Below are 53,696 nucleotides of genomic sequence, written 5' to 3'. Positions count from 1 at the left end.
CTATAGCAAAATACAGGTAAACAAGAGAAAAGAATAACAAATGTATTGGATTATAGTTTTACATGACAAGGGAACTTTCAGACTGAGGACCCAAAGACCCAGGGAAAGTCATCTGATTTTTATGCTTAGGTTAGACGAAGCAAAGTGGGGACAGCTGTGTAGAAATGCAATTGGGCAAAAGGGTGTGAGGTAATCCAAATAGACTGAGTTGGGAAACCTAGAAAGTCCCATCCAGAGTACTCTTGGACCCTCAGTTGTAGCATTTCCTCACCATGGTATGCACCAAGATCCTTCAGCAATAAGGCCTTTATAATTTCTTTATGTTCAACTCTTATAGAGTAACATTTTTAGGTTTTATGGTTGATTTGGTAGTCAGGGAGGAGGTTCTGCTTTCCATGACCTGCCTCAGGTAAGTGGAATTCTAGTTTCTATGGTTCCCATCAGAGAAGGAAGGGGGAGAGACAGGAGGGCAGGAAGACATCAGAGGGGAGCTTCTGATGCTTTCATTTTGGTGTATCATTTTCTGAGCCCTGAAAGTAATTCCCCGCCCCCTACCTCCACCTCCTCATTTCCTGAACTCATCTTTCCCTGGGTATTGTTTGCAAGGACACAGCCACAAGCAGCTGCTTTTACTGCTCTGATTCACTGTAACATTCCCTAGCATCTTCTTCCCACTCTCCAGCTTTTCTGTGGGAGTTTGGGCCCACACTGCTCATTCCGCCTCTCTAGGTGTTTAATTTTAAGAGCAGCAAGGCTCTGGCCCTATAGTACCTTCATTCAAACACTACCCTCATCATTACTATCCACCAGCTCTTAGGCAGACTACTTAGCTTCCCTATGCCCCCATTTCCTAATCCCAATCTTGGGAAATAATAGTCCCTTTCCTCCCAAGGTTAAATTAGATGAACCAAGTAGAGCAACTTATGATGCTTACAAGCTCATCTCTAACCCTCGATAAGTGTTATTATTATCTCTTTCCTACAAAATTCTGATTTATCACAACATTTTATTTTCAAATCCTTTGCATAAACAATGTATACAATATGTTTTATGTATAGCACACACACATCCACACACTAACATTATTCAATCATAATACCTAACAAATTGTGAGGAAACTATCTCACAACTATCAAAGTCTACAGATAAAGAAAAATACCGAATAATCTGTGCTTCAAAAATGCTTTTGATGCAGCTGTGTTCTGTTCTTAATGGCAGAACAAACTGTATGGCCCAGACAGAGATGAAAAAGGTGGTCTTATGATGACTGCTACCTGAGACCTTATCTGCATAGCCAGACAAGCTTTGTTCAGTGCATTTTGCTCCCCTCACCCTTCTATAATTTGTGTGACCACTTTCCGCCTAATGTCCTCAAGCCCCTATTACTTTCTGTTGCTCAAAATGCTATTTAACCATCAACCATCTGGCCCTTTCTTCACGTATGGCTCCTGTACTTATGCACATTAATAAATTTGTATCTTTTTTCTCTCTTAATCTATTAAAAATTATCAAGGGACTGGGGCTGTGGTTCAGTGGTAGAGTGTCTGCCTAGCACGTGTGAGGCACTGGGTTCAATCCTCAGCACCACATATAAATAAACAAATAAAATAAAGACATTCTGTCCATCTATGACTACAAAAAAAAAAATTATCAAACCATCAGAAGGAAAAGAGGAAACTTAGAAACAGTCAGGAGAGTGAACTTTACTCTAAAGGGAACAGCTCCTGAACAAGGCAAGAAATGAAACTCAGGAATGGGTGAAGCTTGGGGTGCAGTCCTGATCACGAGTCTAGATAGAATGAGACTTTGAGGGGAGCATGTACGGTGGTATCACAGGGGCAGCCCCTCCCAATGGGTCAGTGGAGAAAATATGCTTTAAAGTGGGTGGTAGGTTTAGGTAGTAGGACGGGGTGAGACTTGGTTAGGAGCTATGGGATGGGTTCTGTCAGAGACTGCCCCTGACCAAGGCTGGGGACCAAGGTGACCTGGGAAATGCTGGGTGATAAGGTTTGGAGGGCAAGGGGTGGAATGCAAAGAGAAGCACCCCCCACATCCTTATCCACCCCAATGTCAACACAGGTAATCAGGGGACATAGCCAGTGGGACAGTGGGGCCAGCCCACCTCTATTCCACCCTTCATCAGCTCCCTTGCTTCCTCTGTACCTCACCCATCCCAGGATGATTGGAAACCCTCTGGAGCCTCAATCCTGTACCCTCTGCCGTTTCTGTGATGTCCCTGGAAGTGCCTATAATCACGTGTCTCCATTTTGCCTCTCTGTGGCTCCTCCCCTCCAGGTCCCGTCCCTTCTTGTGCTCTTCAGTATTGCTTAAAGACCCTTCCTCAGGGAAATAGGACTGATTCAAACTCCTCAACCATCCATCAAAAAGAAAAATTGCAACAACTTAAAGATCCTAATTGATTTTATGTTCTATTCTGGAATCCAGGCAACACTTCATTCTATAAAATAGAATAAGTGTTCTAGTGAGCCAAGCAGAAAAGTTGGTTTTACAGACAGAAAAGGGTTGAAGAAAGCAGAAACAGGAAATGAAAGTGAATTGGTCATCTTAGAATTACTTTCCTTGTAAGGCAAGAGGCAGGGAGACAGAACAGTAGAAAAAGAACTGACTAGTTTAAATTAGATTACTTTAGGTTACCTTTCCTGTGAATGTATTAAGGCAGAGGAATCTTCATTATCATGCCAACTAAAACTGGCCAATTTGGGGAAATTCTATTTTTCTCTCTCTCATCCTGATTTCTCAGGTCAGACGACAGCTTTGTTTCAGTTAATCACATGGAATTTAGTATGAATGACTCCATTTTGATTTTTATACCATTCTATTGGGGTCTGGTACAGGAGTTTAGTCCAAAAATGGCTTCCTGTAATTTTTATTTAACACATCTAAAAAAGAGAAATGGAAACTTCCTTCATCCTCTTTCCCCACCTCCACTCCCAGTACTGGGATCAAACCCAGGGCATTTTACCACTGAGGTACATCCTCAGTCCTTTCTATTTATTACTTTGAGACAGGGTCTCATTAAGTTTCTGAGGCTGGTCTCAAACTTGTGATCCTTCTGCTTCAGTCTACCAAGTGTCTGGAATTATAGGCATGCACCAACACCCTGCCTACCTTCATCCTTTAAGAGATTAGTTTGTAAGAAAGAATATATGGCTGGAATGGGGATATAATGTAACAGGATCTGCTTTATACTTTGAATAAGGCCCTTGCTCTTCTATCACTGCAACTTATTTTTAAAATGCACATACTTCTTTCTCTTCCTCCCTCCCTGTTTCTCCCTAATCTCTCCCCATCCATTAGGGATGGGGAGAGAAGAAAGTACCTAGGGGAAACAGAAGTACCTTTCTTCCCCATTTTAGGCAGATTTACCTGTTCTTATACACACCCACTACAGGAACAACATAATCCAGACTTTGGGGATAGTACCAGAAGATCTCAGAAATGACTATCTCCCAAATTAACAAGTGAATTACAACTCCAACAGAGAACGCGTGGAATGTAAACTTTGAATCACCTCTTTAAAAGTACCCTGTTCCTGATAATGGGCAGAATCACAGCCTTTGGGACAGAGCCCTCTGTGTTTCTCCTTTACTAGCAAAGCAATAAATCTTCTTTTTCCTTTTTTTTCAAAACTGTGTCCTGGTTATTGGATTGCATTGGCAACAACAGTTCAGTGATAGAGTGCTTCCCTATATCTAGTATGCCTCAGAGCCTGGGTTCAATTCCAAGTCCCCCCCCCCCCCACACACACACACAGGAGGGAGAGAGACAGAAAGAGAGAGAGACAGACAGACATGGCTGCAAGCAGAAAAAAGATTCCGACTCTTACAAAGCAACATAATCATCTTATGAATTGTAAGCTAAATGCCATTTCATATTTTAATGTCTCTAGAGGTATTTAAAATCAATTGAAAGTCATTGCTTATCTGGTAGCATTTGTTTTCTTTCTTGGCAGTACATGAAAAGAGCACTTTTTATAATCAATGACTTTTGAGCCAAAAAAATGAAATAATTAAATTGTAATTTAGTAATTTATTTTACAGCAATGAACAAATATTTGTCAAAAAGTATATCTTTTAGTACACAGTTAATAAAGTTACTGCTTTCACAAAGCTAGAGGTCAGCGATTTCACCATTATTGATTGCCTCTGCTGGCTCAGGCTGGACTTGAGCTTCCCAAGAGTCAGATAAGTAAGGCAAGATCCCTTAGCTAGACTCAGAGGAGCCTCCACAAATTAGACTAAGAATTCAGTTAACAATTTCAAATGACTACAAATTTATGTCACTTGGAGCAATGGGTTAAAAGTACATAAGCAAATATCATATAGGCAGAACATTAGAACAAACAGGACTACAAGGTTTTCGTGGGAACCCCGTGTTCGAAGTGTACTTTCAGGGTAGCCAAATATCAAGGGTGAGTCAGAGGGAGGTCACTGTCCTGGTGAAGGGATCAATGTGCCACAGAGGAGGAACATTCAAAGAATAATTGGAAAGCAATGACAAATGTAGAGGTAGATGTAGATCTGTAAAAACTGGGTGACAGGGTGCAATCAAAGCTTTTGGACATTGACACCAGAGGCTTGGGTTTAAATCCTGGCCAAACTGCCCACTGGTTGGGAAAAGTTATTTATTTTTCCTCCTTTGTAAAATGGCTATAAAATGATATTTTTTTAGAAAATATTTAGATGTTGACAGACCTTTATTTTACTCATTTATTTATAGGTGGTGCTGAGAATAGAACCCAGTACTGCACACAGGCCAGGCAAGCGCTCTACCACTGAGCCACAACCCAGCCCCTAAAATGTTATTTTTAAAAATAGTGCGAGGAATTGAGATCATATTTGTAAAATACTGGGCAGGGAGCAGACAATTCAATAAATGGAAATTAAATTGTTTAGAAGATTATACAAGTGAATGAGCAAAGCTGTGTGGACGAGTAACAGAATCTGTGATTAAAATGGATCGTAGGAAAGAATACGGTAGGAAATTAGTGCAGCGGTTTTTCCAATCATCTAGATGAGAGTTAAGGGGGCGTGAAGCGGTGTCCAAGGTGGTATCTGTGGGTGCAAGAGCAGCAACAGAGGACCGCATTCCGCTCCGCCCGCCACTTCTGGGCAGCGCTGCCCGCCCCGCCCCCGACTCCTGCCGGACCGTCGTCCTGGTAGGCGGGGCCCCAGGCCCCGCCCCGCCTGCCTGAGCGTCGTTCCGGTGGGCGGAGCGCTCGCGGCACCGCCTCTCCCCACCCAGCCGCTGCCACAGCGAGCTTGCTATCCTTATGCCGGGGTTGGCTGCTGAGACCCGAGCGGCGCGGCGATAACATGTTGGGCATGATCAGGAACTCGCTGTTCGGGAGCGTAGAGACATGGCCTTGGCAAGTACTGAGCACTGGGGACAAGGTAAGCCCGCAGGGCTGCTGAGAACTTGAAGGAGGCCTGCGCCTCCGCCCAATCCTGGCCCGGGCTGCAGGGGTTCTTGAGAACTGGTGGGATGGGACTGTGACCCGGAGTGTGCGTTCTGATCTCTTCCAAGGATTGGCCTCCTACTACCCAGAGAAGGAAGGTCTCTACTACACTGAGAAGGAGGAACTAGAGGTCCCATGCAGCCAGACCAGGGACAGGGGAGGGAGGTTGATCTGAGGGGAGGATCCACCTTGGCGAGTTGGACACCGCCTGTTGAAGCATTTGTTCATTAAAACATTATTGTTTCTGATTTTTTTTTCCTTCCGAAAATCTGTTATTGAGTGTGCATCTTTAAAAAAAAATTCTGAACATTTTTGTTTGTTGAGAGACACATCGTTGCAGAAATGGCTGCCAAAGTCCTTTTGGCGTAAAACTTCGAAGTACTAGAGAACTGAGTATTAAAGAACAAGTAAGGTCTGTACTGCATAGACCTGATGCATGGAGTGGGGAACACAGGGAAGGAGCAGGCTAATTCTGCCAGGTTTGATAATGGGGCCTTCATAGGAGTGCCATGAGCTAGGCTTCAGAGATGATAAGGAGCTAAAATTGGATTTATAAAATGAATGAGGAAAAACTGCTGTATTCCCCCAAATTTATATTAGTGCTAACATGGGCAAGTGGGACTGCCTCCCTGAAAACAAGGAGTCTGTTACTTGATTATAATATCCTTTCAGATTGACATTTTGTACAGTGAGGCTGTATACAACCTCCCAGCACACTTACCTTGGGATCCTGCTTCTGAACCGTTCCAAGGGTCATCAAACAAAAGCCCTCAGCTCAGCTGTAGTCTGAACTCTTCGACCATCCAGAGGCTTGTCACTCATCCCCCTATCTCATTTTCCCCAGCTTTATGTAGCTGAGTAGTTTAAACCCCAGTCAAGGTGACACATTCAGATGCCTGCAGCGGCCAGACAAATAATGGAAATGAATTAATCCGACTGTTTTCGACTCCAAAGCGTGGTGGACATTGAGGCAAATTGGAGAGTGAACTCAGGTTTGCATGTATGAAGGATGACTTTAACCAGTTGTTGCAATGCAGTGATGTGAACAAGTGTTACCTTCCCCCCGCCCCCCCAGTGTTGGGGATTGAATGCAGTGCCTCAAGCATTGTAGGCAACTGAGCTACAGGCCCAGTGTTGCTCAGATTTTTAAGGAAAATCAGATAACAAAATTCTTCATGTGAAACCTCCCAATTTAATATTCATTAATTTAACAAATAATTTTTTGAATGCCAGTTATGTCCAGTCATTCTTCTAGGCAATGGGGATAAAAAGTAGACAAAATCAACAAAAATTCCTGCCCTGGGGAGTTTGTTTTATTAACTAATGAACAAATAAATAAGTAACTATAATCCCATATCAAGCGGTAATCTGTAGTATGAAGAAAAGCAAGCAGGGGCCCTTGGAAGTAGTGCGGTGACAGAGCACTTAACATGCAGAAAGGCTCTGGGTTCCATCCCATCACCAAAAAAACAAAAAAGCAGGGAAGGGGAGTAAGGAATAGGGAGCATAAGGGGTGAGGCTGTGGCTTTAAGTAAGGCAATTCTGTCAGACTTAACCATTGATAAGTGACTAAAAATGTTGGTAAACATTGCAAGGATCCAGCCTGGACCAGATCATGCCATTATGCAAACCAGTCTGTCATCTCCACCCTCATAAGGTTCCTGTGGCTTGAACAGATCAGAATGTGTGTTACAAACAGCTCCCAGAGAGTCTTTTCTATAACGAACGGGGCTCACCTGGTCTTTTTGGCTTAATGGTGATGCAGGTGCGGTAACTGAGCTAGTCTGTGACCTATATCCTCAAATTCCTTTCTCATCCATTCTCAGCTCTGCTGTCTGTCATTGTGAAACCCAGGCTGAACCCTGTGGGCTATTTCCCAGTCTCAGCTGGCTCCCAGCTTGGTTTGCCCAGTGAGGGGCAGTAGTCAGAGACAGAAAGTCTCCAACACTAGCTTTAGGCACTTGTAACTCCATAGCTTTGGCTTCTGCTACACATGCCTCCATGGTTCTGTCTTCTACTCAGTGATCCAAATATCTAAGCCTGGGTAATAGGTAATCCTGTCTCTCCTAGAGTGCTTACTAACCTCCGGGCTACCTCTGTCCTGTTTGGCATCTCAGTTCTTCTGTTACCTATGTAACCAATTCCTTGCATTATAATGCCTCAGTTCTGTGCACTCCAATCGTTCCTATTTCCTATTACAGCCTTAATAATGTCACCTGTTACTGATTTGGTACCTCTAGAGATAAATACACCTACTTAATAAGCATTTCCCTCTATGTTTGATGGGACCATGGGGCCATCTGAGATGTGACATATCATCATACTGTTACCAGGCTGAAACAAATCATTCTACCTGGAAGAACCTCAGTTTCTGCTGCTGTAGAATGGGTATAGAAGTAACTTTACCATCTACTCCCAGAGTTACTATGAATTTTTTTAAAAAATATGAAAATATTTTATAAGCAAGTACTCTTTACATATATAATATTTCAATTATGTCAGAACTCACCTCCTGTTATTAGTTGTGTGGCCACAGGCAACTTAATCTCTCTGAAGCTAATCACGAAAGAAAGTAATAGTTCATGTCTTAACAGATGGTTTTGATGTTTCAGTGAGAAAACCATTTATAAATTGTTCCACAGCATACCTATCTCTTTGTTGGGTAACTGTTAGCTTCCCCTAGTTTTACAGGTAGTTTTAGGTCAGTAACTTAACATCTCAACCTCTCTTAACCCTTTCATTTCTCAACTCTAAGATGAGCATAACAGTGCTGGTGTGACAATTAATGAAATTTTGAAGAGTCATGTGAACTATTAATATACAAAGTCAGTGTGTTATTATTCTGAAGAGAGCCTCTGCCTGAAATTATTTCCCTTATCCTGGAAAGAGTTTGGGTCATAAATTGTTGTCCACACTCCCTGGCAAATGGATAGCACACTGTGTGTCTCAGTAGCGTGAGTTTCAGGCTCTCCAGATGCTCAGGCTGACTCCAGGCACACCATCCAGGCAGAACTTTTCAGGTGCCTCCTTCATTGCTTAGGGAATATTATGGTTTGAATATAAGATGTCCCCCAAAAGTTCCTGTGTTAATGAAGAAATATTTGGAGGTGAAATGATTAGATTGTGAGATCTGCAATCTAATTTGCAGATTGGTGGTTTGAATGGACTGGTTGGAAACTGTAGTCAGGTGAGGTGTGACTGGAGGAGGTGGGTCACTGGAGCAAGCCCTGAAGGGTGCCTCTTCCCTGCAATCCCTTCTCCCTTCTCTCTCTCTCTCTCTGCTTCCTGACCCTGCCATGAGCTAAGCAACTTACCTCCACCAGGCCACCCCACCTCACCCTACATGCAACCATGAGCTGCTTCACTTTGGGCTCCAAGCAATGAAGTTAGCCATCTGTGGACCAAGACCTCTGAAACTGTGATCCCCAAATAAACTTTTCCTCCTCGTCAGGTATTTTGATCACAGCCATGTACAAGCTAACTAATACAGGTAGGGAGAAGGGTAGACAGCTTTCTGTGTTGGATTGGGTGGGTCTTATGAATGTTCAGGGCACGACTGATAATTAAAAACTTGATCTTTATCAGATGTTCCCAGCCTATGCAAATATGTGAGGACCCGATAGCCTGGGTTTCAGTCCTGGTTCCACTGTTTGACTGCTATAACTTTGGCATGTTACTTATCCTCTTGCTCTCCAGTTTTCTCTAGTAATAAAGATTAAAACACTAAATTCTTTACAGGCCTGTTGGAAGAATTAAATGAATGAATTTGTGTAAAGTGTTTAAAACAATGCCAGACACAGGAAGTACTCCTTTAGGATATTATTAGTAGTAGTATTGTAATGAGAAAGCAGGCTTATAGAATCAGCATGTGTACCCACCACATCAAATTGCCAGGAAAAAAAAAAAAAAACACAAATGATTACAACTCCCATAGCAAGAAGTACTACTGCAAGATCTTTGGAACTTGAACTTGATCAGAGTTTCCCCTGAATGTTGAAAATTGTCATTTGTGACCACAGACCAAAATCTTCATCTAGTAACTGATTTGATGCATTGGCTAATTTGAGATAGGGTATACAGGGGTGCTATTACATTCCATGTGACATGGAGATGTGCTCAAGATGTCAAACTTTCAGAATAGAGACTATGTTAACATAGGTGCCTTCTTTGCAGAAATAGAGAATTCCAGTTAAATGAATTCAAATAGAGCTCCCTGGAGAACTAGGATAGTTTTATAATATTTATCTCTCAAACCTCAATTTTCACATTGGTCCTGTGGTTCAAAGCAGAGGTTATGCATACAAACTCTGAAAACAGGTGGTACCTGCAGCAGAACTGATTTAAGAGTGTGACCCAGCTATCAGGCTAGATTCTCATCCCTCTACCTAACTATGGCTATTGTATTCCTTGTCATTGGAGTAAAACTAGGTTTCATTCTGCAGCCCTGCTTTCCCCAAAATATTTATAGACTGTCTACAATACACACAACATGGTACTAGATACAGAGAGATACATACAGTGGTGAATAAGAGGTATACTTCTGACCCCATGGGGCTTATGACTGGGGGTGGGGATTAAACACATTATTTTTGAATTACAACAAATGTGTTGTAAAAGTACAAAAACCTATAAAAATATCACAGGGAACTTGTTTTAAATTAGGGTTCTCTCTGAGGAAATAACTTTCAGGTTGGGACCTATTAGATGAGTAAGGACTCATCAGAAATGTCCAGGCACAGGAAGCAATGGGTGCAGAGACCTTAAGATGGGAATGACCTGGGCATTAAAGGAAATAGGAACTGGGCACAGTGGCACATTCTGTAATCCCAGCAGCCCAGGAGGCTGAGGCAAGAGGATTGCAAGTTCAAAGCCAGCCTCAGCAATTTAGCAGTCCTAAGCAACTCAGCAAGACCCCCTCTCTAAATAAAATATAAAAAGGGCTGGGGATGTAGTTCAGTAGTTGAACTGGGTTCAATCCCCAGTACCAAGAAAAAGAAATAGCAAAAAGCTTATGGAATGGTGTTCTAGGTGTGGTTAGAAGGGTAGAAAGAAGCTAGGTGGTTATCTGTGATAGGTTTAGAACTCAGTGAATGAAGGCTTTTAGACAAGGAATTAGTTAACATGATTAGATTTATATAGAGTGTTCTGCATAGGTCCCTGGGCAGTCTCAACCCCATTTAGAGTCTTCCTGTATACTGATCACTCCCCAGGTTATACCTGTTTGTCTATGCCACCCTCCTGTGAGCTCTAGACCCAAGCATGCAGCTTCCCAATGGACAGTTTGCTCATCCACCAGAAGGCCGATGACTGGACAGACAACGTCAAGGCCCTTATAGCTCTAGAGTTATCTGACTTTTGTAATTCATGGCAAGGAGGAGTCACTCAAGAGGAGGAGGTAGTGTTGAAGAGGGCTCTTCCCCTCTAGCAGTGCAGATTTGGGGTATTGCAGTTTCCCTCCCATAGGCTTATAGTTACCCTATAGGTTTCCAAAATCTTTTCTTTAAGGGGGAGATCAATATTAGCAGTGCCCAGTTCAGACAATATGCAACCCGAAACCAAATAGCCTCTATGAGGACATTAACAATATTGTCATAATAAACAGAATGAGTTTAATTACTATCTTTAATATAACAAATAGATTTGCAATAAGGTCTGCAGTTTTTAATGGAGGACAAAGAGGATGCAGGGGGTGTAGGATGCAGCTGTAAATGGGATAAGAAAAGAATATATAGAAGTTCTAGATCATAGAAAGAATGAGAATGTAATCAAAAGAAGTTAGTTGTTAGCATGCGAAAAGGGAAAAAGAAACTGAGGGAACAGGTAAACAAAAGGAAAAGAGAGTGAGAAAAGTAAAGAAATAAAAACTTAAAATTTTTCATAAGGAGAAAAAAAATCTACACTGTAACATATAGTATTCAAACCTACCAGTCTTCAGGAGCCTGATGCATGAGAGGACAATGAGCTTCTAGTCTCCAGCAGGCATCTCAGGATGAGATTTGCCCCATCTAAAGATGGGAGATACTGCTTCCAGGATTATCCAAAATGGCCGCTCTGGCTTCCAAATGTGTTGGCAAATGGAGAGCTGCAGCACAGGGTGTGGGCGGTCGACTGGAGGTCCTGGAGGTGGGGTACGGTTGGTCAGGCAGGGGTCCTGGAGGTGGGGTGTGGTCGGTCTGGTTGTGGGATCCTGGAGGCAGGGTGCAGTCAGTCCAACCAGGGGTCCTACAGGTCCTGGCTGTTGTCTCAAAATGGAGGCAGCCACGTGTAACCAAACCTGCAGGTGCTGTGATAGTGAACTTCCAGGCAACAGCAGGCAGCTGGCGCTCCACTGGCAATCTGCAGTCAGTTTGTTGACTGCTGTGGGAAGATCAGGAGGTGAACCTCGGGTGGTGGGTGATGTGTAAGTGAAAGGCAGGTGATGGACAGGCAAGAGGCAGGCAAATGGTGGATGGTAGGCACCAGACAGTGAGCAGTCTGCACTCAAAAAGTAGTTGATATGCTGGCAGACTGCAGGTGTTCGCAGTAGACAAATGGGGTAAACAGCAGGGGATCTATAAGCAGCAAAAACTGCCTCACCAAGAAACAGATATCCTCTGCTTAAAACCCAGATTATGGAGTGACAAGGAACACAGCCTCCCTCTAGTCCACCATGTTGGATCTCCTTCTCTATATGAGGTGGGCTCTTTAAGAATGGTGGTCTTACTGTGAGGGCCTTTGCACTCTGAGTTGAGCTGGACCCTTAGTTGTCAGCCTTTTCCTCGTGTGGATTTTTTGCCTAAGAAACAGGCTGAGGGCCCAGATCACTTATACCATTCCCTAGAACTAGTTTCTGCTCCAGGAACCCTTCCATTAAGACTGACAGACTCATACGTACTTGCAGAATCCTATGTTTAGATCACAAAGTCAGTTGAACTAATTTTTTAAATTTTTTATTTGTTCTTTTTAATGATACATGACAGTAGAATGTATTTTGACATATACATACATGAGACATAATTTCCCATTCTTGTGGTTAAAGTTGAACTAATTTAGAGTAGATAAGTCTAACATACTATCATACTAACATGCTATCATACTAATTTAGAGTAGATAAGTACTAACATACTATGGACTAATGGCTAAAAAATCCAACTTCCTACAATAGCCAGTGAGTTCTTCTGGGTTTTGGCCCCTGTCAGAACCTCTGGCCTTTTGCTGTTCCATGCTCTGCTTGACAATCTTTGCTACGGCCATTTACATCATTGTTTTTGTTTTGTTTTTTTGAGGTATGGGGAATTGAACTCAGGGGCACTTTACCACTGAGCTATATCCACAATCCTTTTGTATTTTGAGACAAGGTCATGCTAAGTTGCCTAGGCTGGACTTGAACTCTAAATCCTCCTGCCTCAGCCTCCCCAGTGGCTGGGATTACAGGCACACACCACTACACCTGGCTGAATTTCTTATATTCTTCATCATCATCATACTATCCTTGATCTCCCCTGTTTTGTTCCTTCAACAACTTGTTTTACTCAGCTTTTTCATCACTGTAACCAAAAGACCTGACAAGAACAATATTAGAGGAGGAAAAGTTTATTTGGTGCTCAGTTTCAGAGTTCTCTGTCTGTAGACAGCTGACTCTGTTGCTGTGGGCCCAAGGTGAGGCAGAACACCGTGACAGATGGGTATGGAGAAGGAAGGCAGCTCAGGACTTGGCAACTGAGAAACAGAGAGCTTCACTCACCAGGGACAAAATATCTACCCCAAAGGCATACCCCCAGTGACCCACCTTCTCCAGTCACACCCCACCTGCCCAGTTACCACCCAGCTAATCCATTCAAGTGGATTAATGCACTGATTAGGTTAGGGTTCTCATAACCCAATCACTTCACCTCTGCACTTTCTTGTATTGTCTCACACAGCTTTTGGGGAACACCTCGTATCTAAACCATAGCAAAACTGCTACCTGAAATCCTCTCCCTAAACAATCATCACTTACTGCATTGTATAATAATAATTTGTGTATTTCTTTTTACCACTCTCTTCATTATTCATATCATGTTAATCTCCAAGCCTATAGCATCTGGCAGATATTTTCAATAATATTTATTCAATGAATCAATGGAACAATGACTGAACGCCCAGGTGGGTGATCTGTAAACCACTCAGAGTCCACAAGACCTACCCAGACTTGTAAGCACACACAGAAGTGCTCTCGGGTGAGCCTAACTAGTCCTTTGCTGTGTCCCCACACTGCCCTGGCACTCCTTGCCCCTTTAGATGACAGCCTTCTGTTTCCTTGGCTTCCTCCCTTTTTTGGGGGGGCGGGGGTACTGGGGATCGAACTCGGGGCCTTGTGCTTGTGAGGCAAGCACTTTACCAGCTGAGCTATCTCCCCAGCCCAGCTTCCTCCCTTATTAAACCAGGTTTTTCCTGATGTTAGAAACTCTTTCATCTCTGTTTTAGTACCTGGCACAATGCTCAGGACATAGCAAATGCTCAATAACAGTTTGTTGAATGCATTAAAGAAGGAAAGAAAGGCCTAAGGAAGCCAGCTGGCTTTTCCTCTAGAAAGATCCTGTCATTGCTTCCCTGTTTGTAAAAGAAGTAACTGCATGAAATGACTTATGAGACCTTCTGAGTTTGATACAGGCATACCAGTGTCTCCCCATACAACTAACATAGTGGCTAAAGAGAGCTAAAATGTTCACTTCTTGCCCAAGCGTAATAGAAATTCTTGCAACGAGTGTTAGTAGAGTCTGGGGCTGGAATTCCACTTCCAGTTTTGCCATTTAGTAACTGAGCCAACTTGGGCCATTCACTCTGTCTGGTTCTTCACTTCCCGTTGGTAAAATTAGTTAGATGAGATGAAGTTTAAAACCACCTGCATCGCTGAAATTATGTGATTCACAGAGTAGCACTTCTGAAATTCAAAACATTATGATCATTGGGGTCTCAAACAAAGGGAGAGTTCTGGAATTCTCTGCTGTGACAGAGCTGAAGAGAGCAAAAGGCCCCAAGCTTACACATCAGTTGGCTACTGATGGCTCTTTGAAAGTGTGAGATGCAATGAGTGGAGGGCATTGCAGCCATCCTTGGAATTACCAAGTACAAGGCCCCAAAGTCAAGCCTGATTTGCTGTCTCTTGATTCTTGATCTGGTGCTTCCCCCGACCCATGTCTAGGAAAGTTTAAGCATGAAATTGACACTCAGGGTTTGATTTCAGATGGTCCTGACCTCTTTCTCGCTACTCTCCTTTAATTTTACGTTACAAAAATGTTAGGTGTTTTTGCGTTCCAAATATAGTCATAATGTTAAATACATTTAATATTAAATACATTTGTTCAGACTACACAGACCTTCCTACCTGTTAAGAATCTTCAGTCTAGGATATCATAGGGAAGCCAATTTGACCAACCTGAGGCATCCAGTTGCTCTATGGTGTGCCTATTTTTCATAATCATTAGTAGAGGAGCTCCTTAATCAAATAAATACCTATTGAGCTTCTGTCATATAAAGCTCTGTGGTATGGTTCCTGTCCACAAATACTTCATTGTAGATTTGTCAAACTATAACGGTTTTCCATTCGCAGGCTGTAAAATCAATATAGACTAACTTTTCTTTAGTGCGGTAGAATAAGATTCACTTAAGCAGAGTTGAAGAAAACAAAACAGAAAGAAAAGGAATCAGAATGCATCCCATCCCTATGGGGAAAGAGTTGTTTCTGCAAAACTTTGCTTTAAGCATATGTATATTCATGATAAGGCATGATGTAGAAATGGTTTTCTGGTGTGGACTGTGATTTTTTTAAAGTTTGCCTTATTGAATGTCCAGCACTACAAAATTGTATCCTGTGAGACATCACATGGCAAGGAGAAGGGGGCTGGGGTGCTGAAGGAGAGCTGCATGAATTGCCATGAGTCTAGACACCAGGGAGAGGGTAGTGATCTTAGGACGGAAACTCGGTGCAGACAGTGGTTGTGAGGGGAGGAAGGGTTTGTGTGGGGTGAGAGTAGAGCTGAGCACTAAGGAGGTTGGGAGGCCACCACACATGAGATAAGAATTAGGTAGCAGAGGTGCTGGGGGTGTAGCTCCAGTTGCATCTGTTTTCCTGCAAATGACAGGAGTTCATTTTTTTCTTCTCTGAATTCACTTATTTAAGAGAACACAGCCATTCAAAATTGTGGGATACAATATTAACATAGAATAAAGTTGGGGAATTAAACTGAATTGTTATGCTCCATTTGCATTAATAAATCTTTTTAAAGAAGCAAGAGTAGATTTTTAAGAGCTTTGTTAGGGACTGGGGTTGTAGCTCAGGGGTAGAGTGCTTGCCTGGCATGCATGAGGCACTGGGTTCGATCCTCAGCACCATATATAAATACAATAAAATAAAGGTCCATTGACAACTAAAAAAAAAAGAACTATGAACTTTAAAACACAAAGCTTTGTTAGATAATTACACAAGTTTCTAAGAGTTTTTAATCTAAATTAACTGTCACACTGCTTAATTTTCAAGTTGAAAGATTGTAATAACCTATATATTTCAATTGCCTGACAGTAAACAGAAAAGCATTTTTAAACATCTGTTGAGCTGTGTGGTAGATACTATTAGCAGAAGTTTAATATATCATAGTCCATCATTCTGGCCTTAGTTTATGGACAGAAAGCATGCTGGACAGTAGCAACACACATCACATAAATTATCCAACACTAATGTGGTATAAAATCAATTATGCATGTGTTTTAAACAAATTTTTTTTAATGTTCAGGATGCTAAGCTATTTTGGTAGACTTAGAATTTCTCAGCTTTGTCATTAATTATCAATTTGAGCTATTTAAGTCTTTCAGTTTCTTCAATTTTCAAATGAGAACTAGACTAGATTTTATCTATGTGTCTTCTGAAGCCTGGTATTTCGCAGTTTCTGTTCTACCTATCAAAAGTTTCCCACTTTTCAATTTCAAAACTTTCAAAGTAATTTTCAACAAGTTTCTTTTTTCTTTACTTTTTAAAGAAATTTTTGGGGTGCTGGGGATTGAACCCAGGGCCTTGTGCTTCTAATCCAATGTTTTTAAAACATTGTCTGAACCCTTCAGCATTCCAATTTACACCCATACTTCATGTGGGTTTATAATGACAAAGTTCATTTTGTTGGAGAAGGCCATCATATCTACCCAAGGAAGATTACAATCTCATTGGGTATTCAATACCATCACCAACAATCTGACTTTCTTTGAAGGCTCTGTGCCTCAACCTCCATCCATAAAACATTCCCTACTTTATAGGGTATATTCTTTACTTTCATATTAAGGGTAAATTTTAAATGAATTTGAGTGACCTGCATTTTTCAGACAATTGGCATGTAAGTAACTCGTTTATACAATTTTAGAATAGCTATGTTCTTCATAGTCTCCCATAAGGCAACACATAAAATATTTCAAAAGGCAGCCATGCATATTTACTTTTATGCTTTCTAAAACAGCTTAAGGAATTATAGCAATTTTTAAAAAGCAAACTGACAATCAGTTTTGGTTTTACTTCTAATTCATACTTAGAGTAGAGAGGATAAGCCTACCAATGTCCACTTTATTAATTCACCACCATTATTTATAAAACTCTCCCTTTGCAACTCATTCTAATTCACATGATCAATACAGTTGGCAAATATATGATGAATAAAATGACAAACAATAAAATCTAATTCATGCCAGAACAATACCAGGGTAGTTACACACATGCATAATTTATAAAAGTTGGGAATACTGTTAATTTCAAATAAAGGATGACCAAAGTAGGACTATCATGCCAGAAGTTCGTTCACAAAATCCCAATTTATAAGAACAAGTGGTGCCACTAGTGTCCAAACATATAGCATAATGCCAATCCAACTGGATGATATTTTCACCCAGACAGCTTAGGAGGGGGCTCCTGCCTCTACCAGTTGGTAAGGGTCATCATGATATAAAGAAAAGCAAGGAAAAGCATGAAGTGAAAGAAGGAAAAACTGTAAGTAACACCATCCCTTTCATTATCTACCATTCAGTGAACATTATTACCATCCTCCAATGATCCCTCACTTCTGGCTCCACCATCTTCTATTAATGTTGATTCTTCACTTGTGAGAGTCAGATTATTAACCTGACTATTGTTTGAGGTACAGATGCTTGAATAAAACACACAATAAAAAGAGTTAGTCCTATAATTCCTTGAGCATGCCCCCACTGGACAGACTGCCCTTCCGTTGGAATAGAGCTTGTGATATAAAGCCAATTATGCTTAGTAGACTTGGGTTACAGTCTGTTTCTGGTTCCTTGGTCATAGCAGACCAAGTGAAATACATTGTATAGATTGTAATTACTGAAGACTGTAACAAAGGGATCTTGGTTATGACTCCTAGGTTTTTGGCAGAATGGACATTCCAGATCAATGCAGAGGAGCATATTGACACTAATGAATGCCTTATTTCCTGAACAACTGGCTGAATGAGTATAGTAGACAAAGAACAAAATGATGGCAACAAAAGGCAGCAGATAATTCAGAGCTGTAGCTGATAATAAGGCTGCATACCAACATCTTGAGTTCCCTTCCATTTTTTCAACCCATGATTCATTCCTTGAATGGGCAAAATGAATAAGTAAGACTAGCTGTATGAGGATGAAACAGAGCCCCTGCCATGCCCACATAAAACCACACAGTTGTAGAAGTTCCTTCTGGAATGAAGAATGCCCCAACAATAATCACTGCTGTAGATTTAAAGAACCAGAATCCATCGTGTATTACTTTTCTAGGATCACTGCTGCTCTTCACTCCGATCATTAGCAAAGAGAGGAGAAGACAGAATATAGCCAAGCCAAAGCACCAAGGATATACATACATACAAGGATATAGCCAACCAGAATATTACAAGGAACAACACCTTTCTCATTCTCACAAAATCCTGGAATCTTATTTAGTTGTTCTTCCATTCCTGATATCAACTTTACACAAGCTACGCACACTCTGACAACCAAAAAACTGCATAGATCCACCCAGCTACTGTGTGTTGTTTCCACTAGGACAGCATTGGCACAGCAAACATGGGGCACCACCACACAGACATGGTAGACTTCTCTTGATTCTGCTTCTTTTGCAGGGCTTTTGGAAGCCTGTTGTCTATCCTCTGGTTCTTTTTTGACAGTCTTCACATTTAGCAAATGTTATAGTCTCCAGCTCGCCATGGAGCACAGCCCCAGGATGATGCCCATCTTCACAGTGTCGCAAGAAATGTGGGTGCCAGCAAAATGGATAGGATTTCATTCTTTATGGCTGAATAATACTCTATTGTATTTCTTTATCCATCCATCTGTTGACAGACATTAGCTCATTCCATATCTTGACTATTATGAACATTGCTATAATAAATATAGGTATACAAGTATCTCTTTTGTATTCTGACTTCATTTCCTTCAGATATATACCCAGGAGGGGTCCAGCTGCATCATGTGGTAGCTCTATTTTTAGTTATTGAGGAAACTCCATACTGTTTTCCATAGTGTCTGTACTGGTTAACATTCCCACCTACAGTGTATAAGGATTCCTTTTTCTCCACATCCTCACCAACATTTGTTGTTTGATAATAATCATTCAAACTGGTGTGAGGTGTAATATCAGTGTAGTTTTGATTTGCATTTCCCTTCTAGCTAAAGGTGTTGAGCATGTTTTCATGTACTGTCCATCATATTTCTTTTGAAAAGTTTCTATTCAAAGAGAATTATGCTCATTCTCACCACCCCTATTCAATATGGCACTAGAAAGTCTAGCCAGCACAATCAGGCAAGAGAAGAAAATAAAAGGAATAAAAATAGGAAAGGAAGAAGTCAAATTATCACTGCACATGATATGATCCTATGCTTAGAAGATCCAAAAAGCTCCACCACAAGACTGCTAGAGCTAATGAACAAAGTTAGCAAAGTAGCAGGTTACAAAATAAACATACAAAAATAAGTAGCTTTCCTGTAATACCAATAATGAATCTACTGAGAAAGAAATCAGGAAAATAATCCAATTCATAGTAACCTCAAAAAAATAAAATACCTAGGAATAAATCTAACCAAGGAGGTGAAAAACTTCTAAAATGAAAACTATAGAACACTGAAGGAAGAATTGAAGAACATACTAGAAGAAGAAAGAACTTCCTTGTTCATGGATAGACAGAATTAATATTGTTTAAATGACCATACTACCAAAAGCAATATTTAGATTCAATGCAATCCCCATCAAAAGACCAATGACATTCTTCACAGAACTTAAAAATAAAAAAAGGTCCTAAAATTCATTTGGAAGAATAAAAGACCCAGAATAGCCAAAGTAATTCTCAGCCAAAAAGCAATGCTGGAGGCATCACAAGACCTGACTTCAAATTATACTACAGAGCTATAGTATCAAAACATGCATGGTACTGACCAAAACCAGGCATAGACCAATGGTACAGAACAGAAGACACAGGAACAAATCCACACAGAATAATCATCTAATCCTTGACAAAGGTGCCAAAAACATACACTGGAGAAAGACAGCCTTTTAAACAAATGGTAGTGGAAAAACTGGTTATCCATATATAAAAGAGAAATGAAAGTTGTACCCCATTTGTGTACAATGAATCAAAAAATAATAATTCAAAAATGAAAGAATGAGACTACATCCTTATCTCTCATCCTGCACAAAAATCAATTCAAAATGGTTAAAAGACCTAGGAATTACCCCAGAACCCTAGAAGAAAACAGAGTCAACACTGCAGCATATAGACACAGGCAATGATTCTCTCAATAGGACCCCTAAAGCTCAGGAAATAATTCCAGGAGTTAATAAGTAGGACAGCATCAAATTAAAAAGTTTCTGCATAACAAAGCAAATAAGAATGTGAAGAGAAAACTTACAAAATAGGAGAAAACCTTTACTAGCTACTGTTCTGACAGAGGATTAATATCCAGAATACATAAAGAATTCCAAAAACTTAACACAAAAACCCCACAAATGCCATCACAAATATTATTGCCATCAAGAATGCAAGCAATAATACATGCTGGAGAGGATGTGGAGGAAAGGGAATACATTTACACTGTTGGTGGGATTGTAAATTAGTACAACCACTATGGAATTCAGTATGGAGGTTCCTCAAAAGTCTAGGAATGGAACCACCATATGACCCAGCTATGCAACTCCTTTGTATTTACCTATAGAATTAAAGTCAGCACAGTAATACATGCATACCTATGTTTATAGCAGCACTATTAAAATAGCCAAACTATGGAACCAGCCTAGGTGTCCATCAGTGGATGGATAAATAAAGAAAATGTGGCATATATACACCATGGAGTTTTATTCAGCCATAAAGAAGAATGAAAGTGTAATATTTGATGAAAATGGATTAAACTTGAGGTTAAGCAAAATAAGCTAAATTCAGAAAGTCAAGGGTTGTATATTTTCTTTTATGTAGAAGCTGGAACAGAAAAGGGATAAATGGTGGTGATGGGGGCTCTCATGAAAATTTAAGGGAGAGCAAATAGCTCATCTTGTAGAGTGCTTGCATAGCATGCACACGGACCCAGGTTCAAATCCCCAGCACCTCCAGAAAAAAAAAAAACAAAAAAAATTTAAAAACTCTTCAAAAAAAAAAACAAACAAACAAACAAAATCTAAGGGAGACAGTAGAATAGAAGAAAGGGACCTGGTGGGAAGGGTGGGGAGGAAAGGAGGGAAAGGGGAAATAGCGGGGAATGATATTGACCAGATTATATTATTGTAATGTGTGCATGTCCAAATATGTAACAACAAATTTTACCATTATGTGTATTATACTTACTTACCATTATAATACTTACTTTTGTTAATAACTGCTTTAAACTCTCTATATATTCTGGATATTAATCCTGTGTTAGATGAAACCTAGTAAAACTTTTCTCCCATTCTGCAGGTTGTCTCTTTACTGTTGTTTTCTTTGCTTTTTAATTTTTTAATTTTATTTTTAATTTATTCTAATTAATTGACACATTGTATACAAATAGAGCACAACTTCTTATTTCTCTGACTGTACATGGTGCAAAGTCACACAGGTAGTGTCGTCATACAAGTATATAGGGTAATTATGCCCATCTCATTCCACCAACCTTCCCATGACACCTGCTCTCCTCCCCTCACTTCCCTCTGCCCAATCCAAAGTTCTTTCATTCTTCCCCACCCACTGCCCCCCATTATGGATCAGCATTCCTTATCAGAGAAAACATTCGGCCTTTGGTATTTTGGGTTTGGCTTATTTTGCTTAACATGATATTCTCCAGCACTATCCATTTACTGCAATGCATAATTCCATTCTTCTTTAAGACTGTGTAATATTCCATTTTGTATATGTACCACATTTTCTTTACCCATTCATCCGTTGAAGGGCATCTAGGTTGGTTCCAGTTTATTTGCTTTTTAATTTGAGGTAATGCCATTTGTCAATTCTCGGTTTTATTTCCTGAGCTAACTTTAAAGTTCTATTCAGGATAGGTGTTACCTGGGCCTGTATCTTACCTTGTTTCCCCTGTATTTTCTTCTAGTGATTTCGGAGTTTCAGGTCTTTAAGTTTCATCTACTCTTTTGTACAGAATGAGAGATAAGAGATTATTAGGGAAGCGGAAAAGGACTGGTGGTTTGGGGGAGGGGGGGGCAAGAGAGAGTCATAGTGATCAAAGCATGGAACTGTCACAGTGAAACCCATTCATTTCTACAATTAACGAGTTAATTTTTTTAATAAAAATAATGCATTATTTAAAAAAAAAAAAAGAGGGAGAAGACATCATGTCCAGGAGTGTGGTGTGAACAGAACAACTGTGACTCCTCCTCAATGGCAGCCCTGCTAACAGAGTGGCTGATCTTGTGGCCTTTGGCTTCTGTGGGACCGATGTTAGTATTGTACTTTTTGTTTCCTCCCTTCCATGTTTTCCTTCTTTTTCTGGCTCTCCTATTAGTCAGATGATAGATTCCTGGCTTAATCTTCAATTTTCTTTTCTGTTTTGAACTATCTCACTTTACTTTCTGGCAGATTTCCTGTAATTTTATCTTCCAAAGTTTCTATGGAATTTTTCATTTCTCTTATCAGATTGTTTTTATTGCCAAGAGTTCTTTTCATCTTTGAATGTTCCATTTTTATAGTAGTCCAGTGTTTTGAGATGCAGTATATTCTCTTATTTCCCTGAGAATATCAAATCTGAGAAGTTTTTTTGGTTTGATTTTTATTTGTTTTTGTTTTTCAGCTTCTGGTGTCTCTACTTTCAGAGGAAGCCCAGAATCTACTTCTCATGGCCCTTTATACTCAGACCTGTCTCTTCTGCACTGTCACCATACCCATTATGGAAAGTTCTTTAGCATTTGGTACTTCTTATAGCTGGACTATTCCTACACTAGGGATGGCATAGGCTGCTACTTTATACCTCTCAATCACAGTGTCTCCTAAATCTCTAGGAAGAAGTCTCCTATGAGGAAAGAGCCTGTGAAGGGGGGAAGTTTGCCACTGTGGAAGTGACAGAGAAGCCTGTGGATGAGGCTCTGCGGGAGGCAATGCCCAAGGTCATGAAGTATGTGGGAGGTACCAATGACAAGGGTGAGTCTCCCTTGGAATGTGGCTCTGGTCTCAGAGGCAAGTGCTGCATGATCTTTCTTCATCAGGAGAAAACATCAGTGGGGGCTACGAGGCTCCCACAACTCTTGCAGTATCACGTGAGTTTCCTGTGCTGCCGAACAAGGCGTTCCTCTCTTGTCAGCCCAGCTATCCCTCACTATGAGGTTCCCTGTTCTTTATGTGTTAGTTTATGGTTCTTTCCCTAGTGTGGAGCCACAGGCTGTATTTTTTTTTTTTAAACCCTACAGTGTTCATTGTGTCTTTGGAATGGTTGACTGGATAAGGTATACCCTGGTAAACCAAGCCCCAGTGCAACTTGAGACCTCCACCATCAGGCTAGAAATACCAAACCAGCTCCTGGCAGCTCAGACCCTGCTAGATATTGAGACCCCAGTGAACTATGAGGGTAACAGTTCCAGATTTAGTTTTGGCAAAAGAAGGGTCTGAGAACTCATTACACTTTTTTTTTTTTTTTTTTGTATTCTGGGGATTGAACCCAGGGGCATTTAACCACTGAGCCACGTCCCCCACCATTTTTATGTTTTATTTAGAGACAGGGTCTTGCTAAGTTCCTTAGGGCCTTGCTAAGTTGTTGACACTGCCTTTGAGCTTGCAATCCTCCTGTCTCAGCCTCCCAAGTCTCTGGGATTATAGGCATGCACCACCATGCCCAGCTGGGCCATTCCACTCTTAAAATAAGACTTGGCAGTCCATGCTGGCTGCCTCCCCATTTTCAAAATGATAGGCCTGAGTTTCATGTAAGGTATACATGTTGGAATATAAGCCATATTTTTAAATGTTGGACTCTTAAGAAGCACTTTGGAATCACTGGAAACTAAATATGAGTCAGAAAGCAAGGTGAAAAAAGAGATGTTGGGTTTAATTTTCAGGTTATTTCTCAAGCCGATAATTTAGAAAGAAAGAAAATGGTATTAACCTTAGTAACATTTTCTATGAACAGAGTAATCAGACTTTGGAAAATAAGTTGACTGATAGGAGGTCAAGAAGAAATATTTTCTTTCTTAGTGTTTTCATGGTATCTTCTTAGATGAACATATGTATAAATATTATAAAACTTATTAAATAAAATCCTGAAAATAAATAGTATATCTAATGATCACAGTCTAGAGCAATCTCATTGTCTTTTAAATATATCTTAGAGCTTTTTAATGTAATCTTTTAATATTCCTGCAATTGTATATTTTGCTTCCATTAATTCCTATTGCATATTTTCTACTATTACTAAATAGTTCTTAATCATAACTTCTCATAGCTACATTGTATTGTATCATGTGCCCATGATTTACTTAAATACATTCCTGGGGTTTTTGTTTTTTGAGTTTTTTAACAGAATTATAAATTCTGCTTCAGTGAATATCCTATTACATATAGCCTTTTCCATATTTTGGGTTATTTCCTAAAACTGATGTTTAGATAGGAAGTAATTAGATATTGATAGACCTACAATCTTGAGACATATTGCCAAATAATCATTTTCAAGAATTGTACCACCATACTCCTACCTCCAATATAAAAAATAAAAATTGTTTGCATATGTCTAACTATATGTTTTTTAGTGCCTGAATTGTTTGTTTTTTATTTCAAGAACAAACATGAAAAAAGAATGACACTAGTGTATTTTCCATTGCCCTGAGCAAGCTCTGTCTCTAATACCTATTTCATTCTGTGTTTTCATGTTCTCAGGAATTGGAATGGGGATGACAGTCCCTATTTCCTTTGCTGTGTTTCCCAATGAAGATGGCTCCTTACAGAAGAAATTAAAAGTCTGGTTCAGGATTCCGAACCAGTTTCAAAGCAACCCACCAATTCCCAGCGATGAAAGCATCAAGATTGAGGAGCGGGAAAGCATCACTGTCTACTCCACGTAAGGAAACTATTCTGGCATCTAAGGGCAGCACTTGATTCCCATTGCCACTCCTTAGATTATCTCCAGTGAGCACTTGTATTGGCTTTTTGTTGTTGCTGAATTAATTCAAGTAAGAAATATTGGATTATTTATGTTAATTTCTTCAGATTGCAGCACACAGACATTTGTAATTTCTCTGAATACATGCTTTGGCCACTTGCCAAATTGATGCGTAGAGATGGTATCCCCTTAGCTTTAGCTTAAGATGAATAATTAAACTAGTAGCATTCTAGGTGATTCAGAATCTAAGTCAAGCTGTGGTTTGGGGTCATGTACACTTGGGAAATATGAAAAGCTGGAGAATATCTGATTTTCAATCCCTTTGAATGCTAGAAGGGCAAAGTGCATTTGCCAGAGCTAGGCTATCACATCCCTAGTTGTTCATGTCTGTGGTCCTTTAAACAGAGCATGCATTCATGCTATTGTCATTCTGATCCTGTTTCCAAGACCTCGTTTGGAATCATGTTCCCTTAACTATAGAATGTAGCAGATACAAATTGCTGCGTATTTTGTTTGTTTGTTTGTTTTTATTGTTTTTGGCAGTGCTAGGGATTGAACTCCAGGCTTGATGCATGCTAAGCATGCACTGTACCTCTGAGCTACACTCACAGCCCTGTTACATGTATTTATCCCTTGAGCCCCAATCTTTCCTCATTAAACAAGTCTCTTCTAGATGGTTGGTGATTCTCCATTTGTTAAATTCCTACTGGGTGACTGGTACTAGACCAGATACAAGGGAAGACCAGGATCTTGACCAGTGGTAACTGTGCATTGGGATTTGGTTCTCTTCTACAACAACCTCATGAAAAATAACTGCATATAATCTTGCACTGGGCAAAGTTTTGGTCCACTCCCAGAATTTCCAAACTTGGTTATTTGGCTTCCCTACTCCAACTTTGCATCTGTCAGTGGGCCAGCTTTCCCTGGAGCTAGCTCAATGCTTAGAATGTTGGACTTACTTGCTTTGGCATCCTTAGGCCACAGAGCCTCCCAGAGGACAGTGGGTGTAATGCAATTGGGCAGCTGGCCTGGAGCCTCCAACTCCTGTTTCCCTCTAATCCAGACCTCATCCAGGTTTCCCAGACTTCAATGCAGAGACTGCAAGGAAAGAGGATAGGAAAACCAGTCACCTAGATACAAAATTTAAGGAAGCACTCAGTTCTCACAATCTTCCAAGTGCAGAGTGGGCACTAAGAGTAAGCACCTCCTTGTCTCGCACCCTGAATATCTGCTTGCCTCACCCTTATCCCTGCTCTGTCTTTCCCATTCTTTCCTGTGCTTTGGGAGGCAGCCTGTGCGATATAATGAACTAGTATTTTATAGTGTTATTCCTAGCTCTGTTGCTTGGTAGCAGTGTGACACTTGGGAAATTACTAGGCCTTTTTAAGACTTAGCTTCCACATCTGTTAAGTGCTGATAATATAACCTGCCTTGTAGGATTATTGTTTAAAAAATATCTTTCTGTTTTTACTAAGATATTATTTATAAATTACTTAGTGTTTCTGACCTATAGAAGTTTTCAGTATTCTTTTCTCATTGCCCCTTCTTACCTCATAAGTAGTGAGGTTGACACAAATGAGTTCACTTTAGACTTCATGCAGATAGAGCTAATGTCTCATCTTTTGTTAGACCAGACCCAGAATGATGAGTTGGTACAATTGTTTGCTTTTATCTTTAGCTTTTCAGTATGGAAATTTTCAACTTATGGAAAATAAGATAATAAAACCATACATACCCATCATTCACCATTGAAGATCAACTCAAGGGCAGTTTTGTGTCATGCATTGACATGGTACCACCTTGGATTAATTTTAGGCGTATTTCAGACACTGTATTATTTCATTCAAAAATATTTTAGTGTGACTGGTGAAGAATATTTTTTTAAAAAAATAGAATCACAATTCCTTACTACTCCTAAAATTTTAATAGTAATTTGTTAATGTTCTAGTAATGTAAAATAGACAGTGTTCAGATTTCTCCCATTATCTTATAGTTTGTTTGAATCTGGATCCAAGTAATGTCTATCCTTTGCAAGTGATTGGTATATTTTTCCCCCCTCTCAGTACTGGGGACTGAACCCAGGTGTACTACATCCCAACCCTTCTTATTTTTTTAATTTTGAGACAGAGTCTTGCTAAGATGGCCAGTCTGCCCTTGAACATGTGATCCTTCTGCCTCAGCCTCCTGAATAACTATGATTACAGGCATGTGCCACCACACCTGGCCTGTTGGTATATTTTTAAAGTTTTACAATCTATGGCTTTTCTCACCATGATGCCTGTTCATTTTTCCTTGCAATTTATAAATCATTTGTCCTATTTACCACAGTCTAGATTTTTGCTGATTTTGTTTCTGTGACACTTTCACATATCCCTCTGCCTCCTTTGTTGCCTGTAAATTAGCATCTGGAACTAGAGATGTGTTCAGATTCAGGTTTTAGAGTTTGGGGCAAGAAAATTTTTAGGTGGTGAGGTATATTCCCATCAGTGTCATAATGTCTGGTTACCTCCGTTCTTGTGATTTAGTGACCAGAGTTAACATGGGTGCCTTGTTCTGTTAGAACTTGCAGATTGATAATGTTCTGTATCCTTCTTTTTTTATTAACTGAAATACTTCAATAATGAGAAGTTTCCCTTAAATCCTGTTTGGTTTTGCAGAGGTAGATTTATATAGAAAAAGCGAGATTGGTGCTTGATGTACCTTCTTTTATTTGCAGCTTTTGGAACTATAATTTCATTCCTTGGCCTCCTCCAAAGGTGAGGTGGTCATCAGCTTTGATTTTTGAGTATCAACAGAAACACATGAATTTAAATATGCTTAATGTGTTTCCTTTCTTTGCATTTTTTTTTACTGATGCTCATATTGTTCCTTTGTACAGTGGAGCCTCTTCAAGTTGATTTCTCAGTCTTTTTGACATGACTCTAATAGCCTTTGGTACCTTCCTTGATTTCAAGCACTATTTCTTAGTCTAGAGGAAGAATTAGCCATTTCTCTATGATAGAAAAGGTTATCAATTTAAAAGAGAGTAAAGACAGGTTTGTGTAAGTTTATTTTTAATTCTCTTAAATCTAACCAGATGAAAGTATCAAATATGATGTTTAACCTACAAAAATAGTGTTTTAGCCTGGCTCTGTGAATTAAAAAAAAAAAAAGTTCTAACAGCATATGGCTATTCCTCAATCAGCCACTTGGTGTCACTGCACAATCAAATGTGCATTTTAAAGTGCCCTGTGGTAATTTTGTGCTATTTCTGATTCTGTTGAAAAGAACATTGAGATGGTAGAAGGCAGCAGTACTATTTCAGATACCAAAGAATTATTTCAAATGATGATGCAGTGATGATGCTCCCTGGTGGTCTAATGGTTAGGTTTTGGCACTTCTCAAATAAGGCAGTGAGATGTTCCATGACAAAATTAATTCTAAGATGAAAGTTTTGCATCCTTAATTCAGCCTTCTTTTTTTATTGTATGGCCTTGTGAAGAAATGTCCACGAAGGGGATTACACACTTCAGTATTAATTACCAGTGTTTTTTCTTTTTTTTTTTTCCGGGGGGTGGGGGGGCTGCTGGGTATCAAACCCAGGGCCTTGTGCTTACAAGGCAAGCACTCTACCAACTGAGCTATCTCCCCAGCCCCACCAGTGTTTTTTTGATAAATAGAATGCTGTGGGGGTAAGGGACCACTATCAGACTACTCTTAGTATTCTTAAGAGGCAATAGAATCATCCTCATGCTTAGAGTAGGGGTGATGTTCCAGACCACTGTTTTCCCTCTGTGTTCTAAAAAAGCCACTGATATTGGAGCTTGACCTCCAGTACTGGGTTCTCAATAGGACCCACAGCAGGAAAGGTTGGATAGTTTTATTGAAACTTTCACCAATTTAGTGAAATTATCTGCATGTAAAGGAAAGAGCTGGAAACCAGAAGCTCATTGTCAAGGTGACCAGTGCTCCAGGCCCACTCACCATACCCACAGGACCACTGGACGTAACCGAGCCTTGCTGCGCCTCACTTTCCTCATCTGTAAGATGTGGGTAAGAGTACCTAGCCCATAGGGTCGTTGTAAGCAAGAGATGTGACTATACCTATAAATGCCCACACATCTTCTTGACTTTACCTGCCTCTGAGAATTAAAAAGTTGTTTTGTTTTGTTTTGTTTTAGAAAAAAAAACAACAAAAAAAATCAAGGTTACTACAGATGCACTTGAGTTTAAATTTCAACTCTATTACTTATGAGTTTCACAACTCTGAGCAGGTGCTGAAGGTACATTAAGAGAAGAAGCAACATCTTCCCTTGGAAGTAGGAGAGACATTCTAGTGGGAAAAGCAGACAAAAAGCAAATGTCTCAAGAAACTGAAGGTCTGCATTTTTCCAGAGATAAGAACTGGTATCCACAGACCAACCTCATAGGGAAACTTCTTTCTACTCAGAGATGGAAGCACTGTGGCACGAGGTTTCTGACAGTTCAGTGGACTGATGACCATGTCATGAAGTCCTCACCCCAGAAGGGTTCACATGCCATCTGGAGAGGCGTGTGACATTCTGCCACATGATGGTTCAGATGATTGGCTGCTTGGTTCAGTTGGACTAGTGTTTATTGAGTACTTCTAATATATAAGTCCCTTACCTCTAAAAACCTTGCCAATGATAAGATTCTGTATCTAAAACCTAATTAACCACTGTTTCATTTCCCACCACTACCCAATCTGAGTTCCCACACCAAATTCATTTTTCTTTCCCCAGTCTGATTCCTCTCTGTTCCCTGTCCTACCAATGGTTCCCTCCACCCCCTGCCAACCTGGGCAGATGTTCTCATCCTTTCACCTTCTACACCTGTGGATTGACCCAGTCCCGGCCAACTCCCAGCTGTCCCTTTACATCCATACTGTCACGGGTCTCCTTCACCTCTTGCCTGAATGATTATAATGGCCTCCTGGTGGGCTTTGGTTTTCCCACCACTGCCTCCCTCTTCTAAATTACCCTTTTATTATCACCTTCCCTAAAGCACAGGTCCATTTATATCATTTATTTGTGTGTGTGTGTGTGTGTTGTGTGTCCCCTTTGTTCCCATGGTAACCAAATCCTTTGTTCTGACATTGGACTCTGAGCCTTAACTCCAGTTGTGGACCTTGGACCTGTCCCTGACCTTGGCACATGTCAGGGATGGGACCAAAGGCCAAGTTAGTAGGGAGTTGCTCCGTTCCCAGGAGAAGGGGTATGGGTAAACATCGAGTCTCCCCATATGTAATCAGGTGGTGACACCCAGCAGTACCTTGTCATGGCATTTACTGCCCTCCACAACATGGCCCATCCCCCGAGCCCTGATCCTGGAGCATCCCAGCCTTCACCCCAACTGCAGCCACTTCCAGACCTTTGCATACACATCCATCTCTTCTCAGCCCACTCCCCTGGCTCTGCCTGAGTTCTGAGAAAATGGGAATTTTGTCATATTGTTCCCTGCCAGCATCAAGAAGAGATGCTCACTGTCTTGTCTTCCACAAGCACTCCCTTTGTCTAGTAACTCAGAATCAACCATTCCCGATTCCTTCTTCCCAGTTTTCTGTTTGTACCTTCTACCTCCATTCTAGAGTTTCTCTTTGCCCAGGATTATCTGCGTGTGTTTGTGCCCTAACCAATACAGTTGGATTCTCACAAGGACAAAAAAATTTCCTTCATCATCTTTCTACTCGTGTGGTGTCTGGCTGGTGCTTTGTGCTCAGTGATATTCCACGTGGTAAGCACTGGTTTGGTCTGGCTGAATGAAATCCTGTACCATTAGGCCTCTTTCCCTGTTGATGGACTGGCAGCTCTGATACTCCTTTTGCCTAGCACACAGCTACATGCACCACAAATCCTACACAAATTGGTGTTGACCTGTTGTTTGTTGATGTTTTAGACAACAGTGCGTGGTCAAGCAGAGTCACTCCATTTCTTTTCTCCTCACTGCATGTCAGCACGAGACACTCCCTAAAGGATAGACAACACATTATGAATTTTTGCCTTCTTGGACCAAAATCCTGCCTGCCTCTCAGCCTCCTCCATACTGCCCAATCAACTCCCCTCCTCCCTGTCTTCTCACTCTCTCAGGCCTTTAGTCAGCTCCTTTTGTTTTTCTGGAATCTGGTTGTGTGTGTGTGTGTGTGTATGTGTGTGTGTGTGTGTGTGTTGTGTGTCCCCTTTGTTCCCATGGTAACCAAATCCTTTGTTCTGACATTGGGTAAGATAAAATACAGCGCCCTGGAGAACTTCTTTGAAGATAGGAGTTAGAGACTTATTAACAGGCTTACAAAAATAACATACATACTTTCTGTTTATTTCCTTTTAGGAGCTCAGAACACTTTACAAGCATTCCTTAACTCACACTCAGGTGTGCTTGTGAACTCAGGAGCTGTGAGCACTGTGTTGTTTTCCTCCATATACAGACTGGAAGCTGAGGCATGGAGGAATGAGGCAACTCGTCCTGGATCACCAGCTGAGTCACCATAGACCAGCTCCCTTCATGTACCAGGGCTACATCCCTGAATAGGGTTTGGTTTTCTGGCTTGTTTGTGTGGCTCTGTGATTGGGGGTTAGGGTGAGTTGGTTAAATGATCAGAGAAGACAACACATGTGTGTTTCCTTGACCCTCCCAGCTTTGTTTGCTTTCTAGTAAAATGCTTCCATGATGAAGCAATAGGGAACTTTTTATCTTCATTTCAAGCATCTTGGTCTGCCTGGGAACAAATGGAAAGAAAGAGGGGTGGTCCAGTAGCGAATTTTAGGAATCCCTGAATAATGATATTCTCCTGATTACTATCAGCCAGATTTCCTACTTCTCAGACAACCCTTCTCAATGTCCTTTGCATGTCCTCTTCCTCCACCCACCACTGAGGTATTAGGATTCCCAAGATACACCTTCTGACTCTCTGTTCAACTCTATACCTGCATCACTCCTTACCATGACTGCAGCCAGGGCCAAAGTGGTGAGGATGTCCAATTTCTGTCACCAGATCCATTACTTTCCCGATGGATATCGCTGACTCCAGTTCTTTCCTGAGTCTAAGGAGACATTTAGTGTCAGACATACATTTAGTACTTGGTTAATAATTGCCACATGAATGTATTTCACAGAGACACCTTAATGTCGCCATGCCCCCAGACCAGATCATCAACACCCCCATCCCCACCACTTCTTTCCAGATTCACTCTGCAGCCTTTCATCCTTATTCCAGTTAGAGACATCTGCTTCCAACCAAGAGCTTACCTAGAAGCCCTGGCGAACCCTCTCCTCTCCCTCCATGTCCTATCACCTCTCAAATCTGCCTTTATCACCTTCATACCAGGCCTTCATCACCTCATACCTGGCTATTCTTGGCCCCTAGTGACCTCCCACTTCTCAGGTCCCCACCATTTCCACTGCCTCTCCACTGTCACCAGGAGGGATCTTTCCAAATCATAACCTTCTCATGTCGGCCTCTTACCTTAAAACCCTTTTGTTGGTTCTTCTTGGCATCTAGGATTAGGAGTTTGAAGACTCCTTAGCATGATGTTCATGTCCCCATGTGGCTCTAGTCAACCTACGTTTCCTGTTTTAGCTCCAACACTATCCCCTTGGTACATGCTCAGAGATTTATTAGGTGAATGAGCTGGTGAATGTGGTGGCACACTGACTTATTTAAGCACTTAACTCAGGGGTAGGCCTTAAGTACTATCATCTGTAGGTCTGTCAACCTGGAGACAATCTCTTTTATTGTTTTCTCAGATTTGTTTATTTCACCAAGGGCACTGTGTTAGATGTGCTGGATACACCAGTGGACAAAAAGTGACAAAGATCCCTGCTGTGATGGGCTTCTAGTCTACAGGGGCATAAAACAATGAACATGCTACAGTTTAGATTTTGAATGGCCTCCAGAGGCCCTGTGTTAAAAGAATAGCCCCCAGCTTGGTGCCGTTGGAAGGGGGCAGAACCTTTAGAGGAGGTACCCAGTGATCACTAGGGATGTCCCCTCAAAGGGGACATTCCCTTTTGCCTCCTGGCTGAGTTGAGCATTTGCTCTCCCTGCCATGACCATCCAGCACCCAAGAGAGACCTAAAAAGCAATGGGGCTGCCTGATGGTGAACCAGACCCTCCAAAACCAGGAGCCAAATAAACCTCTCTTTTAAGTTGATTTTCCCAGGTATTTTGCTGTAGCAACAAAAAGCTAACAGCATAATAAAATTTATTGATAATGGCTGGAAAGAAAAGAGAAGGAGGGAAAAAATGAGGGAAAGAGGAAATGAAGAAGATTGGGAAGGGGGGAGGTTTTACAAGGTTAAGTAGGGTTTTGAGAGTAGGCCTGAGAAAGTGAGAATTGTTAATTGAGCCAGTTCATGATACTACTTTAGATTACCATCATGTCTCTCACCTGCAGAATCAGAATTGAAAACCTGTCCTGAGAGAATTGCAAAGTATAATAGGCCCTCTGTATTGGCTGGTTCTGCATCTGCAGATTCAACCAACTGTAGATCAAAACGGTGTGGGGAAACATTTGCATCTGTATTGAATATTCACAGACTTTTGTCTTGCTATTATTCCCTAAACATTACTGCACTTAGGATGCATCAGGTATTATAAATAGCCTAGAAATGATAGAGAAGGGTGTGCACAGGATATATGCAAGTACTCTGCCATTTTACATAAGGGACTTGAGCATCCACAAATTTTGGTACCCCTAAGGGAATCCTGGAACTCATCCCCATGGATATCAAGAGACAGCTAACAATAACCGCTACGGTGTGCTGTGAGTTTCTGGGCTGAGCCGTTTGCTCTCTTCTCTCCTTTTGTCTTCTGAATTGATGCTATCATCATTCATATTTAACAAAGGACCTTAAGAGTTCAGATATCACAGAATTTGCATAAGACCATGAGTGGAAAGTGGCAGATCTAGTATTTGAGCGTCCAGCTTAGCCATTTTGCTCCAGTTGATGAATGGCCGCATTTGAGGACCACTCCTTTGGGCGTTTCCAAAATAAGTAGCTTGAAGAGCCAGCAGCATCCCTTTTCACAGAGAGCAGCTGGGCATCATTCACTAGCAGGGCCTTCAGGGAGATGCAACACCTCTCTTACCTCCAGCCTCTGATTTGTTTCAGACAGGTGGTTCTCAATCCAGAGACATTGTGAGTGAGAAACTTTGGTGTCTTGCAGGCTTTTGTTGCTAGAAAAATCCTTTCTGAACCTTGGTTCTCTGTCTACAAATCCAATTTCCTTTTTCTTGAGCCTCAATGAAACTAGAGTTCAACTTTCTTTGTCTGCCTTATACTCCTTCTTCACCAAGCCTCATCTGCTTGAAATTGGTCTCGGCTCCATCCCTTTTCTGTAGCTGTTGTCTAGACATTATAATAACCAATCCCTCACAGATGAAATTCTGGGTGTTTTTCACATCAGTGACCCTGTAATCAACATGCTGAATGCTTGCCGAGCATGACTAACCGCTTATAAAAGAGCAAAGCATGATTCAGAGAACTCCACCAAAAATAATGCGTTATTTGGCCTCATCTTAGCCTGGTACAAATTCAGACTTTTGAGTCATAGGCTCATTAGAAATGCGGTGTATTGACTCTAATAAAGATTTTAGTGCAACCAGATTTAGAGTGGTATAGTTAGGGTAGGCTACAGGATGAATTTTGGTGCAGAAGCAGATGACGTAAGGGAGATAATCTCTTGAAAAGAAAGGCCTTATTGCTTCTGTCCCCAGCTTCTGCTGTCAAGAGAAATATACTTGATTTGAGAAGTCTGTACCTATTAGAAAAAGCAGGCTTTCATGATTTGAGCAGAAGGGATTTATTCAAAGAAGTTTTCTTATTTGGGGTATGTGTAAACCTTACGTAGATCCCTCTCAAAACTTGCTTGGGTCCCTGCCTTCGTTAGCCCTGATTTAATGAAGCTGCCACATGTCCCTGCTGGATGAGCTCCGTCATTACAGCTGCTCCACTTAGGAAGAAACAGTAGCCACTACCTTTAACAGTAGCTCCACCCTAGCTCCCTGATGTCCCTCCTCCTTCCTATTGGTGGCAGTCTCAGAAGAGGAGCAGTGGTAGCAGTAGAGGGAGCTAGAGAGAAGGGTGAGAGTGCCCCTGGGACAGTTAGCCTACCATCTCTTTGGGAGATTGCAGATAAGGGAAGCTGGCATTTAGCATGTGGCTACCATGTTTCAAGCCCTGCATTATAGTCTTTTCACCTGTTATTACACGTGACACTTATGACTTTGGAGGAAAAGGAAAATATATTGCAGATTTTACAGATGAGCCTCAGAGAGGTCAAGTCCACCTATCTAGGAAGTGACAGATGCAGTCTGACTACACTAAGTGCTTCTCATAATAACCTTGGCTATGATCCCCACTGCCCACCAAGGTCACATCTTTTCTTACCAGCCCTCGCTCTTGTATCCTTAGGCAGTTTGGTGGTTATGCCAAGGAAGCTGACTACATAGCTCACGCTACCCAGCTGTGCGCTGCCCTGGAGGGCACAGCCACCTACCGGAGTGATGTCTATTTCTGTACTGGATATGACCCTCCCATGAAGCCCTACGGACGTCGCAATGAGGTCTGGCTCGTGAAGACCTGAGTGACTCACGGAGTCGAGAACTTCCTGGAAGTATGCCTCTGCATCCCCTGACTTGGGGTCAGGAGGGGCCAGTGCTTCTCAAGTTCCAACTCTCCTTCAAAGCCAGTCACTGCCAGTTTTCTGAAATAAGCACAGTCCATATACTGTGGTGGGGAATGATACAGCCAAGATAGGCAATATGGTTCTTGTTAATTTAGAAATTTCTGTGGCAGATCAGAAAAACTCCAGCAGTACTTTCTCAGCCATCTGGGCCACTAAAAACTGATTTTTAAACATTACTGAATTTGTATTTCTGTTAATGAGGGAATATGTGATTTGTTCACAATCTTTCAGCTTGATTCTTATAACAGCTTGTCTAAAAATAAACCAAAATTAAAGATCTCTGACTTAAGCAGTTGAGACAAATCTTAAATATAATTATTTCCAAGGTTCTACAGTCTTACAGATAATATAGTTATGAGTACTGTTGATGTGTTTTTCACAGCAGGAGTCCTGTGTTTGGAGTTCCAAAGTCCTTTAGAATATAAGCCTGAAGACCCCGGGGAAGAGGATGTTCACCCTGTGCTTGACTATCTCTAAACTGATGTTTACCGAAGCACATGCAAAGCACATGATGTGCTCTTAAGGCGAGCATCACTGTGGCTCACGGAAGGTCCCAGAAGTCACAGAGACAGATCAAGAGAAAAATCACATTCTAATCACAAACAACCGTGGGGGCAGGGAATTTGCCAGGAGGACTTATTTGAGATGATGAGATAAAATCAGAAAAAGCTGTGGTCCAGTTTCCTTAACCGAAGAGAATAGAAATGACATACAGTTTGGCTGCAGAGAAGGAAAGAGGAGGCGAGGCTGTGAGCAGGAAGTGGAGGAAGCTAAGCTGGTGGGTGAGTAAGTGAGCGTGGAAGAGCTTGGTGGGTCACAAGGCATGCAGGGGTTGGTCTGATGCCCCCAGGACACACCAGCATCTGAAGCTATCCACCACCCTATCTAGGACAGATGGAAAAGCTTTCCAGGAGAAACCCCTACCTCAGATCCACCTGTGACCTACCTGAGAGGTGAGGGCTCTGTCAGGTGCTTAGTAGGGAAAGAGAAAACTGAGCTGTAATCCTCACCACAGAGGCTCTCACTGGATGTGAGGTTTCCTAAGGAGAGGAACAAGCACAGGGTCTTCCAGGATCTCTTCTGAAGACAAGCCATGGCTGTTTCTGAAGATCAGCCTGACTGTCTGCCAGACACCTTGCTGGGCACCATGCATGTACCACCCCAGGTGTTCCATGTTCAGATGCTAGGGAAAGGGAGGTACCATAGGATCCCCACAGGGAGATCAGGAGACTGGGGCCCCCGTAGGCTTTCACACTGAACTCAGGGCCGCAACCAAAGGGCAGCCACAAGGGCCTTAGCACATGTCAGGGAGTTTGGATTTTGTCCTAAGAAAAATTTATAGTACATGAGTGACTTTGAACAGGACATGATACCATCATGTTTTAGAAGGGAAGTTCTGTCCATAGCATGGAAAATAGATGGGAAGGGGATGTGGCAGGAGGCAAGGAAACCAGTCACCATCCAAGTAAAAGATGATGGCCTAAACTGGGATGGGGGTGGAGATGGAGCTGACAGTTTGGAACTAGAGATAGGCTCACCAGGACTTGGTGACTGATGGGTAAATGAGATCAGAGAGAAGGTTTTGATGAGGATCAGAACATATTACCCCCAAGTATGTCATTTTGGCAATCAATTATTTTGAGCTGAAGGCAATTGAGAAATAGAGACCAGAAGGTCTCTCTGCTCTCCCCTTTTCAACCTAAAAGCAGAGCACATTTTTTCCTGAGAAAGCTGCTCTCCTTGTACCAGGAAGAGAACATTCTTGCCAGCAGGGATGAGGAGGAGTCAATGAAAGATGAGTCTGTACAAACAGTACTTAAGGGTCACTTTTATAAGGTAGAAAAATTCCTAAAAAGTAACCCTTATCTTCCACAAGTTACCCTGTACACCTCCTAGTGACTTTCCCACCATTTACCACCCCTAGCTCAAGCCCCTTTCTCCTTTGCCCTATCATGGTTCCACATTTGCTGCTCTTTGTTAAAATGGTTTGTAAGTCCTGGGTCTAGCTGCTGCTGTAGGGTTTTTACTTCCTTCTAAGAAGTCCTTTCCCAGGCTGGGATATAGCTCAGTTGGTAGAGTGCTTGCCTCACAAGCACAAGGCCCTGTGTTCAATCCCCAGCACCGCAAAGAAAGAAAAAAAAAAAAAAAAAAAAAAAGTCCCTTCCCATGCCTCATAAAAATATCACCATCAGATAAAGTGTGTATGCTTTTTCTCTTGCTAATCTCCTTTGTCAGTTCAACTCATGGGCCACAGATATAGAATTTAGGAAGATCAACGCCCAGAATTTGGGCTTAGCCATGTAAGTGTGTAGTGTCACCACTCACTGAGGTAAAAACAGGTGGGAGGCAGCTTGGCTGAGGAATAGTGTCCAGAGGGAGTATTTAGTTTGCACAGCATCCAAGTGAGGCTACCCTAGAGAAGAGCTGTGAGTGAGTCTGATGGTTAAACAAGGAAACTACCTTTCAGATACTGTGTTTGGATGCCATGTAGAGAGAGATGGAGTAGGTAAATAGGAACTCAGGGAAAGACTGTGGAGTAAGAAGGGAACTGGACATTTGAAGAAGAGTAGAGAAAAAGAGAGCCTAACACTGACAAAAAAGAAGTGGTAGAGGAGAAGTGTCATAAAATGGAAAAAGAAGTAACCAGCCCGCACGCGAGTGCTCTGACCCAGTCCCAAGTTGCTTGGCACCATTGGAACACACCACCGCGGTTTTCACCTGAACTATGAGGCCCCTCACTGGCCTTCACACTTGCACTCCTGCCTCCCTTTGGTCCATTTTCTACACAACATCTCAAAAGATCTTTGTTTAAAACTCTCATTTTTCACTTAGATTAAGATTCAGACTCCACTTCGTGACCTGTAAGGCCTTGTGTGATTTTCCCCGACTCCTTGGGTACTCCCTTCATTTCTGGACTCCTCTTCCTATCCTCCAGCATTGGACGCACGGAGCCCCTTTTGGCCCCAGAGACCCTGCAGAAGTTGTTATGTGTGCCTGATTCCCCTTTGACCCCTTTGCAATGAGCGCATCTTCTCATCCTAACAGCCCTAACTTGACCCCCTCTCAAAAAATCCTACAGTGGCCCCTCTTTCTAAAGTACCACCCCTCCTATGGTTTTCTGTCACAGCACTTTTGTTGTTTTCCTTTATAACACAAACCATCACTTGTAGTTTTTGGACTTACTCACTTCCTTTTTTGTAAGTTTGGTGAGAACTTTTTTCCCCATTAGATGCCCATCGCCCTGTCTCTGAGATTTATCATTTAGGAATGAACTAAAGTAACAATACTTAAACAGCAGTAGCTTAAACCAATAATGTCTTCTTTCCTCTCATAGCAAAAAATCCAGAGGTAGGTTCTGTGGCTCAACACTGGCATCTCTGAAATCCTTCTGCTCTTTCCCTTGGGGCTGCAAATGGCTGGTGTAGCTCCTGCTAATCACATCAGTATCCAAAGCAAGAAAAGGGGACGAAGAAAAGAGGCTGTATCAGTTGCACCCATTCTGTTTTACAAGACAACCTAGCCTTCCCCAAAGTTCCCAAAGCAGCATTCCACCTATATTTCAGGGGCCAGAACTGACACACAAGGCCACCTATAGCTAGAAGAAAACTGGGAAAAGTGTGGCCTTCCAGCTTCTGTCGTGGGAGCAACCGGGGAGAAGGATGTTCACAATGGCTTTGTGGTAGTTGATCAACAGTGTTTTCTACAAGGGGACAATGAGTAGGTGTGTGCATCTGGGGTTGAGAGTATGGAAAGGTGGGAGCTGGGAGACATCTGGGGGTTAGGATGAGGCCAGACTGCAGAAGATCCTACAGACTTGAATTCTGCATCCTGGCTTCTGAGCCAATTAATACTCATTCAGAGGCACTTTCCTGCCTCCCCTCCCAGTGTCTCCTGCTCTCCCAGCCTTTCATCTCTCCACCTTTGAAAAGCCAAAAGAGTAGAGGATGGTCAAAGGGAAGAAAGGAGAAATGGCTTAGCCACCTGCCCCACATGGAGGACATAGCAGGTGACTGGATAGTGGTGGTACAATAAATTAAGGAGAAAAGGGATAGGACCTAAGATGAAATAAGTTCATCCTTTTTCTGAACTTAATAGTGAAAAATAGAACCAAAGACCAGAGTTTCTAATTGCCAATCTATGGTCTGGTAAAGCAGTCTTGTTTCCTGATTCTGTCCCTACCCACCCCCACACTCCCTAATCAGTATCTTTCCCAAAATAGAAGCTGATGAGGACCTCATCTCACTCCTCCTTCCCTAGGTTCTGGAGTAGAATATATGAATAATACTTTAGAATGCTATATAATGAAGTTGGAAACTAGTAAACAGGAGAGCGCAGATACCAACAAATACCTAATCTGCACTCTAGGCCTAGTGCTTGGGGTCACAGCCTCAAGGCTGTAGCCCCTCCAGAACTGATTCTTTAAGGATGCTTTGCCCCCTGCCAGAAGCCACCTTCCTGTGAAATTAATATTCCTTGCATTTTTGTGAGCTCCGCCCAGTAAAATTAGTCCTGCATGTACCACGGCGCAATACCACACACTCTTACGCTTCTATGAGTGTTTAAGGCCCTGGGATGATTGTTATAAACACAGGGGAACCCTGGGCTGAGTTCAGGGAGTTGGTTGGTCATCACTTATTTCAGGAAAACCTCCTTCATTTACACTTGGCTTCTCCACTCTTGAGTAATGTTACTTTGATCTTGAGCACAGTAATTAAAGTTTCATAGCATGCCACATTGACAGGTATTTATTTGGTCGAATGCCATGGATTTTGCCTTTGAATTTATACTCTTGACTAGCTCTTAGCTTTTCCCTTAGAAATACTTTTGTTTCTATAGCAACATTATTCTACAGGAATTTCATGGACCAACCCAAACAATAGCCACCAATGCAAAATTAAGAATCAAACCAGCCTATAATCCCAGTGGCTCAGGAGGATCGTGAGTTCAAAGCCAGCCTCAGCCAAAAGCACAACACTAAGCAACTCAATGAGACCCTGTCTCTAAATAAAATACAAAATAGGGCTGGGGATGTGGCTCAGTGGTCGAGTGCCCCTGAGTTCAATCCCCGGCACACAAAAAAAAGAAACCACGTGAGGTAAATGTAGAATGGACTGTAAGTGTGGTGACCATTAGTAAAACCACCTCAGGTCTCTCCTTTGCAATCGATCAACTAGACTCTCATCACAAAGTCATTTTTAGCTGCTCAGACCCCAGCTTTTTCCTATATGGTGATTCTTCCTCTCTCCCAGGTTCCATGTCCTCCAGTGGCACTAGGATAATTGCTGTTTTCCCTAGGATGTCCCCCTCCCCACACTGTCCCTTCTGCATGCCTTTGTTCAAACTGCTCCCACATCTAGAATCCTCTGACTCCCTCCATCCACCCTTTCCCCATTCCTCAAGTCCAGTGCTAGCATCTTCAAATTCTTTCCTGATCCCTGCAGTAACACCCTTCTTCTCTGTGATTTATAATCCCCACCTCACATCCATTGCATAAAGAGATATACACAGGAAATGCTTAGTTTTATTGGTTAGAATTTTTAAAAGTAAGAGCTAGCATTGAGCATTCGCCATGTCCAGGCACTCTGCAAACCAGTTATACGAATTACCTTATGTTCCCAGCTGCTACTTCCATCATCTCTACCCTGCTCACAGATGAACTAGGGAAGCTCAGGGAGGTTCATGAGTAGCTCCAGGCTACTCGGATGATTTGTGACGAGCCAGAATTTGGACTCTGGCAGTATAACTCCAGAGCCCAGGCTCTTGTCTCTTATGCAGTGCAACACTACTTGTCGGTTCAGTGTCTGCCTTCCCCAACTGGCACGGAAGGCAGAGGCAGGGTGTATATCCACAAGTGAGTGCTGGGTGGATGCTTCCTCCTCCCTGAATTATTTACTCTGTGGCTCAGTCAAAGTGGTGATGATATAATCCCTGTGACCCTAGGGTATATGGCACTGCCTGGGACTGAGATGAACAATTCCATGAGCTCGAGACACCAGAAGCAGCACAGACACCCAGCAGCAGCCTCTCTGTCACTGGTCAAATCAGCAACCTCATCTTCTCTGCCTCCGCTTCTGTTGATTAAAATTCAACTAAAAGTCCTTTAGTAACACCAGTGACACACTTCTGAACAGACAATGTATGTTAGTAATCATGTTGTCCCTGCCTCTTTTGAGTCCTTTCTTATGGGCTACCAGATTGTGGATTCACACAGGTATTTGCCAGATGGACAGTGTATTTTATGAAGACAGGTAGTGGCTACACTAGAGGTGGAGTCTAGTAAATTCTCAATTGTTCTAAGAATGAAATAAAAACCACAGCACTTGAAGTGTTCATAAAGCTCTGTGGAGGAGGTAGGGTCAAGCTCAGGAGGAGCTTGTCGACCACTAGAGAACACCATCTTAACTCCCCTCTCTCAGGAGACTAGAGGTCAATCCTGTCACCTGTACTGGGAACCAGGTCCCTCTCTCCTACTCCTACTCTGCCATCTACTCTGTCCCTGAGGTTTCAATCTCTCCCCCATCCACAGTTCCTTCCTCTCAACATGAAATCACACAGTTAGAACCAGAGAGAGAGGCGAGAGAAAGTGAGAGAGAGAGCGAAGAAAGAAAGAAAGAAAAAGAAAGAAAGAAAGAAAGAAAGAAAAAGAAAGAAAGAGAAAGAAAGAAAGAAAGAAAGAAAGAAAGAAAGAAAGAAAGAAAGAAAGAAAGAAAGAAAGAAAGAAAGAAAGAAAGAAAGAAAGAAAGAAAGAAAGAAAGAAGAAAGAAAGAAAGAAAGAAAGAAAGAAAGAAAGAAAGAAAGAAAGAAAGAAAGAAAGAAAGAAAGAAAGAAAGAAAGAAAGAAAGAAAGAAAGAAAGAAAGAAAGAAAGAAAGAAAGAAAGAAAGAAAGAAAGAAAGAAAGAAAGAAAGAAAGAAAGAACTCTTCTATCAGATATTTCCAGTACACTCCAGGCCTCTCATTAGCTCTTTTTTTTTTTTTTTTTTTTTTATTGTAAACAAATGGGATACATGTTGTTTCTCTGTTTGTACATGGCATAAAGGCATACCATTTGTGTCATCATAAATTTACATAGGGTAATGTTGTTTGATTCATTCTGTTATTTTTTCCTTTCCCCCCACCCCTCTCACCCCTCTTTACGCTCTATACAGTACTTCCTTCCTCCATACTTGCCCCCCTCCCTAACCCTAAATCTAACCCTAACACTAACCCTTCCCTTCCCCCATTATGTGTCATCCTCCACTTATTAGCGATATCATTCGTCCTTTGGCTTTTTGAGATTGGCTTATCTCACTTAGCATGATATTCTCCAATTTCATCCATTTGCCTGCAAATGCCATAATTTTATCATTCTTTATGGCTGAGTAATATTCCATTGTATATATATATATATATATATATACCACAGTTTCTTTATCCACTCATCAATTGAAGGTCATCTAGGTTGGTTCCACAGTCTGGCTATTGTAAATTGAGCAGCTATGAACATTGATGTGGCTGGATCTCTGTAGTATGCTGATTTTCAGTCCTTTGGGTATAGGCCAAGGAGTGGGATAGCTGGGTCAAATGGAGGGTCCATTCCAAGTTTTCTAAGGAATCTCCACACTGCTTTCCAGAGTGGCTGCACTAATTTGCAGCCCCACCAGCAATGGATGAGTGTACCTTTCTCCCCACATCCTCGCCAACACCTGTTGTTGCTCGTATTCTTGATAATCGCCATTCTAATTGGGGTGAGATGGAATCTTAGGGTGGTTTTGATTTGCATTTCTCTTATTACTAGAGATGTTGAACATTTTTCCATATGTTTGTTGATTGCTTGTAGATCTTCTTCTGTGAAGTGTCTATTCATTTCCTTAGCCCATTTGTCGAATGGATTATTTGAATTCTTGGAGTAGAGTTTTTTGAGTTCTTTATAGATTCTGGAGATTAGTGCTCTATCTGAAGTATGATTGGCAAAGATATTCTCCCACTCTGTAGGCTCTTTCTTCGCATTGCTGATATTTTCCTTTGCTGAGAGAAAGCTTTTTAGTTTGAATCTATCCCAGTGGTTGATTCTAGCTTTTATTTCTTGTGCTATGGGAGTCCTGTTAAGGAAGTCTGATCCTAGACCAACAAGGTGAAGATTTGGACCTACTTTTTCTTCTATAATCTGCAGTGTCTCTGGTCTGATTCCGAGGTCCTTAATCCATTTTGAGTTTAGTTTCGTGCATGGTAAGAGATATGGGTTTAGTTTCATTCTGTTGCATATGGATTTCCAATTCTCCCAGCACCATTTGTTGAAGAGGCTATCTTTACTCCATTGCATATTTTTGGCACCTTTGTCTAGTATGAGAAAATTGTATTTATTTGTATTTGTGTCCGTGTCCTCTATTCTGTACCATTGATCTACCTTCCTATTTTGGTACCAATACCATGCCGTTTTTGTTACTATTGCTTTGTAGTAGAGTTGAAGATCTGGTATTGCAATACCCCCTGTTTCACTCTTCCTGCTAAGGATTGTTTTAGCTATTCTGGGTTTCTTATTCTTCCAGATGAATTTCATAATTGCTTGCTCTATTTCTGTAAGGTACATCATTGGGATTTTAATTGGAATTGCATTGAATTTGTATAGCACTTTAGGTAGTATGGCCATTTTGACAATATTAATTCTTCCTATCCAAGAACATGGAAGATCTTTCCATCTTCTAAGGTGTTCTTTAATTTCTTTCTTTAGTGTTGTATAGCTCTCATTGTAGAGGTCTTTCACCTCTTTTGTGAGATTGATTCCCAAGTATTTTATTTTTTTCGAGGCTATTGTGAATGGGGTAGTTTTCCTAATTTCTCTTTCTGAAGATTCATCACTTATGTATAAAAATGCGTTGGATTTATGGGCATTGATCTTGTAACCTGCTACTTTACTGAATTCACTTATGAGTTCTACGAGTTTTCTGGTGGAATTTCCAGGTTCCTCTAAATATATAATCATGTCATCAGCGAACAGTGATAGTTTGAGTTCTTCTTTTCCAATTCGTATCCCTTTAATTTCTTTGGTTTGTCTAATTGCTCTGGCCAGAGTCTCAAGAACGATGTTGAATAGAAGTGGTGAAAGAGGGCATCCCTGCCTTGTTCCCATTTTTAGGGGGAATGCTTTCAGTTTTTCACCATTTAGAATGATATTAGCCATGGGCTTAGCATAAATGGCCTTTACAATGTTAAGGAATGTTCCCACTATCCCTATTTTTTCTAGTGTTTTGAGCATGAAGGGGTGCTGTATTTTATCAAATGCTTTTTCTGCATCTATTGAAATAATCATGTGATTCTTGACTTTAAGTCTATTAATATGGTGAATTACGTTTGTTGATTTCCTGATGTTGAACCAACCTTGCATCCCTGGGATGAAACCCACTTGATCATGATGCACTATCTTTTTAATATGTTTTTGTATGCGATTTGCTAAAATTTTGTTGAGAATTTTTGCGTCGATGTTCATTAAGGATATTGGTCTGAAATTTTCTTTCCTTGATGAGTCTCTGTCTGGTTTAGGTATCAGGGTGATATTGGCTTCATAGAATGAGTTTGGGAGGGTTCCCTCCTCCTCTATTTTATGGAATACTTTGAGAAGTGTTGGAATGAGCTCTTCTTTAAAGGTTTTGTAGAACTCGGCTGAGAACCCATCTGGTCCCGGACTTTTCTTTGTTGGTAGGCTTTTGATGACTTCTTCTATTTCAGTACTTGAAATTGGTCTATTTAAATTGTTTATGTCCTTCTCGTTCAGTTTAGGCAATTCATATGTCTCTAGAAACCTGTTGATGTCTTTGAAATTTTCTATTTTGTTGGAGTATAGATTTTCAAAATAGCTTCTAATTATGTTTTGTATTTCAATCATGTCTGTTATGATATTTCCTTGTTCATTCCGAATTTTAGTGATTTGGGTTTTCTCTCGTCTTCTCTTTGTTAGTGTGGCTAAAGGTTTATCAATTTTGTTTATTTTTTCGAAGAAACAACTATTTATTTTGTCAATTTTTTGTATTGTTTCTTTTGTTTCAATTTCATTGATTTCAGCTCTGAGTTTAACTATTTCCTGTCTTCTACTACTTTTGGTGCTGGTCTGTTCTTCTTTTTCTAGGGCTTTGAGCTGTAGTGTTAGGTCGTTTATTTGTTGAGTTTTACTTCTTTTATTAAATGCGCTCCATGAAATAAATTTCCCTCTAAGTACTGCTTTCATAGTGTCCCAGAAATTTTGATATGATGTTTCTTTGTTCTCATTTACCTCTAAGAATTTTTTAATTTCCTTCCTAATATCTTCTGTTATCCATTCATCATATAATAGCATATTGTTTAATCTCCAGGAGTTGGAATAGTTTCTGTGTTTTACTCTTTCATTTATTTCTAACTTTAATCCATTATGATCTGATAGAATACATGGTAGTGTCTCTATCTTCTTGTATTTGCTAACATTAGCTTTGTGGCATAATATATGGTCTATTTTAGAGAAGGATCCATGTGCTGCTGAGAAGAAAGTGTATTCGCTCTTGGTTGGATGGTATATTCTATAAATGTCCGTTAAGTCTAAATTATTGATTGTGTTATTGAGATCTATGGTTTCTTTGTTCAATTTTTGTTTGGAAGATCTGTCCAGTGGTGAGAGAGGCGTGTTAAAATCACCTAGTATTATTGTGTTATGGTCTATTTGGTTTCTGAAATTGAGAAGGATTTGTTTAACATACATGGATGAGCCACTGTTTGGGGCATAGATGTTTATGATTGTTATATCTTGCTGATTTATGCTTCCCTTAAGCAGTATGAAATGACCTTCTTTATCCCTTCTGATTAACTTTGGCTTGAAGTCTACATTATCTGAAATGAGGATGGATACTCCAGCTTTTTTGCTGAGTCCATGTGCATGGTATGTTTTTCCCCATCCTTTCACCTTTAGTCTATGGGTATCTTTTTCTATGAGGTGAGTCTCTTGCAGGCAACATATTGTTGGATCTTTCTTTTTAATCCAATCTGCCAGTCTATGTCTTTTGATTGATGAATTCAGGCCATTAACATTCAGGGTTATTATAGAGATATGATTTGGTTTCCCGGTCATTTGGTTCATTTTTAAAATTTTATTTATTTATTTGTTTGACACAACTTGTTTCCTCCTTTATTTGACAATTCCTTTAGGATAATTCATCCCTTTGCTGATTTGCTTCTTTGTTTTTCATCTCTTCCTCATGGAATATTTTGCTGAGAATGTTCTGTAATGCTGGCTTTCTTTTTGTAAATTCTTTTAGCTTTTGTTTATCATGGAAGGATTTTATTTCATCGTCAAATTTGAAGGTAAGTTTTGCTGGGTATAAGATTCTTGGTTGGCATCCATTTTCTTTCAGGGCTTGAAAAATGTTGTTCCAGGCTCTTCTAGCTTTTAGGGTCTGGATTGAAAAATCTGCTGATATCCGTATTGGTTTCCCCCTGAATGTAATTTGGTTCTTTTCTCTCACAGCCTTTAAAATTCTGTCTTTATTTTGTATGTTAGGTATTTTCATTATAATGTGCCTTGGTGTGGGTCTGTTGTAATTTTGTGTATTTGGAGTCCTATAAGCCTCTTGAACTTGATTTTCCATTTCATTCTTCAGATTTGGGAAATTTTCTGATATTATTTCATTGAATCAATTGTTCATTCCTTTGGCTTGTTTCTCTAGGCCTTCCTCAATCGCAATAATTCTTAAATTTGGCCTTTTCATGATATCCCATAGTTCTTGTAGATTCTGTTCATGATTTCTTACCATCTTCTCTGTTTGTTCAACTTTGTTTTCAAGGTTAAATATTTTGTCTTCAATGTCTGAGGTTCTGTCTTCCAGGTGTTCTATCCTATTGGATATGCTTTCTATGGAGTTCTTAATTTGGTTTATTGTTTCCTTCATGTCAAGGATTTCTGTTTGGTTTTTTTTCAATATCTCTAACTCTTTATTGAAATGATCCTTGCTTCCTGTATTTACTCTTTTAACTGTCGATTGGTATGATCATTCAATGCTTGCATTTGCTCTTTCATCTCCTCGTTTGCTTCTCTGATCATTTTAATTATGTACATTCTGAACTCCTTTTCTGTCATTTCTTCTGCCCTGCTGTCATTGGGTTTTATTGATGTAACATCTAGATTTGTTTGCAGCATTTTCTTTCCTTGTTTTCTCATATTGTTCAGGTATCAGTGGACCGCTGAGATATTGCAGATTTCCTCTATTGACTTACAATGTCCCTGAAGATTTCTATATATATCCCCCCTTAGCCTTCAGTAGGCTGAAGTCTTGGAGGAAGTTGATAATGCGGTGCTCCACAAGGAAGCTGCCTCTCTAGGAGTGGTGGCCTTCAGGTGGGGTATAATCCTTGCAAGTGGGCAGAGGTGCCTCCACTTGTTGACCAATGGTCATCCAAAGGGGACCTAGGCTGCGGGCTGAGGCAAGGCCTGTTTGGGCCTGAGTCTCTGGTTTTACCGTCCTTGTGGGGAAACCTCACCCAGCAGGGAAGACTCACCCGGTGGGGAGGTCTCGCTGGTCAGTTCCCTCCTAGAGGTTCCCCTCAATTTACAGCTACCGCCTGGGCTGGGCTGCCTTCCTCTGCAAAGTTCCCAGGGGCCCGGCCTTACCTCCTGGGCCTGGGAGCCTCACCCTTCGCAGATGAATCTCCTTAGGCTGCCCCTCCTCAGAGAATCTGCCCGCAGGCCTGGAACCTTCGCTCCGCCCTAAGCCTGTCTCTGTGCGGCTCTTCCACCAAGAAGCCTCCTAGATCCTGGGACCGTGCTCTGCACCTAATGGCCTGGCTATGCGGCCCCTCCTCTGAGCAGCCACCTGGGGCCCCGTAAAATCGCTCTGAGTCCCGAGACCCGCCACACGCCTCTTCCTCCAGACAGCCGCCCAGTATTCCAGTGCGGTCACTAGGAGTCCAAGAAACTGACTTCGTGCCTCCACCTCCCACCAACCACCCGTAGCCCTGGGCAATCAATCACTCCGAGTCGAAGTGACCCTCCCCGTTCCTCCTCCTTCTCCAGATAACCCCCCGGGTGTTCAGGAGCAGTCCCTCTGAGTGGCTCTGAATCCACGTGACCCGCTGCACGGGTTCTCTGGGCAACCGCCCGGAGCTCTGGTGCGGCTACTCAAGACCAAGCGACCCACCACGCTTCTCCTCCAGGCAGCCCCCCTGTGTTCAGGAGCAGTCGCTTTAAGTCCAAACAACTCACCACTCGCCTTCTCCTCTGAGCAGCCGCCTGGAGCGCTATTGCAGTCACTGCGAGTCCACACGACCCGCCGCGCTCCTCCTCCTCTTCCTTCTACTCCTCCGGGCAGGCCCCGGTGTTCGGAAGTGTTCTGAGTCCAAACAGCTCGCCATGCAGCCCCCCCTCTGGCAACCGCCTGTAGCTCTGGTGCAGTCACTCCAAATCCAAGCGGCCGCGCTCCTCCTCCTCCTCCTCCTACTCCTCCGGGCAGGCCCCGGTGTTCGGAAGTGGTCTGAGTCCAAACAGCTCGCCACGCAGCCCCTTCTCTGGCAACCACCCGTAGCTCTGGTGTAGTCACCCCGAATCCAAGCGGCCGCGCTCCTCTTCCTCCTCCTCGTCCTCAGGGCAGGCCCTGGTGTTCAGAAGCAGTCATTCTTAGTCCAAACAGCTCGCTGCGCGGCTTCTCCTCTGGCAACCGCCTGTAGCTCTGGTGCAGTCACTCCGAATCCAAGCGGCCACGTTCCTCCTCCTCCTCCTCAGGGGAGGCCCCGGTGTTCTGAGTCCACACAGCTCTCCTCGCCACTCCTCCCCTGGGCAGCCGCCGGAGCCCCAGTGGTTGCTCCGAGTCCCAGCGCTGTGCCAAGCGGCCTCCTTTACGGCGCTCCCAGTTGTCCGAGTTCACTGCTCCAGCGGGGGGAGGGGCGTCTCGCCGGCAGCTGTACTTCACAAAGTTTCCTGCGTTCCGGGACCACCGTCCCATCCGGGATGCCTTCCCAACGGGTGAGAGTCACCGGCTGCTTTGAGTTGGTCCCAAGTGTCTCAATATCTCCTCTTTTGAATCCTGAGTCCTGGAGCAACATGAAATGCAGCCACCCTCTAGCTCTTACATTACAAATTACTTTACATCCAAATCTCTTGTACCCTTTCCTCTCATTTACTCCATTCATTGATATTTACTTTCCAAAATCAATCATCATTCCCAAGGTCCAGCACACACTGGTCTTTACCAGGTTGGATGGCTCCTCCTATACCATTTGACCCAGATCTTTCATTCTCCCTTGTGTTCCTCCTTTGATACCTGTGAGTTGCAAGAGGAAGGTACAAAAATGCAGAAATATATCTAAAATCTCTAGAGGATTATGTCCAATGACCTCCTCTGACATATTTGCACAAGTAATTCAGGTATCTTGAATTTACTGTGTCTAAAACTGAACTCTTAGTTCACACCCTCCGCCCATCCCCCAAAACCTTTCATTCCTCCACCTTGTCTCTAAACCATGCCACTATTTACCTACTTGCTCAAACCAAAAAACTGGAGATCAATCTGAGAAAGACAAATCTCCCTTGCTTGCTGATGCTCAGTGGCAGTATCCTTCTCCTCTGGCACCTATAATCTGAGTCCAGATATTCCTTCAGTCACAGGGCCATCTTCCCCTTGGAAAGTCCCATTAATTCTTGATCATCCAGCCAGTTTCCTGCTCCTCCCAACTTCTATTATATAAAATGGAAGGATGGGTGGGCAAGATTGAGGACCCCCTCCTGCAGCACAAACCCCAACAGAGCCTCCAACCAGAAGTAAGAATGTGGGAGACCACATGCATTTGACAAATCCTCTGTGTAAAATTCTTCCCTGTGAACCATACTTTAGCCTGTACCTTGTTTGTTAAATTTGGTTCCTTTGTCTGCCTTAACACAATCTTGATTCTTTCTCTTCATTTATTCACTTCACAAACCTTTATGGAGACCTTCCTGCTTGCCAAGCACTGTTACAGTCAAATAGATATATCAGAGAACAAAATAAACATCCTCACTTTTGTAGAGTAGGCAAGATTGCTAGTGAATAATAAGCATATAGATAGTATATTACATTATGGTTTAGAAAGTAATAACTGTGAGGACAAATTTAAAAGCAGGGCAGGATAAAGACAATGGGCAGTGCTGGGAAGTGCAGCATGAGAGGATGGTGTGCAGTTGTTGCTAATGTGGTCAGGGAAGGCCTCACAGAGAAAGAAGGCTGGGAAGCAGGGCCTGAGTTAGCCAGAGGGATATCTAGGGATGCACATTCCAGGCAGAGGAAACAGTCAGTGCACAGAGGAGGCAAGGTGAGCCCGTGTGACAGAGGGACATCTGGGAGATCAGGAGGGCTGAAACAGTGAGCAGAGGGGAGTGTGGAGAATACAAGTCCACTTTAAAGCCTTTGATACTTCCTACTGTATAAAATGGAGCAGCCTATTGATGGATTCAGGCAAAGGAGTGATATAATCAAACACAACTTAAAAACAAATCCTCCTGGCTGCTGCACTGATGACTCACTATAAAGAGGTGCGGGCTTGCCAGGCGTAATGGTGCACTTCTATGATCCCCAAGACTCCAGAGACTGAGGCAGGAGGGGTGCAAGTCCAAGACCAGCCTGGGCAACCAAGGGAAACCCTGTCTCAAAATAAAAAAAGAGCAAAGGCTGGGAATCTAGCTCCGTGGTAGAGAGGTCCTGGGTTATATTGTAGAAGATTTTTTTGAAGGGGTGCAGGTTTGGAGTTGGACAGGTTGGAAGAGGATGAGCAGTCAGGAGCCGTGCAGTAAAGCAGACAAGAGATGACAAAATGCGATGGTCACCAGAACCCTGATGGTGACTCTGAAGTGGTGAGAAGTTCTCAGATGTGTTTATATTTGGAAGGTAGACCAACAGGATTTTCTGCTATGTGGAGACTGTAGGTGGAGTGCAAAAGACCTCTGGAGTCAAGATGACTCCAAAAATTTTGGTTTCAGCAACTAGAAGATGGATTTGCTATCAACTGAGATGTGAAGGGCTGCTGATAAGCAGGTTTGGGGCTCCAGGGCCATTTTCCTTCATTCTATCTTCTCACCACCAGCAAGACCCTGATTCCACCTCCAAAGTATCTCTTGAATCTCACCAGTTCTCTCCACCACCCACACCCAACCCTGGAGAACTAACAGCCACCATCAAGGAGACCCCTTTCTAACCTGGTCCTTTCTACTCTGTTCCCAATACCTCGTGTCCCTTAGTGCATTTGACAGCCAGACTGATCCTTTCACAACATAATCTGGATTATGTCACTTTCCTGCTTAATGCCCCTTCTTGGGTTTGTTTTTTGGTTTCTTTGTTTTTGTTTTTGTTGTTTTTGTACCATCTGAGGCCTACTTCCTACTCCACTGTCATCCGTTGCTGTTTCCCTTTTTGCTGCAGATACAATTGACTTCTTTCAGATTCTCATACACACGATGCTCTTTGGCATCTTAGTGCTTCCATTTACCTTGACCTCCCCACCTGGAATGCTCTTCCTCCCCCTCTGCATGGGCATGGTGGGGTTTTTCCTATCCTTTGAGTCTCAGCTTGAATGGTACCTTCGCAGGGTACCATTTCTAACCCACCCTAATAGAGGGACCCCACTCCATTATCCTTTGCCACCGTATCTGTTATAGCACTTTCCACTTTAAGTGATTACGTATGTATATTTTATTTGCTGTTCTGTTAGCTGCTCTCCCACCAAACTGTAAGCTCACTGGGGGCAAAAAACAAGCATGCTTTGTACATCACTGTATTTATAGCATTTAGCATAATGAATATTATGGATGCTTCTTAACGAAGAAGAATATCTGTTGAATATGTGAATGAATATTAAATATAATGCAATCGAATAATATAAATAATATAAATATAAATGCAGCGAATTTAATTACTTTCAGAATTATATTCATACTCTGTTGGGAGAAATCCTAGTTCTTGGCTGGCAGCAGTGAATGTCTCAAGTGTGTAAGGAAAACTTGCAGGGAGGAGCGTTCCGCTTCTCCTACCTAGGAAAGTAAACAACTGCCCCAAGTTGACTCAGTGTTACCATAGGAGCCAGGTGGTCTGATCCCCCGTAGCACATTGTGATTGGGCAAGAAGCCTATAAAATGTATAGCTGTTCCTGCAATAAAGAAGTTTGCATGCTGCTCACCACAAGCCTGCTTCCACCCAATTCCCCGAGTCTGGGGGTCTTGACTCTGCCTCCTTACCAGTGTCTGAGCTAGCCTGGCACAACTACATTTTCACACAGCACACAGGGCCCTGGGTAATCAGGACTTGGGACCCTCCTCCTCTCTCACTATTCCTGCTCCCAGAACTCGCCTACCTGCATTTGGAAAAGAGGCTATGGCCTCCCTCACCTTGGTCTTTGTGCAGGCTGTTGCCTCCTCTGGATTGTTCTTACCCCTCACTTCAATTAGCTTACACATCTCTTCCTCTGAAAGGTCTTCTCTGAGCCCCTCTCCGCTGCACTCACAGAACATTTGCTCAATAGCTACTGATGTTTTCATTACTTGCTTACCCTCCTCCCTGCCCCAGGTTGATAAGCAACTTGAGTCCAGGTAATGGGCCCTGAGTCTTGTTCACTGTGATAGCTCAAGTACAACAAGAACGTAGCACAAAACAGATGCTCAAAAAAGTTATCAGGAGAATGAATGGACAAATGAATGAATTAATGCTCACAATATATTTCTAGGGAGAAGGTCTAAGAGTAAATAATAAACTAATGTGTAAATCTAACATTTGAATTTAATATAATAGTTTGTATGTTGATAATTGCTATATAAAAGACCTTCAAAATTGCTAGCATTCTTGGATAGGCTAAATAGTCTTATTTAACCTTTGATACAGTTTATGCTATCACTTTGCTTTCAAAAACTTGTAACTTAGCTCAGAACAAATTATCACTAAAATCATTGATAATTTTCCTTTATGTATATATAGCATGGGGAAGAAGAGACATTTAAGTTCAAAGGGATGAAGCAACTTTACCAAGATCAGAGCACCAAT

At 41.8% G+C, this 53,696-nt stretch overlaps 1 protein-coding gene, 1 long non-coding RNA gene and 1 pseudogene across 4 annotated transcripts; 1 reads left to right on the top strand and 2 right to left on the bottom strand.

The window, feature by feature from the left end:
- Positions 1-5,244: 5,244 nt before the first annotated feature.
- Positions 5,245-35,992, top strand: HEBP1 (heme binding protein 1). 2 transcript variants are annotated; one of them, XM_079140080.1, is made up of 4 exons: positions 5,245-5,414; positions 22,941-23,079; positions 24,802-24,982; positions 35,435-35,992. In XM_079140080.1, the coding sequence occupies exons 1-4, from the start codon at positions 5,337-5,339 to the stop codon at positions 35,604-35,606; spliced, it is 570 nt and encodes a 189-aa protein (XP_078996206.1). In that variant the 5' UTR covers positions 5,245-5,336; the 3' UTR covers positions 35,607-35,992. The 2 variants fall into 2 exon arrangements, with proteins under 2 accessions (XP_078996206.1, XP_078996207.1); XM_079140081.1 differs by having other exon boundaries at positions 5,249-5,389.
- On the bottom strand, positions 6,548-13,770 carry LOC306661241. The gene is made up of 2 exons (XR_013763839.1): positions 12,585-13,770; positions 6,548-12,546 (listed from the first exon to the last, which is right to left on the bottom strand). It is a non-coding gene; the product is annotated as an uncharacterized lncRNA (long non-coding RNA).
- On the bottom strand, positions 14,817-18,492 carry LOC306661226 (serine incorporator 1-like; annotated as a pseudogene). The gene has a single exon. The product of its transcript is annotated as a serine incorporator 1-like (transcript).
- Positions 35,993-53,696: the final 17,704 nt, after the last annotated feature.

This window comes from Sciurus vulgaris (genome assembly GCF_902686455.1).
Source record: "Sciurus vulgaris genome assembly, chromosome: 5".
Lineage (NCBI taxonomy): Eukaryota > Metazoa > Chordata > Mammalia > Rodentia > Sciuridae > Sciurus > Sciurus vulgaris.
The sequence above is the reverse complement of the archived record's forward strand: the minus strand, read 5'-3'. Positions and strand labels throughout refer to the sequence as shown.

Excerpts from the sequence above, each read along its gene's own strand:
- HEBP1 (XM_079140080.1), top strand. The coding sequence starts at position 5,337 with ATGTTGGGCATGATCAGGAACTCGCTGTTCGGGAGCGTAGAGACATGG. Across the intron at positions 5,415-22,940 it reads TACTGAGCACTGGGGACAAG|GAAGAAGTCTCCTATGAGGA; the intron begins GTAAGCCCGCAG and ends CTAAATCTCTAG. Across the intron at positions 24,983-35,434 it reads AGCATCACTGTCTACTCCAC|GCAGTTTGGTGGTTATGCCA; the intron begins GTAAGGAAACTA and ends TTGTATCCTTAG.